The 72,089-nt window shown below is 36.7% G+C and overlaps 4 protein-coding genes across 9 annotated transcripts in view; 2 read left to right on the forward strand and 2 right to left on the reverse strand.

Moving 5' to 3' along the window:
* Positions 1-26,300: 26,300 nt before the first annotated feature.
* On the reverse strand, positions 26,301-38,129 carry LOC105042688 (uncharacterized). Of its 6 annotated transcripts, XR_003800929.2 has the most exons (4): positions 37,351-38,129; positions 32,604-32,778; positions 32,411-32,449; positions 27,130-27,440 (listed from the first exon to the last, which is right to left on the reverse strand). XR_003800929.2 is itself a non-coding variant. In XM_029264667.2 (3 exons), exons 1-2 carry the CDS (start codon positions 38,041-38,043, stop codon positions 32,617-32,619), a joined length of 855 nt encoding a protein of 284 aa, XP_029120500.1. In that variant the 5' UTR covers positions 38,044-38,129; the 3' UTR covers positions 26,301-26,495; positions 32,604-32,616. The 6 variants fall into 6 exon arrangements, 3 of the variants coding, with proteins under 3 accessions (XP_029120500.1, XP_073108939.1, XP_010918287.1); XR_831573.4 differs by lacking the exons at positions 32,411-32,449; positions 32,604-32,778 and adding an exon at positions 26,301-26,495 and having other exon boundaries at positions 27,322-27,440; XR_002164142.3 differs by lacking the exons at positions 32,411-32,449; positions 32,604-32,778 and adding an exon at positions 26,301-26,495 and having other exon boundaries at positions 27,278-27,440.
* An 8,652-nt stretch (positions 38,130-46,781) lies between these two features.
* On the forward strand, positions 46,782-61,843 carry LOC105042712 (uncharacterized protein At4g10930). The gene is made up of 14 exons (XM_010920018.4): positions 46,782-46,920; positions 47,916-48,006; positions 49,489-49,574; positions 51,034-51,124; positions 51,365-51,414; positions 52,076-52,145; positions 52,242-52,351; positions 53,180-53,245; positions 53,441-54,198; positions 54,818-54,932; positions 56,292-57,597; positions 57,679-57,753; positions 58,547-59,698; positions 61,448-61,843. The coding sequence occupies exons 2-14, from the start codon at positions 47,941-47,943 to the stop codon at positions 61,658-61,660; spliced, it is 4,158 nt and encodes a 1,385-aa protein (XP_010918320.1). The 5' UTR covers positions 46,782-46,920; positions 47,916-47,940; the 3' UTR covers positions 61,661-61,843.
* Positions 61,844-64,358: 2,515 nt separating this feature from the next.
* On the forward strand, positions 64,359-66,909 carry LOC105042725 (pentatricopeptide repeat-containing protein At3g49240, mitochondrial). The gene has a single exon (XM_010920026.3). It carries the CDS (start codon positions 64,374-64,376, stop codon positions 66,585-66,587), a length of 2,214 nt encoding a protein of 737 aa, XP_010918328.3. The 5' UTR covers positions 64,359-64,373; the 3' UTR covers positions 66,588-66,909.
* A 2,781-nt stretch (positions 66,910-69,690) lies between these two features.
* The window catches only part of LOC105042734 (E3 ubiquitin-protein ligase SINAT5), a 6,724-nt gene continuing 4,325 nt past the window's right edge, over positions 69,691-72,089 (reverse strand). The window contains exons 2-3 of the mRNA XM_010920036.4: positions 70,749-71,135; positions 69,691-70,222 (exon numbers count right to left, since the gene is read on the reverse strand). Coding sequence (XP_010918338.1) covers positions 69,860-70,222; positions 70,749-71,135 — 750 coding nt within the window. The 3' untranslated portion in view covers positions 69,691-69,859. The remainder of the gene's footprint in view (positions 70,223-70,748; positions 71,136-72,089) is intronic.

A 72,089-nucleotide genomic window follows, 5' to 3' on the forward strand; every position in this document is an offset into this window, starting at 1 on the left:
AACAGAACCTTATCTTGGAATCCAAACATAAATCGGGATCAAATGCACCAACGAAATTAAGTTTGATATAAAAGCATATGCGACCTAACTAGTGCTGAAATAGGTTGCATCAGATTGCTTTTAAAGTACTTTGTTTACTTGTTAAAAAAAAAATGGGTTAGTTCTCCATAAATATGTGTGACTTTAAAGGACTATAGAGTTGCCTCTATTTTCCAATAATCCCATCGAAGTAGATGAGCAATGATTTGTAAAAGTACTTTTCCTGTTCTATAGTTAATAGGCAGGTACGAAGTTCCATGATTATGAGGATTGGGCCAAAGAAAAAATTATTAATTAGACCAAATTTATCTTAGACCATCAATAATTTATTAGTTGGACCACCAAGATTTTAACCCTTTTTCCACCTGTGAACTAATAAACTATTAATGTTTAATGATCTACCGTGAATTCGGTCCAACTATAGTATCTTTGCAATCCAAAAAGGCTAGGCGGCGGCCCATCCTGCCGCAGGCAGACGTAATTAATTAAGACGATCTTTTTTCAAAGTTGGCACCGAGGCTCTCATGGCTCGCTCGAAAGCGATGGGGAGGAGAAATTATTGCCTGGACCAAGATAGACCACCCAAATCTCATTGTGGATAACACGCCACATTAACTTTTGTATCTTACTAATTTCCGATTGCACATTATCCACAGTGCATGTCCTTCAAGATTTGTGCCGATCTATCTGGATATGATCCGAACAATAATTTTTCGATGGGGAGAGGATCGTGGGTGCTATTGGAACCAATGGTGGTACTCCATCACTGACGAAGATGTGGGACGTGGCCAATCAAGATCCATTTACATCACATTCCATCCCCCGTAAAGGAGGACGTACATCCACACACACACATGCGCGCAAGCGAATCCTCAGTGATTAATTGAAAATAATCTATCTACTCTTATACAAATTGCACATTAAATTTCTGATGTATACATTCTTGTCTCGATCCGAAAAAGCATATGAGATAGTATGCTAATAAAATAGAAGACCAAACAACATCTCTTTTTAATAAATTTATTAAAATATTACATCTTTTCTACTTAACATCTGTTTTTTTTCCCATCTCACTTCTATTGTTTAGATTTGTGTTTACTAGGTAGTAATAAAAGTAGGAATATCTAGTTTATCCATTTTGATAATAAAAATATGAAAAATTTATTAGCTGAAATGAGAATTTGGATCATCCCTTCCATATGATTGGGTTGGATAGATTTGCTAGCAAGATCTAAGCTAAAAAGCAGTGAGGTTAGACAAGCACCAAGTTGATGAGGTTGGACAAGATCCAAACTGAAGAGAGCTCGAGAATGATAAGTGGTGTGCTCAGACTAGTTGAGCACTAGCAATCTAAGCTAAAATCAAGGAAAAAAAGTCCATCTGCTCAAGTTTATTGGACGTGGGATCCTCTGATACTTAAATCATATAAGAATTATGAGAGAAACAGTGAAAAATTGAGAATATCGTAGAGCGGAAGAGAGATAAAAATGCATATTTAAGGTTCCTCAGAGTTGGAGCATTATTTTTATAATATGAGGGTTCATATCTATTGCCGAGTTAGACAAAAATGAGCCAATAGCCCACACATCGCATGCACTATAGATAATGTTGCAGATTGTATGGTAACCGCTTGGTCATGCAGATGAACTATAATAGTCCCACACAATGCCTCATAAATAGTGAGATTTAATTATGCCCTCAATGAGTTTTAATTATCTTTAATGTGCTTTGATTTGGAGACATGTGGCCACACATTGGTTGGCAATTTGGCCTTCGAGGTCAACAACTCAATCGATTGCCATGGTTAGAGGCTTGGTTAATATGAGGCCATTACCTTAGGGTGCATTTGGTTAGTCATTAAACAAGTATTTTTTTTACTTTTTAATTTTTAAAAAATAAAAATCAAAAATAATATTTAGTAACACCATGAAAAGCAAAAAATTAAAATCAAAAAAAATAAAATAATTATTTTATATGCAAAGCAAAAATTTTTTACTTTTCAAAACTTATTTTTTCTATTTTTTTTGCTTCCTCATATCTAAAACATCAAATCAAAAAGTAAAGAATCCGAATCCTTCTTCCTTGTCAAGCTCTTTACTTTCCCACCCCTTTCTTCCTCCCTTCTCGAATCCTTCTCTCTCGTCGGACTTTTCACCTGCTGTCCCCAAATGTTACTTTTTGCTTTATAGCAACCTAGTTACTAAACATATTTTTTGCTTTTTGTTTCTACTCAATAGCAAAAATAAAAATAAAAAATATTATTTAAAAATTAAAAATAAAAAATCAAATGGTATAACCAATCACATCCTTAGTTAGTTACCGGCCAAGATCAAGCTGATAATTATATATCATATCAAAGAGAATCATAGTCATTCTTGTATGGTCTTGCCGCCAAAACTCAATTTGACGGTATTTGATAATTGGCTGAGTTGGCTAGCGTCGATTGGTTGGCTTGTCTGCTGGGAGTGAAAGAGTTTGAGCCGATCTATATACAAAGAAAATCTAGAGGTTGTCGGAAGTGATATGATGGAAAGCCTTCTCATGCTTAAATTAGGCAGAATTTTGGTGGAATAGAAAGAAGATTTGAAAGAGTACAAGCTATTTGAAAAGCGGATAAGAAAGCTTATTTCCTCATGTCCCTTGTGCCCTATTTATATAGAGATGAAGGCATGATGCTGTTGCACTTCTGGTTTGGTTGAGGAATCGTAACCACCTATATATCTTTATTTGCGCCCATTGGTTGCATGGTATAATCTCTCCTCGCATTTTTATTAGTGATAATTATTTGCGCCCATTAATTGCATGGTAATCACCCCTCACATTTTTTACTAGTGATAATTGCTCCTAATGTCTTGAATACGTGCACCACATGTCGTCTGATCATTGGATGGTGAGGCCGAGCAATAACCGAAACTTGCATATTTAAAACAAACGACCTATCTCACAATCCCAAGAATCACATCCACGCAACCCTCATTATTTTTCTTGGCAATGCCCCGCCATGGATTTTGTCTGAAACCTAGTGATTTGCAAAAACTTGTACATGAAATCAAAACCATTGCGCACGTTGAGAAGTCCTATCCTAGAACATTTTTCGTTGTGAAAAAAAAGAGAGACAGTTTCCTTATAGAGATTGACAAATAATACCATATCTTCTTACAGTTTTGTGTAGCTGAGATGGTAGATCCGGCTTCAATTGTTGATACTCTTCTTTTAAGGGATTGCATGCAGCTAAGTTAGCATCATCCGATCAACTAACTACAACTCGAGACCTTGGGTTATTGAAGAACCTCTTTCGCAGATGATCATGTCCAGTAAGGTTGCCCAACATTAACCTGACCGCAAGGAACGTATTAAATACAATATCATCATAAGTTCCGAAAAAATGAGTGATCATTATATTACATTTTTAAAATCTAGTCTATATATATATATATATATATATATATGCAGTCACATGACATCACTCAAAAAGATTTGGCATATGGTGATCTAGCGAATATAATAATCCCACCATGCTTTGGCCACGTAATAGATAGTATCATCATCTTTTTTAATATTCAAACATGTCATGCTGGGTCATTGTATTATTATTGTAGTTTTTTTAGCAAGGATTTTCTGCGGTACATGTATATATATATATATATGCAGTCACATGACATCACTCAAAAAGATTTGGCATATGGTGATCTAACGAATATAATAATCCCACCATGCTTTGGTCACGTAATAGATAGTATCATCATCTTTTTTAATATTCAAACATGTCATGCTGGGTCATCGTATTATTATTGTAGTTTTTTTAGCAAGGACTCTCTGCGGCACATGTATAGTTGACATCATAAAGCTTGTACAGCATTAGACAGCTGCCATCATAAAATAAACAGCTATCAAATAAGATAATGTAGGAGACATCATTGCCGCCCACGCGCGAGAGAATGTAACGGCCGAGTAGCCAGAAACGGAGCCGAGAACGGAAGAGAGAGAGGGAGCAGCCAGCGGTCCCCCAGATTCGTTGAGAGCTCGTGCATATCCAATGGCTCGTCGTCTTTTACTCTTTTGGAAGCTTCATCCAACGGTAAACGTGAAGTGTGACGACTGAGAAGGCGACCTTAGCTATTTGTTGTGTGCCGTCATTTATGGGTCCCATATATCATGACCGTTGGAGTGATGGCTCCGTCGAAGGGGAGGAATACAAAACAAACGCGCGGAACCCGCTGGCTCTCTTTGGAGGAGAAATTATTGGACGTACCCGCTCAGGACCGGGCCAATAGTTCACGCGCCGTATCATCCCCGTGTACTTAAAACTCTTCAATGCCATGTCCCGGGATTTGACCCGGACCGGTGACCGGGTCCATCTAATAATTTCTGTGAAGAAACAGGGGACGTATCCAGACGCCACAATTTTCTCCCTTTCACTGTCTCCGCCTCTCTCCCTCATTTAGGGATGAGTCTGTGGTTTCTTTGAGTACAAGACGTGGATAAGCCTGACGAAGGTTGCGTAAAAATTTTAGGGATATTTTTAAGTACACATGTGATGCTAAAGTTTTAAATCCAAAAAATTATAATTATCAATGCTGCATGCGCCACATAGCCGCGGACACAACCGGTAACAGCTGCTGATTTCTATAAACCAATTCATCAAATACGCATCCTAAGGCATCATCATAGAATTAGTGGTTGTGATTATTTGTATATACGATTATGTTGATGCATGCAGTGTAGACAATAATTCCTCAGTATACGGACAAGAGGACAAAAGGGAGAATAGCAAGCATGCAGGCCTATGTATTTAATAATTTAATTAGACTTGTAAGTTGATTTGGAAAGCTAAATCTACATTAAAAATAGGCTCAGTTCAAGCATAAGTTTGTCAAATTGGAACCCTAGTTCGTAGATTGGAAATTTATTTCAACTAAAGCTGGAAACAAATTCTCTGGAACGATTGACAACTCATCTTTGGATCAAGTCCAACAACATTTATCTCCAATGCAGTTGAGGAATAAGGAAAATAACTGGAATTCTAGAATAGCTATCTCAAATCCTAATTCTCCCTCCTCTTGTTAGCCACTGGGCAATGTCCACTGTCCTCTTCTCTTGCATCAGGTCCCTGACCATCCTCAGTGTTCGAGTTTGCAAAGAGATACCAACCCCATACATGGGCCTAAAAAAAAATAAATAATAATAATAATTAAAAATAAATATTTTATATTTTATCTCAATTTGTAAATATCTTCTATATCAAACTGTATCGTCAACTCTATATTTTTTAATTTATTATAATATCCTCCACCGACCTCCAATTTGAGGTAGAGCTCACCACCGTGCTATATAGTAAATTATTTGATATTATGTGAGTAATATAAATTTATTGAATTATTTTAAAATAAGATAAATTAGATATGAACTCAAAAGAGTCAATGATCAAAATGCCCAAACTCTAATTTTAACCCAGTTCCCTCTACTAACCATTTTCTTAAGATAGCCATATGACCCCCACCTACGATCGTCTAGCTGCCGCCACCACCACACCCATCCCCCCGATAGCCCCATCATCCTCTATTCTTTCTCTTCATCTTCTTTTTCCTCTCCCTCTCTTTCCTCCTCCCTTTATTTTTTTAGTCATAGTTGATATATATTTTCCTCTCCCTCTATTCTTTCTCTTTATAACAACTTTTGTTAATTTTTAAGAGTTCACCAATACATAGTATACGGTTAGATGATATATACTTAATAAATTAGTTATCTATTAACTCAATATATACTTTTAAATAAATTGATACATATTTTTTAAAATATTATATTCATTAATATATATGATATGATGATACATACTTATCAATTTTTTGATACATACTATAAATTTCTTTAACATGCACCTGTAGCAATTTAATATATATCTCTAGATAAATTGATATATAATTTTTAGGATATACTTTTTATCTGGTGATATATATTGGATCATTGCTGAATATGTATTAAAAAAATTTGCAATATCTATAAGAAAATTGATGAGTGTGCATCATTAAACCATATAGTATATACTGATGGATATAATATTCTGAAAATTATGTATTAATGTGCTTAGAGATATATATTGGATTACTAAATGACTAATTTACTAAGTCCGTATCATCTAACCATATACTATATATTGGTGAACTTTATATTTTAAAAATTATTTATCGATTTATTTAAAGATATGTACTAACTTACTTAATGATTAATTTATTTAGTATATATCATAGGGTCCTGTAGTATGTATCGGTAAAAAATATATGCTGAAAATAATAAAAATGATATTTTGTAAAATAATGGAACTAACAACTTTGTTAGTAGAAAAAAATTTAATATTTAGATTTTTTCTTAAAAGATTAGTACGAAGAAATACATGACACACAGCAAATCTAGTATCCCCCTCATATGATTTTTGTTCGAGGAGATGGGGTTGTGGTCATGATTTAGGTATTTATTGCTTACCCAAAAAAGTGACCCACCAATCGTACACGAGCATCTAATATTCACTATTAGAACTGGCAAAATATGATCCGACTCGCCAACTGATCCATGTTCAACTTCGATCTGCCATAAACAGGTTTGGATTTAGGCTTAACGGGTTCGGATCATAAACGGATCAACCTGTTTAATAATTGGATCGGATATAGGTTTTAAATATCTGACCCGTTAATCCGTTTAATATTTAGGTTGGGTTGAGTCAGATAATCCATTTAATCTGTTTAACATGTTTAACCTATTTCTGATCCATTTAATCCGATCTGTTTAATATGTTTAACCAATTTAAGATCTATTTAACTTGTTTAAAATCTGTTTAATCTGTTTCTGACCCATTTAATTTGACTCATTTAACCTATTTAATTCTTTTAACCTGTTTAATCTAATTTGATTTATTTAATAAATGAATTAAATGGATCGGATTGGATTACCTGTTTAATAAACAGATCGAATTCATATATGAATTTTTGACCCGTTTAATACACAGATCGAATTTGGGTTGATCATTTTCTGATCCGATCCGTTTATGACCCGATCCGTTTATAACCGATCTGACCTGTTTACCACTCCTGTTTACTATATCCTAAATGTCTCTAATGGCTTCACTAAGATATTTTAGAATTTTCTTAATCATCCTTTGAAACATCCCAAGCTACATTTGAATCTGGAATCGGAATCCTCTCCTGTTGGAGCCGGGACTTGACAAGCCTTCTCCTTTAGTAACGCCAATATTCTTGAGTGCATGGGCTCCAACACAATACATGAGACAACATGTCTCATGTACCACCTCCGGCCGTACCATGCGGTGACGGGTATTGTGCGAGTCCTTGTGATCGTAGGAGCCCCAGTCGGAGCTGAAGAGTATCTAAATTTATACGAGTCTAGTTATTTGTATGAAACAAAATTGAGCATCCAGCTGAGACAATTATTTTTGCAGGCAGCTAATGGGCCAAGGTGGTAAACTCTTTTCTATGACTGCTAGAAACTTAGATTTTGATTCCGTTAAATCTACGCCACCCCACTCTCTCATCAAAATAATTATAAAATGAGCAAAGCTTCCTTCTTCGGTTCAGATTCAAAAATATTGTCGTAACCTACAATCGAAGAGTTGACCTGCATGCTGGCGTTACTGTTCGAGATAGAAATAAGATCGTGCTTACGTGACTTCATTTTTCCAAATTTGTTAAAGATAGAAGAAAACGTCAAAAATAAGTGGATGAAAAATGCAACCACCTATCTAGAAATTTCCTTACCTACTCGTAGATTGACTAACTCATTGCTAGCTAGATACAAGACAACTTGTCTGCCTGAAAACAACATGATCATATAAATATCTCGAAGTCAAAGCATCACATAATATGGCGATTCTTTGTCCGCTCACATATAATGTACAATGTATCTCCAAGAAGGTAAAATAGTTTTTCATATAGACGGGCATGAGACTGATCCCTAAGACATGCGAAGCACCTTTGCGCAAGGATGTAGGTGAATCTATCAACTGACGTCCCCATGCCATGTCCAACAGGCTATCACAAGATAAGATGAGAAAAATGTATCACACCACCTAGGATGACCTATGCTCCCATTGTAGATGACAGTGAACACTTGCTTCTAAATGTTAAAGGAGACAGGTGAGCCACTTCCAAATGAAGCATGCTTATAAAATGTCAAAGGAGATAGACGAGCCACTCGTCAATGAAGTATGGTGCTATATGGTCGAAAAATCTGATAAAATATAGAAATACCGGCGTGCACACGCACCGCAAGAAAAAAAGAAAAGGACAAGACAAACATTGTATTTTCCCTGCCTGTCAAAGTTTTTTTCCATCAAGGTCCAACAAGCTATCACAAGATAAGATGAGATAGATGCATCACCCCACTTAGTATAACCTATGCTCGCATTGTAGATGACAATAAGCATTTGCTTTCAAAAGGATGTTTGGTTGGGATAATTAAGGTCTGAAATAAAAATTAAAATGGATGACTCCCATTCTAACTGTTTGATTTAGGAGAATCTCATTCCGATTTTTATTCTAGAGAAGAATGGGAATGATCCATTCTTTTTGTAACCGAATCCAGACTCACTCCTACGGAGTCAATCTCATTCCAGTAAAATGATATAAAAAAAAATTACGGTGACGAGCCCCACGACAACAAGATCACCCTTTTGGACAATGACGAGGAGGTGGAGGTAGAGGCCGATGGCGGGACCTGCAACAGGATCAAGGGAGAGGTGGAAGCACGATTGAGGGGTGGAGCTCGGTAAGGACGAGCTCGTCGGGGGAGAGGCTACCGTCGAAGAGGCCATTACGGCGACGATGGCTGCGCTGGCGGTGCTGGAGTTGAGGCCGCTACTGAGAGGGAGGCCCTTCTCGAGATGGAGGGAGAGGCCGATGGAGTGGACATCGAGGGCCTGTATGGCGGCTATGCCGGCGATGCCAGCACAGTTCCAGAGGGGGTCACGGCTGAGCTTGGCGGCGGAGGCAGCGATGTCAGAGATAGAGGAGATAGAGAGAGTTCCAGCAGGGACGGCAGAGTCGACCATGATAGTGACAGTGTCACCAACACGGTGCAGCTGAGGAAGTCGAAGCCGGGACTAAGATTGGCGACGGTAGTAGGGGCGAAGGCGATGATGGAGCGAAAGGTTGGGGAGAGGTTGCTGGGGACTAGGGTTTTGAACGAGGTTTTAGAAATTGGACAGAGAAGAAGCGGCAGAGAGGGGAGGGGGTGGCGGTGGAGGGGGTAAGGGATGTGCGGGAGGCACCCAGGGCCAGGGAGGGGAAGGGAGGGAGGTTGGTGGCACCGGTGCTAGAAGAGGGGAGGGGGTTTGATGGCGTCGGAGTCGGAAGAGGAGAGGGGAGGGGGTTTGATGGTCATACAAAACCGGATGCAGCACGGACGACAGGTGCGACGCGGATGGCAGTGGGACGGGGCCGTGGTGGGGGCGACACGATCATGAAAGGAGGGAGGTCTGCAGTAGAGAAGAAGAAACACGGGGAGGGGGTTGTGAATGGCGTGCCTTCCTTCACCTCTATTCTTTTATTTTTTCCTTTCATTTTCTTTTCTATTTTTTTTCACTTTCTTTTCTATTTTTCATAAAATTATTTATATTTTATATTTTATTTATAAAATATTTCATCTCTTATTATTATGTTTAATTTTTATTTAATATCAATTTTTTAAATAATTAATTTTTAAAAATTTTAATTAAAAATAAAAATAAAAATTGAATTGATTTTAATTTTTATTTTTATATGAACCAAGCAACAATAATGAAAATCATGTATTTCGATTTCGATTTTGGTCACGAACCAAATATTTCGGGAGATTAAACTATTCCAATGTTGATTCCAATTCAATTTGATTTTTATTTTGATTTTAATTTTGGCCACCCCACTCTCTCATCAAAATAATTATAAAATGAGCAAAGCTTCCTTCTTCGGTTCAGATTCAAAAATATTGTCATAACCTACAATCGAAGAGTTGACCTGCATGCTGGCGTTACCGTTCGAGATAGAAATAAGATCGCGCTTACGTGACTTCATTTTTCCAAATTTGTTATAGATAGAAGAAAACGTCAAAAATAAGTGGATGAAAAATGCAACCACCTATCTAGAAATTTCCTTACCTACTCGTAGATTGACTAACTCATTGCTAGCTAGATACAAGACAACTTGTCTGCCTGAAAACAACATGATCATATAAATATCTCGAAGTCAAAGCATCACATAATATGGCGATTCTTTGTCCGCTCATATATAATGTACAATGTATCTCCAATAAGGTAAAATAGTTTTTCATATAGACGGGCATGAGACTGATCCCTAAGACATGCGAAGCACCTTTGCGCAAGGATGTAGGTGAATCTATCAACTGACGTCCCCATGCCATGTCCAACAGGCTATCACAAGATAAGATGAGAAAAATGTATCACACCACCTAGGATGACCTATGCTCCCATTGTAGATGACAATGAACACTTGCTTCTAAATGTTAAAGGAGACAGGTGAGCCACTTCCAAATGAAGCATGCTTATAAAATGTCAAAGGAGACAGACGAGCCACTCGTCAATGAAGTATGGTGCTATATGGTCGAAAAATCTGATAAAATATAGAAATACCGGCATGCACACGCACCGCGAGAAAAAAAAGAAAAGGACAAGACAAACATTGTATTTTACCTGCCTATCAAAGTTTTTTTCCATCAAGGTCCAACAAGCTATCACAAGAGAAGATGAGATAGATGCATCACCCCACTTAGTATAACCTATACTCACATTGTAGATGACAATAAGCATTTGCTTCCAAAAGAGTGTTTGGTTGGGATAATTAAGATCTAAAATAAAAACTGAAATAGATGACTCCCATTCTAACTGTTTGATTTGGGAGAATCTCATTCCGATTTTCATTCTAGAGAGGAATGAGAATGATCCATTCCTTTTGTAACCGAATCTAGACTCATCCCTACGGAGTCAATCTCATTCCAATAGAATGATATAAAAAAAAATGACGGTGACGAGCCTCACGACAACAAGATCACCCTTTTGGACAGTGACGAGGAGGTGGAGGTAGAGGCCGATGGTGGGATCTGCAATAGGATCGAGGGAGGGGTGGAAGCACGATTGAGGGGTGGAGCTCGGTAAGGATGAGCTCGTCGAGGGAGAGGCTCCCGCCGAAGAGGCCGTTGACGGTGATGATGGCTGCGCTGGAGCTGAGGTCGCTGCTGAGGGAGAGGCCCTTCTCGAGATGGAGGGAGAGGCCGATGGAGTGGACATCGAGGGCCTGTATGGCGGCTATGCCGGCGATGCCAGCACAGTTCCAGAGGGGGTCACGACTGAGCTTGACGGCAGAGGCAGCGATGTCGAAGATGGAGGAGATGGAGAAAGTTTCGACAGGGACGGCAAAGTCGACCGTGATAGTGACAATGTCACCAACACGGTGCAGATGAGGAAGTCGAAGCCGGGGCTGATATTGGCGACGGTAGTAGGGGCGAAGGCGATGATGGAGCGGAAGGTTGGGGAGAGGTTGTCGGGGGCTAGGGTTTTGAACGAGATTTTAGAAATCGGACGGAGAAGAAGCAGTAAAGAGGGGAGGGGGCAGTGGTGGAGGGGGTAGGGGAGGTGCGGGAGGCACCCAGGGTCAGGGAGGGGAGGGGAGGGAGGTTGGTGGCACTGGTGCCGAAGAGGGGAGGGGATGGGAGGGGGTTTGATGGCGTCGAAGCCGGGAGAGGAGAGGAGAGGGGGTTTGATGGTCGCATGGAACCGGATGTAGCACGGACGGCAGGTGCGACGCGGATGGCGATGGGGCGGGGCCATGGCAGGGGCGGCACGATCATGAAAGGAGGGGGGTATGTAGTGGAGAAGAAGAAATGCGGGGAGGGGGGGTTGTGGATGGCGTGCCTTCCTTCCTTCACCTCTATTCTTTTATTTTTTCTTTTCATTTTTTTTTCTATTTTTCATAAAGTTATTTATATTTTATATTTTATTTATAAAATATTTTATCTCTTATTATTATGTTTAATTTTTATTTAATATCAATTTTTGAAATAATTAATTTTTAAAAATTTTAATTAAAAATAAAAATAAAATTTGAGTTGATTTTAATTTTATTTTTATATGAACCAAGCAATAATAATGGAAATCATCCATTTCGATTTCGATTTTGATCACGAATCAAATATTTTGAAAGATTAAACTATTTCGATTTCGATTTAGATTTCAATCTAATTTAATTTTTATTTTAATTTTAATTTTGATCATAAACCAAATATCTCCTAAATATCAAAGGAGACAGATGAGCCATTTCTAAACGAAGCATACTTCTAAAATGTCGAAGGAGACAGATGAGCCACTTTGTAACCGAAGTATGGTGCTACATGGTAGAAAAATCTGATAAAAATATATAAAGTATACCGACGTGCACACACACTACAAGAAAAAAAAAAAAAGAAAAGGATAAAAAAATTTATTTTCCCTGCCTGTCAAGTCTCTTTCAGTGAGGTCCACGCTCCAAAATAAATAATATATACAAATTTCCATATTAGTTATGAGAGCATAGAAACAACTCCTATCTTTTAGTGCTGGTCTACTTATCATTTTATAAATTATAAAAACAAGGGTTAAACAGAGGAAGGCTACCTAAGAAACCATTGCAAAGCTTATAAAAAAAGTACAACTAAGCAATAGCGATATTTGAGAAGGGTGAGCTGTTTCACTTGTTGGATGGCAACAGAGGCATTTAAAAACCAACCGGCGAAGGGCTCCCGCTTGAAGAGAAGCTGGCGCTGTTGAATTCCAATCATGCGTCCATTTTGATCACCCGCCCAGCTAATAAGGCCCCAGCATGTCGGCAGCTTTGACACTGATGAATCCGAAGTTGCTAAGAAATTTTCCATGTAACTAAAAATTTAAAGAAAAACCTATTTTAAAAATGAATTCCACAAAAATTTCCCCTTCCATTGAAAAACACGTTACAAATTGCTTCAAGAAAGCAGCAGAATCATGAATAAACGCCGGTAATTACGTAAGAAACGGCATAAATAGAAGCTATTGTGGAGGGACACCATCTTTAGTCCTACATCGATTGTGAATTAAAAAAGAATATGATTCATATAGATTAAAATTCTCTCTCTCTTATGAAGTATCTTTTAAAGAATAAAATCATGAAGCTGCAAATGGTCAAAGCTCACTAAAACTTAAAGATGGTCAGAACCAAAACGGACAATATCTCACATATACGAACGTGAAGGCATATGCTAACCATTTGAGCCATCTGACCTTTTGACCACAATGAATAGTACCATCTATGAAAATTATCTCCTGTCCATATATACTCCTCCACGACAACTTTAGTCCTACATCAGTTATGAGCCAAAAGGGAGTATGATTTATATTGATTGAAACATTCTCTCTCTCGTGAAGTATCTTTTAAAGAACAAAATTGTGAACCTCCAAATGATTAAGACCCATTAAAACCTAAGATCCATTAAAGTTCAAAAATGATCAGAGCCAAATTGGACAATACCTCATGTATGTAGATGCGGAGATATATGCCAACCATCCAAACTATCCGATCTCTTGACCGCCACAATAACAATCCTGATGGCTAATTTTTTGGAAGCTTTTGCTACTTACATGTAATAATTATCAATAAGTTTCTCATTTCCATTTCACAGAGGCAAAATAATTGATCTTTGTGGAAGGGAGGAACATAGAACCCTAGTCCTTAGGCCAGCCTGAATTACTCCACAATTGTCTTACAATAAGCACATACATCACAAATGGATCCAACAAGGCAATTTGAACCACATCCAATGAGAAATCTCATAATCTTTTCCTTGCGAACCTATCATCTCATTTATTTTTCATCAAACACATAGCATTAGGGGTAAATTATAATGAGATTTGACTTTCAGAATATATCGTACCTAGAGCATTTTATTCTAATACCAAAGCTATAAAATTACCTGTCATTAGATACATCATCAAATTATGGACAGACATATTTAACTCTTAAATTAGGTCAATCCCTGCAGAAAGTTGAGGTAAACTGGAAAAATATTTGCATGAAGCGGGGTTTCTTAAAATTTTCATTTGTGCAAGCTTGTTTAGCATCTTCTATCCAAGAAACTTTAAGCTCAAAGCAAGACCTTCGAAGATAACACTCACGAAGAGAAAGCAAAATGAAAAAGTGAGAAACCCATCAATTATCACCCAACAAGAAAAAAAAAATCAACCAATTATCAGAATTATCAGATGCAATAAGAACAGCATTTTATGAATATGAACTAAAGATCCGTTTGGTTGAAATATGTCTAGTTATAGAATAATCTGATAATTTTTAAAAATTATTTATCTAAAAAAATAATTATAAAAAAATAATTATTACTATATTTGGTTGGTAAAAAATTTACTTTAGAAAATGATACTGAAAAAGATTATCACATTTGATTGAAGATAAATCTATTTTTAAATATAAAATATTTTTTTAATATTATGACAGAATTGTCATCTCCAATTAATTTTTATATAATAGCTATAATCATATTATCCTTTATATAATGTCATCTCCATCTTAATTTTTTTGTCAAAATTTTTTATTAAATAAATTTAAAAGAACATCAAAATAAATTTAATAATTACATATGCAGTTTTATTAGAAATATTTTTATCAAATATGGATTACCATCACTCAAAAATTTACCAAATATCCATCTTCCATAGTATTTATTTTATTTTTTTGAAAAATAAATATAGGTCTATTAATTTTTTTATTTTTTTTATTTTTATATTAATATAATAATATCATATAAAAATTATTTTTTCATATCAGATTATCTTCAACCAAATGGATTTTAAGAAAATACACATGGGACTGTGAGTCTACATTTTTGCCTACAAAAGTTAAAGATGGTAATATTTATGTTGTCCATCGTTATATTAAAATAAACAAATTGGCATAAAGAAACTCATTCTAAAAAGGCCACATTTTTTTTTTGTGCAGTTTGATACATAACAAGCATTATTGTCCTCGGCTTCTGTAAACTAACAGAGAACACGGGGAATGATCTCCAAGCTGGAAAACAGCAGCCACAGCATCAGCCAGTCTCATCTGAGACAGGACGCATCTAGTGCGCTGACATTTGGGGCAGGCAAGATTATGCTTTCAAGAAACCTTGGACCCCAAAGCACTAACAGTAATAATACAAACCTACTTTCTGACAAGGAGACCATTTAGCATTTCACAATCCGTGGATTATGTTCCCCAAATAAGTGGCTTTGTCAACCTCCATCTCAGAAAGTTTGAGCCCTGTCAAAAATCCTGACTCACCTTAGAGACATCAGTGGGTTGGTGAGTTCTTTTAACCCCCTCTCTCTCCAAAAGAAACCTACTTTCTAATATTATACATTTTGCAGATCAGATGAAGTCATCAGACTTTCAAACACGAAATAGAAAATCTAAGGAGCATGGAGAAGCAACAATGTACATGAAAAAGAAAAGCTTAATCAAGACCTGATATGTTCAGTCTACTTGACTAACCATGGCCAGCAGCCAAAACAGCAACTAGGGATTGAACCCAACCAAAAAGCAATAAAAAAGTAATTATATTAAATTCTTAGCTTTAGGACGAGCTACAAAAAAGCCACTTTTATTGGTAGGTGCCTCCAGCGTAGGTAAGTGCGCTTTTTTTTTTTTTATGTCGAAGGAGGCAATCGGAAGGAGGCAATGAGCCACAGTGCTTATTCTAATTAATATAAAAAAAATTATTTACATAAATAACTTAATTTTTAACTTATTTATCAGATTGATGCAAAATTAATAAAATATCATTTTGAATGGTATTTTATCATTGCCCCGTCACTCCCCATTTTACACGTAGATGAGCCAAAAATAAAAAATAAAAAAATAAAATCATCAAATAATATGGCATTTTTAAAAATGTCATATTATTTGGCGATTTTAATTTTTTTTCAAAAAAAAAGAGAAAAAACGGTCAAAAATAAAAATAAAATAAAATTTTAAATTTTAAATTTATAAAAAATAAAAATTTTAATTTTGATAAAAATAAAAATTATCATTTAAAATTAGTATCTCCATTTTAAATTATCTTTTTAAAAAAATATCTGAAAAAAATGGCGTAAAAAAAATTAAAAATACCATAAGAAAAGAATTGAAAAGAAATAAAAATTATAATTTTAAATTTTAAGAAAATAAAAATTTTAATTTTAATTCAAATAAAAATCATTATTTCAAATTACAATCTCCTTTTCAAATTATTTTTTTAAAAAATATCATAAAAGAAGAAAAAAAGAGAAAAATAATAAAAATAATAATAATAATATTGAATAAATTTTAAAGAATAAAAATTTTAATTTTAATTCAAATAAAAAAGATAATTTTAAATTATTTTATCCATTTAAAATTAATTTTTTAAAAAATATCTCAAAAAAACCTTAAAAAATTAAAAAAATTAAAAAATACCATAAAAAAGAAAAAAAATGAGAAAAAATAAAAATTTTAATTTTAAATTTAAAAAAATAAAAATTTTAATTTTAATTCAAATAAAAACCATCAGTTCAAATTACTTTCCCCATTTCAAATTAATTTTATTTTAAAAATATGTCAAAAAAATAAAAAATTTAAAAAATGCTATAAAAAAGTAAAATATTTAAAAAAATGGGAAAAAAATAAAAATTATAATTTTTAATTTTTTTAAAAAAATAAAATTTTTAATTTTAATTAAAATAAAAAATATCATTTCAAATTACTTTCTCCATTTTAAATTATTTTTTTTTTAAATATTCCAAACAAAGAAGTAAAAAATGAAAAAAAATAAAAATTATAATTTTAAATTTTGAAAAAATAAAAATTCAAATATTAATTCAAATAAAAAACATAAATTCAAATTATTTTTTTAATTTAAAATTAATTTTTTTAAAAAAATATCTCAAAAAAATCTTTAAAAATTAAAAAAATAAAAAAAGATCATAAAAAAATGATAAAAAAATATAAAAAAAGTAAAAATTATAATTTTAAATTTAAAAAAATAAAAATTCTAATTTTAATTTAAATAAGAAACATCATTTCAAATTACTTTCTCTATTTCAAATTAATTAATTTTTTTTTCATACCGCACCATATATAACTGTTCATGTCCGTACCAGATCGAGATGTACCAGTGCGATCTGATTCATCTCATAAATAAATTATTCGATATATTATTATTATTTACGTTATAATTTCTATAGCCCTTAATTTTTTCTCTCCTAATGTTCTAAGACACATTATAGTATGTGTATCCATATCCACAAAGCATAATATCTGATCATTTAAAATTAAATAATATAAAATAAAATCAATAATTAATAATATTAAATAGAATAAAAATATCAAGCGTATAAAAAATAGTATAATAAAAGTTTCAAAAATATTAAGTACAAATCTAAAAAAGACTAAGTCCCACAAGGACGTTGTGGTGCCTGTGGTCGCTTGGACCTTCTCAGAAAATGGCTGCTCCTGCTCCTGCTGTGATGGCTCCTCCCCTATATCAGTAGAGGAGGTTTGCTGGTCATGCTGCTCAGGAATAACTGATGCTGTCGGATCATCTACGGATTAAGCGACCCGCTCAACCCTCTCATCTGGATACACGGATGAGACTGAAAAGAAAGTATCATACTCATGTGGCCAACTGGTACCTGATGATGTCATCTAAGGGATGTAGGAAGAAGAAAGCGCTGCCATATGTGGATCAAAAGGTGGTGGCATCTGTGCAGTATTTAGTAATGATATCTGCGGAATATGCAGTGATGGCATATGTAGAACATATGGTGATGACGTATATCTCATATCTGGCGTATCGGCTGCTCCATACCAAGGCGCACAGCTATATGAATCAACACCAATCGCCATCAATATTCCAAAACTTGTTCTCTCTATCTCACGCGGTATCCGAATCCATTCATCCTCATCAGTCGTAGATAAAGTATGACGAGCGTCCAACATAAGATCCGACATAAAATCAGTCTACAAAATAAAAATAAAACAGTCAATATACTATAAAATATAAAATAAAAATATAACACAAACAACATAAATTAATTTTCGTAATCTTACCAAAAGACGCACAGCAGAACTCTCGTCCTCGTATCCAGAAACTGCATACCGAGGCTGTCCAATGACTCGCATTGTAATGCTAAAAAATCAAGTCATGTAATCATCGGTATATGAACGGTCTCTCAAAATGAGATCACCATGAACAATGTGATCTCGACATGCATCTCAAATATCGATGTATTTTGCATGTCTGATACACCAGTCAATACGAGCTCTCCCTCGTCGATTAATATGATAAAGTCTCTAGCTGGTATCAAACTGCTCTGGGATGTCCTGAATCTGACCAAACTACTGCAGAACACGATCGAAAAGATGCCACTCTACCATATCAAAACAAATAAGTAACATCCTAGCAGTCCATATGTCATGTCCAACTGTACACATCTGCGATAATATAGCCAATATCTCATCTATATATGGCTCCCACAAGAACTGATGGAGTTAAAATAAAAAAAATTAATAAGCTAAAATTTTAATAGATTATGAATACTGTAAAATGATATTTGTAAAAAATTTAAAATTTATCCGTCTATATGTATCAACTAATGTATCCAACTGGCACCTATAAATCCGTGCCACTCTCATCGATACGTGATGAACGTTGAATGCAATGTTCCATCTGTTTCACAATCTACTCATGTTAAATAAATTTTATCAAATTTAAAACAGTAAGTTTCAAATAAAAAAAATAATATTTTATATCTATATCCCAATGATCCGTCTAGTCTTAATGGAACATCAGGATCATGCTGCTCTAATGGCATCTCGAGCAACCGTCGTCGTAATGGACTGATAGTCGGTATACACTCCTATACCTAAATCTGTAAATTTTAAAAAAATCATACATGATATATCCAATGTTTGAAATATAATTGAATATTAAAAATAAAAATTTTTAATTCACATATCTGTAATAATACAAGATAACCATCAATCTCGCTCCGATCAGCATAAGAATCCCGACACATAGCTCTGTACAAGCAAGCTACTGCACTGCCTCAATTGAGTCTACGAGCGAAGTCTAAATCCTCTAATAATGGCACAAACATCAACTTCATCTTATTCGATGAAGTATCAGATAATAGAATACCACCTAATAATCGCAGCACCTGACTCCTAACATACTGCTGCACCATCTCCTCTGGTGCATCATCCGCAATATGAAAATATCGATAACGATCATCCAAACACTCAATCTTGAGTCATGAATGATCGAAAAAGTATACGTCGGACTCGAACCCTAGCAATCGCAAGCACAAAGCCTGCCACTCTAGAATGGTAAGTGTGGGATCAACTCTGGTAACTGGATCGCCATCAACTGGTAGTCTAGTAAGGATGTTGACATCCTGTAAAGTGATAGTTGCCTCACCAAATGAAAGATGAAATGTGTGTCTCTGAACGCCATCTCTCAAGCCAAGCAGTAATAAAACCAACATCCATTTGTACACGACCAATCCGATATACTCCATAAAATCTAAGATATCGTAAATAATCCAGCACTCTATGTGGAATGTCCTCTGTCCTCCAGAAGTCAGTATCGGATCGTCGTAGACGAAGGTGTCTGGACTCCTGCAATAAAATATAATAATTACATAATATATATAATTTTTAAAAAAAAAATTAAATAGTAAATAGGAGTGGAATGCTTACGCTGTCATCTAAAATAGTCTGTGATCGATGGTGCTCTTACAATGTAAGAATACTGCTGTCTCGAGGATCGAGATACCGCAGATCGTAAGCCATGATACGCTAATGAATCTAAAATAATGATATTATCATAAGTGTATTAAAAAATAAAAAATATAATAGTCATTTATTTTATGAGAAATATATTTTAAACACAATATTGTCACACAATACAACTTAAACACAAAATTCAGTTCATCTCAGGATATTAAACACGTATATTCAAATACAATCTCACAGAAATACATAAAATAATAACAAAAATACATCTTCGGAGCCTTTAATTTCTTCCACTGCTTGAAGTTGAAGTGTGTTAAAGTATCCTAGGACGGCAGTGGTGGTCATGACCCTGTTCCTTACAAATGCCACAGTGGTTCTTACTTTTTATTTGTCTATCATCCATCTCATTTCGTAGTCTTGTTGACTTTGATCTACCTTTCTGCTTGGATCTCAAACAATGATGATCAGGAATACATTTAAACATATGTGTATGCATCCAATAATCTTCATGTGGTAATGGATTCCGCTCCAAGCATTCATATATGCTGTAATTGTATATGCATCATTCATAAAATCACTAAAATGTACAGCAATTTCTTGACACACAGCTAAAACGTGTGAACATGGATATTTGTACATATTCCACTTTTCACAAGAACATTTTCTTTCAGCTAAAGTAATAGTATGAAAATTTTCTCCACCTCGTAATCCTGCGCTTGCTCTCCACGTAAGCACTTCATATATACCTCTTTGAAGGTTGAATGCTATTACTCGGTGCTGGTTAGCTTTAACTTGATCTTCAGCAATCTTAATTACAACATAAGGAGTAAAAAAATTATTTGGATTCTCCTCTACATATCTCAAGGCTTGGACATGCCTCGTATTGAAGTATTTCACAAGACGATAAAATATCATTTGAACACAAGCTGTAATTGGCACATTTCTAACTCCTCGTAAAATATTGTTAAAAATCTCCGACAAATTTGTAGTTAAGACACCATAACGCAAGATATCATCATGTGCCAACATCCACTTCTCATTTTCTATCTCGGACAACCAGCTTCAAGTCTCTTCATTCACTATTCTAATCCTACCCATGATAAAGTTGAACTTGCGAACTTGATGAGTGCTTCCTACTTGCCATACTGCTCTTTTCAGCTGCACATTTTTAAAATGAGTGTTGAAATTACTACAGATATATCTTAAGCAGTATCGATGATAGGCACGTGATGGACTCCATCCAATAGACTCATCTGCAATGGTATTTAATATACCTGGATACCTGTCAGAAATTAAGCATATTCTATTTCTATCTTTGACGATATGTGTTCTGAGCTGGAAAAGAAACTAACTCTAACTTGCAGTCGTCTCCTCATCCACAATTGCATATGCTAATAGAAATATCCCATTCTCTGCATCAATTCCTGTTGCAATTAACATCTTACCTTTAAACTTTTCATACAAGTGCATGTCATCAATGCTGATTACAGGACGACAGTGCGTAAAATCTTGGAAAGATGGTTTGAAAGTCCAGAAAATATAATTTAAAACTCGAATATTGGAATTCACAGTTTGAAAAAAAATCCATGAAACAACTGTACCGAGATTTGCATGTTGAAGTGCAGCCATATAATAGAGTAATTTAGCATAAGACGGCTCCCATTCTCCATAAATATCAACCAATACCTTCTGCTTTCCACACCATGCTTTTCTGTATGACACTGTATATTGAAATTGATCATTAACGGTTGCCACAATAGCTTCAACTTTAATACCGAGATCTTTCTCAACAATATGTCAGACTAGTATGCCAATCATCCTTCCACTGACATGTTTGTGGTCTCGACTCAATCCCGTAAACAAACAAATGTGAGGACCCTCATATTTTATAATTTAAAAATATTCATATTTTTTCAATAATGCAGCATGAAGCCTCCATTTACAATTTTGAACATTATCTGATGATGCGCATCGTACGGCCGTCTGTCGCCGGCGGTCAAAGAAAAAGAGGGAGAGAGAGAGGAAGAGGGAGAGAAGAGGGAGAGAGAGAGGAAGAGGGGGCCGGCCAAGAAAAAGGGAGGGCCAGGGCCCGCCGCGGGGGGTCACTGTCAGGGCCGTCATCGGGGCATGCAGGCCCGCCGCTGGCCGTCTGTCGCCGGCGGCCAAGGAAAAAGAGGGAGAGAGAGAGGAAGAGGGAGAGGAGGGGGGCGGCCAAGAGAAGGGGAGGGCCGGGGCTCGCCGCGGGGGCCGCCGTCAGGGCGCATGGGCCCGCCGCCGGCTTTGTCGCCAGCAACCAAGGAAAAAGAGGGAGAGAGAGAGGAAAAGGGAGAGAAGAGGGAGAGAGAGAGGAAGAGCGCCGACCCTGTCACCGACGGCCAAGGAAAAAGAGGGAGAGAGAGAGGAAGAGGGAGAGAAGAGAGAGAGAGAGGACGAGGAAAGAGAGAGGAGGGAGCTCATCACCGTCGGAAGCCTGCCGTCGGAGAGGAGAAAATGTCGGAGAAACATCGAAGAAGAGAGAAAAGATGGATTTTATGCTTCAAACCAAAAAGATTGGCGTTTTCAAAAACACCATTCCCTTTGGCATTTTCTTTCATTTTTTTTATTTTTTTATAATTTTTTTTAATTTTTTTAATTTTTTAGTTATTTTTATGTAATTTTTTAATAAGTAAAATTAATTTAAAATGGAGATAGTAATTTGAAATGATAATTTTTTATTTGAATTAAAGTTAATTTTTTTTAAAAATTTATAATTATAATTTTTATTTTTTACCATTTTTTTATTTGAATTATAATTAGAAATTTTATTTTTTTAAAGTCAAAATTATAATTTTTATTTTTGAATTAGAATTACAATTTTTATTTTTTTTCAATTCAATTCTTTTCCCTTTTTTCTTTTTTTATGGTGTTTTTTATTTTTTTACACCAATTTTTTTTCAAATATTTTTTTAAAAAATAATTTGAAATGGAGAAAGTAATTTGAAATGATATTTTTTATTTGAATTAAAGTTAAAATTTTTATTTTTTTTAAATTTTAATTTATAATTTTTATTTTTTTTCACATTTTTTTCTCTTTCTTCACTTTTTATGGCATTTTTTTCTTTTATTTTTCTTGAATTTAAATTTTAATTTTAATTTTTTTCATAATTTAAAATTTTAATTTTAATTTTTTTTCATTTTTATTATTTTTTTATTTGTTTGAAATATTTTTTAAATAAATTAATTTGAAATAGAAAAAGTAATTTGAAATGATGTCTTTTATTTTAATTAAAATTAAACATTTTATTTTTTTAATTTAAAATTATAATTTTTATTTTTTTCTTATTTTTTTAAATTTTTAAATTTTTTATGATATTTTTATTTTTTTAATTTTTTATTTTTTTGAACATCTTTTTTTAAAAAAATTAATTTGAAATGAAAAAAATAATTTGAAATGATGTTTTTTATTTGAATTAAAATTAAAATTTTTATTTTTTAAATTTAAAATTATAATTTTTATTTTTTTCTCATTTCTTTCTCATTTTTTTAATGATATTTTTTATTTTTTAAATTTTTTAAGATTTTTTAGATATTTTTTAAAAAAAATTAATTTTAAATAGAGAAAATAATTTAAAATTATCTTTTTATTTGAATTAAAATTTGAATTTTTATTTTTAAAATTCATTCAAAATTATAATTTTTATTTTTTTCTCATTTTTTCTTCTTTTATGTATTTTTAAAAAAAATAATTTGAAAAAGAGATTGTAATTTGAAATGATGATTTTTATTTGAATTAAAATTAAAATTTTTATTTTCTTAAAATTTAGAATTATAATTTCTATTTCTTTTCAATTCTTTTTTTATGGTATTTTAAATTTTTTTATAATAATTTTTTTTAGATATTTTTTAAAAAGATAATTTGAAATGGGGATACTAATCTGAAATGATAATTTTTATTTTTATCAAAATTATAATTTTTATTTTTTTCATAAATTTAAAATTATAATTTTTATTTTTTTATTTTTTTATTTTTTTATTTTTTTTGAAAAAAAATTAAAATCATCAAATAATATGATTTTTTTTTTTTTGACGTCGTCTACGTGGAAAATGGAGAAAAAGATAGGTGACGTGGCGATGATAAAATGCCATTCAAAATAGTGTTTCATCCCTTTTGCATTAATCCGATAAATAAGTTAAATATTAAATTATTTTTATAAATATTTTTTTTTAAAATTAATTAGGTAAAGCACTCGACGAGCCATCTGTCTTTCAATATAGAAAGAGGCAAAAGTACATACAGGATATGAAAGATTAAATGAAAGGAAAGTGCGGTAGAGTCAGACAATCAGATTACAGATTCTGTATTAAAACAGAAACAAGAAGGCAAAATACTAAATGGACTCCAATAGGAACGAAACGAGAAGGCTACAACTGTTGCTTCAGATAGGATGGGGTCTTCCAGATTTATTGTGGTGAACAAGGGAAACCAGAGAATTCCAAAGGCAGTGATGATTATCAAGGTGCTTGTTGGTTGTGATATGAAATTTAACCATATCATCACTGAATGGTGGCTGCAACTTCTCACCACGTGGAGGAGGTTTTGCTTTCAACTTCCAATGTTGTTGTGTCCTGACTCAATAAAATCTAATAAACTCTGCGACCAGAGAACCCCTCAATGACCTTCCTTCAAATAGTATCCAGGAATTAAGACTTCATTGTGGCAACAAGATATTATAGTTCTGAGGGGCGCAATGATCATGACTAATGAACTATAAGTGTTACATTACCAATAAGGCTTTATGCTGGATTCAATCGCATCAACCAGTAAAAGCTGAATATATTTCAAAACTAATCAGACATTGATAGGCAAGGGTGATTCTGAAATTAACAGGCAACTAAAAGGACGTGATAGATGTAGGGCGTTTGCCGCTAAGGAATGAAACAAAATTCTGAAAACAACAGGTGAAAGATATATTTGAGATCTTTGACACGGTCCACTGAGCTGTTAAAATAGACTTGGCCACGGAACCGATCCAAGCCAACCCTATAAATAGGGTGGGCTGAGCTGCCATATTAATAACAAAAACATCAATCGGACTTTTTGACCCGCCCCATATCAGCCCAAAGGCTGAGATGGATTGGATCAAACTAGCCCAGTTGGGTCAAAAAAAAATTTAAAAAAATTTTAAAAAATCTTTATTTATTTTTTTTACTATTCGACTATTCCCCATCGCCGCTGCCATTGGACAACCGCCAGTTCCTCTTTTCTCCTTTTGGCTCTCGAATCTCGATTAATCAATCTCCGTCTCATGCCCCCCATCCAACCGTCGGCCTCTGAGCTCTCAAATCCCCCCTCCTCCTCGTCGCCGGCACCACCACCTCCAAATCCAGTCACAAAAATTAAGATCCTTTCCTCCGATAGATGCCCCATCCAACATCTCTGGTCTCTCAGAAATCAAACCCCACTCCTCCTCGTAGCCGGCGCCGCCACTTCCGAGTTAGATCCGGCTGCAGCAATGCCCTCTCACCACATTTGATCTGATCTCTGCCTAGTGCGGCTGCTGCAATAGTGCCTCCCCTCCTGGTACCGCTGTCTCCTCTCCTTCCTCCTCATCATCGATACCACTGTCTCCAAATCCAATCGCAAGATATGCAGTACGCCCCCTTCTCTCTTTTGCTCCAGGCTCTCCGATCCGGCCGCGACATCGACGACCGCTTCAATTTTTTTTTTAATATTTTGATGGGCTGACCCGACCCAACCCATGACCCTTAAAGAATTAGACTGGGCTAGCTATTTGCTATCCCATTTTTTGACTGGACCTAGCCCAGGCCGAGCCGGCCAGCTCTCTCCACGAGCCTTCCCCTCAGACATAAAACGAGCCACAATTTCTGGTGAAATAATTTTGGTAGCCCCAGTCTCAATCAGCAAAATTGGGTACGTGCATTCATGCCAATAGTGGAGGCAGAAGCATCAAATCCACTACATCATAATGGGTGCTTAATGCCGTGCTGTGCTGACTTTAAGATGACAGCCGTGCACTAAACGATCAATACTTGTTTTGCTTCTTTTCCTGTAAGAAAGCCTACCGCATAAAAAGTCAGCCCACGTCCCTGTTAGGCTTCTCATTCAGAACAAACAAGGCTTTTTGCCATCCACTCATGACCAAGTATCAAAAGATTTTCAGAAAGAAAAATGGGTTTCAATCGTCATACTTCTGGCTGATGTTTCATCGAGAACCAGTAATAAAAATTTTAATCAGGACTAGTGCACCATGCAATAACCCATGAAGCCAAACACCTATAGCGGATAGATTCAAGTAGAAAGGGAGATTGCCTCAATATGTTATACACGGATACAATTCCAGGCCATCAGCTACCGGGACATAATATAAGCGGTCATTTTTGCGGTCGAGAAGAGACGAAGAATGCAAGAAGCGAAGTGACACTACAATAAAAGGCGAATATGAAAGCCACTGCCAGAAAATTGATGGATGAAATAGCAAACACAAATGAGTTATCCACAAAGGAAACACATAAATTCTTCTCCTGCTAATGACTAGAATTCTCGACATAAATTTTACGGTGACCCAACAATTCTCATATGGATCTGAGGAATTCTCAATACGCAGATGAACTCTTGGAGAACCCGATCTTCAGGTTTTTTACAACCTGAGACAGTATAACAATAAGATATCAACAACAGGCAAACTAGGAAAAGCTACTCACATTGCACTGATTCTTTCAGATACTTTAAATATTTTGGCAACCCTAGAAGCAGTAGAGAAAAATATGCTAAACAACATTTTGATGCTCCAAGGCAATTAAAAGACAACGAAAACTATCTTCATGGAAAGGAAACTGATGCTTCAAGGTTTCTTATTCATGCAAAGAGGTTGAACTTTGGATCAATCATGTACAGCTGAGTCATCAAGGCAGCATCTGATGTGATAGGCTGATCTGATTTGCCTTCAAGGTTTGGAAATGAGGCGTCTGCAACTAGTTACCTATTTGTGGAAACTCAAATTCTGTGAAATCAAATGTTGGGCGGGCCATGCCAAATATTTTGTAAAGATGATGGTTACATGATGAACATGCAGAAGAATGCTGGGATGAATATGCGACAAAATTATTGGAGCTGGTCCCTTTTGGTACAAACATAACCATCTCCCTAGTTCCTAAAAAATCCAAGAGAAATTATGTAATCCTTAAGACTTTCCCCTCCCCTCAAGGGCTGTCTTGTGTTTTCTTCTTCTCTTAATAAAATTGAGCGGTCTAAATTCCCTACCCATTTAAAAAGAACATGTACAAAAATAAATATCAAATTTCAAGAGTACACGTGACATAATTGTAGAGCCAGTACAGACTTAAAAAAATTAGTAATCTGTCAGGATAACAAGTTGTACATATGAGTGCAAGAAATGAAGCAATGGACAGGGACACAGATCTGTTACCGGGCTGACAAAGAAGAGGATTCTCATAAGATATTGGAAAATACCCAGTCGAACAGGATTATGTGGCAGAAATTGCTGCCTACTTGTCCTATAATCACATGCCATCTGCCTATGTTCCCTTCATCTGGCTAACTGAGCATCCTTCGGTACCTCGATACAGAAGCTGACAGGAAACAGGTGGCAAACAATAATTTTAAGATACTAATATTATGAAAATAAGTCCTATTAGAAGCAATAGCAGTGAGATTGCATGCGATCATCACATGCGCAATATTCAGCAGAAAGGATCATATATGCACCACTGGTAACTTAGCATAACATATGCTCGGTTATTGTCTGTCATTCAAATTTCTTCGTGGTATTTTTTCTTTGTTCATCTTTCCTGTTGTTATTTTTTCCTCCCTTATCAGCAACTCTTTTCAGCAAGGTTTTAACTACCATTTTCGATACCCACACTGGTACCCAACTGACACACTCCTACCTAGTTTTGGTACAGAACGTCCCTTGATACCAACACTAGGTATGATGGCACATCAGGTACCAGTTAACCAGTGTGGCATCATACATCTGGTACGGACCAGTACTATCCAGTAAGAAAATCCTTCCTTTTCAGTTTCCTAGGAGAGGGTCTTGAACATGATAAATCTAGCTTCCCCCAAGTGAGGCCTTCAAAGTAACAACATTCTTGGCCACAACATGATTGATTTATCAAATCCCAAATAATGTGCATTACGTGATAACCCACAATTAATGTCAATGACGCATCCAAATTGGTACAAGGAATGTTAGGACTGTGTTACCACATCAAAAGATCCAGTCATACAGGTCATGTAATATACTATTTCTCATCTAATCAAATTACATAAGATTCTGTCATTATGAACGAGTCATGATATAAAACTGATAGGTAGAAATTAGATCTGATACGAAAATATCTCATTTTAGTGCCGCAATTGAACTCCAGGTAGAACCTGATCATTTGGTTGTCCAGTAAAACAAAATTTATTATACGAAATAAAAGAAAGAAACAAAGAAGCAAACCATGAGTCAGAAAAGGGCATGTTAGAACTTTTGTCACTATATCAACCATAATAATGTGGCTGATCATAACCATGCATGGTTTAGCATAGAAACCTAGTTGCTTATCGCTTCCAAATGTTTACAAATATTGACCATGGTGACCATTTTGATGACTCATTTACCTTGAATAAGTTGCCAAAATTCTCATCGTTGAATTCACGCAAACTGATCCGTAGGAATTGAACTAGAGGGTGGACTTATATCCTTGTTTCTCCCTCTCCCTCTCTTTTATTTCTATCTATTTTCTCACTCTTGACTCCTCTTCTAAATTCCTTTTTTTTTTTAAAATTCTACAAACATAGACCTTATTTCTTGGATACATTACTACCAAGCTATTGGAAATATATTATTGATCCTGTTAGCAACCCAGCCCTAGAGATCCATCTATCCTTATTCCTCACCTCTCATGCATTTTTTTTTGGTTGGGGGGGAGGGATGGCATTTTCTCCTAACCTGACATGACTAAGAGGCGAGGCAGGTATGGGTTCTAGAAAAAAAATACACGAAGCGGGTTCAGATCGGATACGGATAATAGTATGCCCCAAAACCGCCCCAATAATATCTCTCTCTCTTGTTTAAAAAAACATCTCTCTCATTTAAATAAAACCCAACTACCAAAACACACCTAGCTCGGGTCCCCACTCCCCCTCCCCCATCCCCACCCCCAAACCCCAACACCCAAGGGCCAAACCCTAGCGGCGGCCCGAGGAGGGCTTCGTGGTGGATGAGGAAGGTGCCGACGGTGGAGAGGAAGCAACAAGAGCTTGCTAGTGCTTGTAGGGGCTAAATGGTGGACAAGGAGGGTGCCGGCGATGGAAAGGAAGCGAGATCGAGAGTTCGGGACCGTTCGCTTAGGGGAGGGGCAGCTAGGGTTCCGTTTGCTGCTTCATCGGATCAAGCATCATCGACTGGGGGTATCGATCTGGGGGCCAACAGGACCGTCAGCTAGGCGGCAGAGGAGAGGGTGGTATCCATGGTTCCGACAAAACCCTAGCCATCTCTAAGCTTCCCTATTCAGCCGCTCCAAGCCTTCAGCCTCCCACCCGATTAAGGTAAGACTTTTCCCACATAGATTGATCATTTTTTTTGCTTCTCGCTTCTTTTTGATTGGAGATCGGAGGGGCTTGGGATTTTTTATCGGAAGATTGGCAGATGGATTTCAAGTATACCCGACCCGACTTGTCCTTGTATCTCTATTTTGTCCGACCCCACCCGATCCGATAAAGGTATGGGACAGGTATGGGTATGGATTTTTTTCCTGATAGGATGGATATGGGTATTGGTCAACCCGACCAATATCCGACTCATTGCCACCCTTAAGGTGGGGGGCTGTTAAACAGGCATCAGTAGTGAACTGCTTGTCTTCCACAAAACAACCATTAGATCTTTGAACTATTTTTTCACCCCATTAATGGCAAGAGCCCAGAATTCTGTACGTCTTTTCCATGCATTTTATTTTTTCTGCTGGAAATTTATATTTCTGGAGATCAAACTGACCACATGCAAGTCCAAGGCGCACATCATTGTTTAAGAGAAAATAACTTGACTCTCTTCACCTAAGGCTTAAAGTACCATATGCCACATCCATGCTTGTCGTGGGCTGTCTCGCAGCAATCACATGCCTGACCACATGCCTGGAAAAATGAATGATATGCTGATTTGTATCAATGTCTTGATATGCCTTTTACCTCAAAATCAGCACAATGAACTGTGGCCGGATAAATGGCCTTGATGCGATGTCCTTACTCATCTAACGTGAGCAGGCACATGCATGGTTGGCGACCGCATCTCCTCAAGTCCCTGCATAGGCTAACAAGCATGCATAGATGCCATGAACCATGTAAGTTCAGCTTCCAACATAGACCAATTGGAAGCTAAACATGGTCATTTCATGCCAGTTCCCAAAGGTCAGCATGGTGTAACATGGCAAGATACATAAATCTAATGTGGTCCAAACTCTTTATCCATTTAATGCACAACTGATGCATGCGTGATGAGTGAACCATGTGTCATTAAGAACCTGAAAAAGGACAACAAGCATGCTTGGTAAAGTGAACCACATCTCTTCAGCTCCCAACATGGGTCAAATAGGAAGCTATGAGGACCAATCATGTGATGATTGACAAGCCCGCTACTAGGCCAAGCAACTGCCAAACAACCCAAGCATTATCAGGTGGAGATTGTGAATTTAATACAATATCTTTAAACAGAACCTATAAAAACAAGAGGAAAAGGAAAGAAGAGGCTTTCGAAGCACATTGACTACTACAATATCTTCAACCAGGCATTATTGCCTTTTAATAGATCAAGTCCAAACGCTAGGAGTTGAGGTCCGACTTGCAATCTGGCAATCCATACTATTGCTCGATAGACAAAGCATCCCTCGTTAGTGGAGATTCAATTTGATCTCATGTTCCATCGCCGCACCATGTCTGCAACCCCTCAAAGTGAAGGTCTGACCTACTTTGATGGTTCTTTACCTAGGATGTGAACAGCATTTCCTTTTTACCTCCTTCCTTGATGTATGCCCCCCTATTTGTTGAAAGCTAGTAGAATAGAAGACAGCCCACTTGTCTATTTCTTCCTGCTGCTTCTACTCTAAAAACTTTGCTCCCGCTAGAACCTTATGAGGTCCTCTTAGTTGAGGTGCCAACCCACCATGATCAATCCTGTTAGATTGACTTAAATCCAGTCCAACCGAAAGGAATCAATCTAGCAGCTGCAAACAAGTTTAGCATTTTCCCTCAAATAGCATGAACTGCACAGACCGCCATGCACAACTTAGGGGTGTGAGTCCTTGCATCCTGCCCATACCAAGCGAGCATGGCATCCCCCTTACAATGTTGAGCAGCATGGAATGAAATTTTCCATACCTTCCCCATGGTATGAGCTTTGAGTTTGCTTAATTGCCTTGCAATCAAGTAATTTTTCAGCAGTTCACACATCATACCATGTTAAGCTCAACTCTAGTACCAGACCTTAAAAAAGAAAAATATACCACTTTTTACAATGGAAGGCTGAAGCAGAACATTACAATTTTTAATTTTGATTTTGCACCTTTGATGTGCGGTTATTATTGATCTACTTTAAGAAAATTCCAATGGTAATAACCTTGGTTTGATGAGCTTGTAGATACACTAAGATTGGTGGCCTTCCATTCACCATCACCAATATGCTGCTACATTGTTATTGCCTCATCTTTCTCAGAATTTTCACCTGACTTTGTTATGTGGTCCAACACTCTTCAGCAGTGCAAATTCTCTTCAATGTCCCAGAGTCAAGCACCATGGATATATACATCCTCCATGTGTAGTGTTATGATTAAAACATAATGCTTGTGCCCTTGGAGGTTTGGGGTTAATGTAGTAAATGCATCAAAATACACCAAGCTGATGCTCCATTTGCATGCTAAGAAAAAATATAGAGTTATATTCTTATGTTTGGCCTACTAGCTTTCTACTGGAGAATAGATATGTCTTTTAACCGATCTGGTGGAGAACAGACATGTCTAGAATGCTCACACACCATCTAACCCAATCTTACACCTCAATTACCAACAAAGACTCATATTGCTTGCTGGTAAAGTTAGCACCTAAACATGTGAACCATCGACACAAATGGAGCACATGACACAACATCCAGAAAAAATACTAAATTAATCAAACAATAAGAAGTATAAAGTAAAATATATAAGAAACTTTATATTTGATTAAAGATACTTGCATACAAGCAAAGGGAGTAAGATACATAGGCAAATGACATATCAATGAACAACATTGTAAAACAAGCTAATAGATCAGTGCCATTAAAATTTGAGCATGCTGAAGCACATACACCTACACGCTGCAATGTAGGTCAGTGCCATGAATATATGGATGTACATCCCATGTGTAGATTTCTGGATGGCATTCTACATAACATTCAATAAAATGCAAGACAACCCAATTTTCCCTCACATATAAGATAGTTTACGGCAAAGAAAAGTGAGGATTACATGCCAACATGATTATACTGTAGAATTAATATTGTAATAAACACCACCATGCTACTCACTGTTATATTTGGCTTTCTCAACTCTAAATTTTCCCAACTCTAGCAACCATCACCACATAAAACATCAAGGAAATCAGTGAATTAAATGTAACCACATACTTTGCCCCAGCACAGATTAAACAAATGAAGGACTTCGAATTAGAATGTAACCACATACAAAATTTTGTTGAGGATGAATATGCCTTTTAAGTACCTGAAGAATCAACTTAAATGGCAAAAACATATCCTTGGCAGCAAACACAAGCAACCAAGATGCCTAGAAGAGCCCCAGCAATGACTTGTGATGGAGTGTGACCTAGAAGCTCCTTAAGCTTTCTTTCACTGATAGGATGCCCTTGAAACAAGTCCTCAATGATCTTATTAAGTACCTATGGATTTAGCAGTTTTGAAATTTACCATATTTGGAATCAGGAAATCATATCAAAGTAACTGTTAAAGCAATAATATAAAAGTTCAACAATCAAATGCACATGGAGATGCACAAACATATACATATATACACATGCATAGATATGCATACGTGTGGATATGCATGACATAAACAGATTCATGCTTCAACACAGACTTGTGGCATACTAACCTTACCTATGAAATTCAAAATATCACACACATGCACACAAGCGTGCGTACATACGCATATACATATATTTATATGAATGTTTCCTAAATATAATATAAGAGTATAAAATGATTGTCACTTGTCAAGAATTCTTTATAAAATCCTGGACAACACTTTAACACCATTAAAGACATTTACCACCATCAGAGACATCCCACAATGGACAGTCACAAAACAGCTGTTCTATTAACACTTCTCTTTTTGAAATAATATATTTATTCCGAAACATAAGGATTTTTATATGCCAACGGACAACAAAAAAGAGAACTATTATCTTCAGGATTTTGAATTTCACAGCCATAAACGTCAATTTTTTCTTATTTCCTCTATATCAACAAGATTACTGTGTTTTCTCAAAGCAATGTCCTATAAAAGAACTATCATCTTCAGGATTTCTTTCTGAAATAATATGTCTGTTCTGAAAGAAGAAGATCACTAAGAGATCTAAGAAAATTTATCAACCTACAAAGATGCTCACAGTCAGAGCTTGCAAATTCTAGATAAGAAAGTACCTTGATGATTTATGCAACAGATTTCTCAGGTGAATATGTAGGATCCTTGATGTCAAAATCAAATCGAGTGTTTTAAATTATTTCAGATAAAAGCATACATATTTATCTTATGGAGTTAAACCTTATCAAAAATCCTTGAAATAATGTCATTTCATAGCTAAAGTACTGTGTGGCTTGTCTCTAATGTTTTGTATGATTTTCAAACCATTGACTTGAAGCAATGTCCTATGATTAATTTGTTAAACTTTGTTAGGGACTCCAATTTTCTTTTCTTTCCTCTTCCCTCTAACATTCTAGTCCAGTTCTAAAACCAGCAAACCATGTACCATACTCCAGATCTTTCTTCCATCCTGTTCAGAATTCAGATCGATCTATAGGCCACTCTAATGCACTGACTATAGCTTCATTAAAATTGCATGAAAGCATATCTTTCACAAGATAAACATCACAGATATATAGGATCATGTATTGTATCACAATCAGTTGAATCTCACAATCTTCGCTAAGAATTTGAAATAGTCAAATGCATGATAAGAAATTCAACAAGACACCATGGTTAGCAACAAAATTGGTGGAACACAAAGTAAAATAAAAAGCATTAACATCAAAAACACCTTCACAAGATTTCACCCAAAGCTCTTGACTATAGCAGTGTCCAAGGGAAGGTAAATAAGATATGGTCAAGACAACACCACAGTCAATAAGAAGATGATAAAGCAGTGGCACAAAGAGGCATGACAGTTTCGATCCAGCTCAACAACCTGACCTTGTTTGTTTCTGTTGGCATCGGATTTTTTAAAAAATCAGGTTCAGTTCAGAAGTCCCCCCCCAAAGTCTTAAACAAATGGGTCATAAATCAAAGCAATTACCTGTTATTAGTCAATGTCATAAATGTAAAGTCCCTTTTCATAAATATATAACTACTTCCATGGATACTTTGTCTCTCTGTGTCTCTATCTGTCTATATATATATATATATATATATATGCCATGTTTCAGAAAAGAGATGGACATATGATTTTATCTATCAAGAAAAGGTGATGCATTTATCAAAACCATCTTGAAAATATATGCTATCATTGCATCTTGAACATATAACCTCTTCTTCTGGACTCTCTTCTCGGTATCCTGAACCCAAGTCCAACTCCCACCATGGCTTTGAACCTTTTTCCACTAGATCCTCTTCACTAGGTGATTACTAATGTTATGTCATTGGGATAGCGACTACAATTCCGACCCTTAAAGACCAACCTTTCTTCTCTCTTCTCATCTATCGAACTCCCTAATAAACCTAGGTACCAAAGATCGAGTACCATAGCTTTCTTGGCCAGGTCTGAAACTCCAAGTCCCTCCATCCTCTTTGGTAAGAGCCAAGGACTTTAACAGGATATTAGACTCAAGTTACATCCTAGACTTTATTTTCAGTTTTCTCTCGCTAGCTTTTTTTAGCATTATGATGTTCATGGATGAAATAAGAAGCAAGGTTTTCCATGTTTGGGCCCCAAACTAGCAACATTCAACATTAAGACTGTATGGTAGGTGGGGGCAGGACTGCCATGTCATGCAGCTCAGTCTAGTAGCCAGTTCAAATTAAACAATTCTGACATGTTTGCAAGTCAGGTTGCTCTCAAATTGGGCAAATAAAATTAATACAAAATGCTAGGCAGACTTTGACTCAGCCTCAACCACCATTCGGCGTGAAAGGGATGCATAGCACAAGGATTAACATGAAAAGAAAGATTAGACGGTGAAACAAATGCCAAATGAAATTAATCCAAAATGCTAGGCAAAGCTCGACTCATCCCCAGCCACCACTAGGCATGAAAGAGAGACATGGTAAGAGGATTAACATGCAAAGAGGGATCGGAAGATACAGGCCCCCAACTCTACCCTTATCCTACTCTTTTGATCTGATTGGAGAGTGGGAAGAATCCTTCAACCTACTCGACCCAAATCACTTTAGCAAAAATTTAGAAGATAGGAGAATTGGCTAAAGTAAGACCTAGGTCCTCTTTTCTTTCATTAATGAATAACAAAAACTGAGTTATTAGGCCTCTATTTGTACAAGGTTTACCCTCGCACAATTGAAGTCAAATTTCTCTTTTAATTCAAAAATGTTACAACTTTTCCAACATACATATGAATGGTGCAAATAATCATAAAAAAACCACAATCCATAGATGTATTCACAGATTGGAAGATATGCATGATGAAAAAGTCTTTCTTGAAAAGGAGTATTTTGCTATGATTGGCCGTTTCATGGCCCCAAAAATAAAATTTAGCCCCAATTGCTATGTGCAACATATTCTTACAGGGTAGTACCACATCAAAGGGCTCAAAAAGTTATCCAATTTCAAAAAAAGAGCACCTCAATTGGATACCATACAGACAAGTTAAGCCTCCAGAATTTTGTGTGAGACTCTGCTTTTTGATAGGGTGGACCTCGCTCTCAGACCCTATCCAATCCTTTCCATAGTAGCCAAAATGGTTTACATCAAATCTAGTTATCCTCCTAGATTATCTCTAGCTTACATCTATGTTTGCATAAAATAGGTAATGGACATAAATGAAAGATTAAAGTGCATGAACGTAAATTAAAGAGTAAAGTGGAAAGCAACTAATGGACTATGTCCATGGTAGAAGAAGAGCATGTCTTCTTCATTTTGAGACAAAGGGAGAGATCCAATGGACTCTAATTATTCAAATCCAGATATTTGAACATGCACCACTAAATTGAATCCAAAACCCCTGGTTGCTCAGCAAAAGGCAACCAGGATGACACCCAATTCATACATACAAATTGATTGTCAAACAACCAACATTTGTAAATTTAATAAGACAAAGAGGTAATGAAACATATTCCGATGATGGAAGTAACAAAGGTCATGTGATGGGTAGACCCAACATTTAACAAAGGATGATGCACCAAACTAAACACCATCAACCATTACGCTCATGTTTTGGCCTTAATGGACTCATTATATCATCACTAATATTGCTAATTATATCATTACTAATATTGCTAGTTTCTTCTTTTTTTTCACCTTTAAATTTTGTCAAGTGAAAAAAAAAATAAATAATAAACAAAGACAAGCCTCCCCTGAAGCATTAAAGAACCCTGCTGAAATTTCATCCCATGCCGAAGTCCTTGCTTTCCAACATCCTTCTTAGATTATTATCTTTTTGTTATCTAAATGAATCGGTGGTATATCCACAACATTTTTATGTATATAATCATCTAAATGAGTTCCCATTATAGAATCTTCATTCCACAATTTCATAACTTCCTCCTCATTTTTTCTTAATTTTATAATCTTTCTAAACATCAGATTCGCCTCACCTATAATGCCCATAAGGTGACCTACATCTATATTCTCTTTCCTCCCCCTATTATTGTAGGCCCATATTTCTTGAAGATCTATCCTTCAGTAATCATATTCCCAACCTAGGGAATTCCACCATTAAATTTCACTTTATTAACATCATTTATCTTTGACACATAATATGAAAACTCCACCAAAAGCATGTCTAGTAAATCTTGTCATCCAATCCAAAAAATGCATTTGGTAAAAGATCCCTTTTCTTTGGTGGCTTTTCTTGACAATTTGGTACTCCCATTATACTAGTTCATTAGCCCATATTTTTCTCCTCTTTTTTCTTCCTTCCTAATAACTACCAGCCTATGTTCTGCAGTGAAATCAATTCTTGCTTAAGTTTGAGAAGTAATAAATCGACAGATAAAACAAACAAAATTGGAAAAAGAAAAAAAAAGAAAAAGAAACTAAAGAAAGAAGGCAAGATTTCCTCACCTCAGCCTGCATCCCAGCATGCCTCCGCACCCCAATCGCATCATACATAACAATGAGGCTGAAACCAAGGCATACAGGAAATAACGAGTCTGATGCTCCATGGCACATGCCCACCGACGCAGTGAGCGCCATACACAGCGCCGAGTGCGACGATGGCATCCCTCCAGAACTAAACAGCATCCTGAAGTCCCACCTCCGCTCCACAAAGAAGTTCAAGAGCATCTTTATAGTCTGTGCCAGCGCCCACGCCACAAGCCCCGACACAAAAGTTGGGTTCCCGGCCAGCGTCCACAAAAAAGGGCTGACCTGGGCCTTCGACAACATCGCCGTGGTACTCATCAGCATCATCCCAATCCCTCCACAACATAGCAAATCATTCCCACACATCCCTTCGTCAAGGCCACCTTTAAGCCAAGATCGAATCTTTGGCGCCCGAGAGAGGACGAAGCCCCCGAATGAGTGGAAGATTGGAAGGAGGAAGCAGAAGGGGGTGATGGAGGTGGCATCGGGTGACGTTTCTAGGGTTTTGAGTGACCGGGGTTTTCTTGGAGGGGCGACGAAGGAGAATGAGGGGGGCGAGGGTTTGGAATGGGGAGTGGCACAGGGATTAAAGTGGGAGGGTGTGGTCTTAGGGTTTCTGGAGAGGTGGGCGGCGGAAACCCTAACGAAGGGTTTGAAACATAGGACCTCCATGGCCGCTCTGCATCGCCCCTACAGAGAGAGAGAGCAGCGGAGAGAAAGATGGGAGCCGGGAGCCAGCGTTAGGACCAGGAGTACTGAGGCTACCGTTCCTCTTTATAGAGATCTTTCGTCACTAAGAGAACCCTTGACTTTTTCCATAACTACGATTATACCCTTTCGGGCTTTAGAGTAGCAAAGATTAGCTGCCTCGCCTCCCCAGGTTTTCCAGCGACTGGCTTAGGCTCCGGTTCCGTTGAGGGTAAAATGGGAATATTGGCTCGGACATCATCACTCGTCTCCCAGTGAGTCGGAGCTCATACCGGTTTCTAACGAGCTGGCGATGAGATTGGGAGAGCGCACACGCAGTCTTTCCTACCACTTCGTATGTCCCGCGGATCACCTGTCAAGCCTCCGAACAACAAATTTTCGTTCGGCAGATCAAAACCGTCCAGATATATGACCTTGAGAGTAGTCGTGCCAAAGTCCTGGAATTCATGTTCGTGTATGGCTACGATTGGCCAACTGGTGTTGTTCGGTGTTATGAACCGAGTAGAATAATAAAAATCCATCGGGGGAGGTTATTGTGGTAATTTCGAGCTAAATAGAGTTTCAAATTAAACTTTAAAAAGTTACAAATTTGCTGTGGGGCTCCAATTGATCACACAAGCCACTCCTCTTAACAACGTGACTGGAGATCTGTCCTATTGTCCCCGTGAATGGCACCACAAGCCTCTCGCCACGTGAGATAAGAACCCCCGTGTAAAATGACCGGGATCTCATGGTATCACTCAGAATATTTCATCTGGACCGTGAGGGATATTACGCGAAGATTCGGTGTCGGGTCTGCAAAGAGGAGAGAATCTTCGAGCCCGCACAAAATCCAACCGGAGCGCACGGCACGTTTAATGTCTGTATTTTTTTTTAATTTAAAATTTTATATAATAAAAAAAATATATTTTTTTAAAAAAATTATAATATTTTATAATATATTATAATTAAAAAATTATGATATTTTGTCATATATTAAGATATTCTGTATCAAATTATAATTTTTTATATATAAAATATCATATTATGATTAAAAATATCATAATATAGGTGGAGTATTTTTGTCCAATTATTTTTAAATATATATTTAATATATATAATTTTTTTTATTTAAAAATTTTGAATGATAAAAATATTTTTATTTTTAAAAAATATTATAATATTTTATGATATATTATGATTTTTATCATAATTTTTACCATAAAATATAATAATTTATTCTATGTCATATTATAATTTTTAAAAAAATTATAATTTTTATCACAAAATATCATAAATTTTTTTAAAAAATAAAATTATTTTTATTATTTAAAATTTTAAAATAAAAAATAAATATTAAATATTAAATATATATTAAAAAATAATAATCATGTAGATCCATTATATAAAATGATACATTTTATGTAGGATTTCCCGCACCGCCCGCGGCGCACAAAAAATTTCTTGGGAAAGACAGGCCTTGGACCACCGTTGTCGAGAAGAAAAAAACGCGAGCTCTTTATCCGGCCCGTTTGGGCACCAACTCACGATCGCGTCTTGACATGGTACGGTACATGAGTGGAATGGTAGGAAATTTTTACACTGGCGGGATCCTAGGTCCATAAGTGGAAAAATAATTGGTAGGCTTCCATTTGCTCGTTAATGATAAAACCTGTGATGGATAGTGGAACTACATGTACAAATGTTAGAAAGTTGAGATGAGGGGTCCTAAAATTATTGGTGAAGTTGATTGTGATCTTGATCTATGGCATTCATCTCTAGATAAAAGAGAAAAATGGTGGCTCCATGGATGTTGTAATTTGATGAAAATATGTGAAATTTATGTCATTCACCTTCCCTAGCAAATGAACATACGAAGGAGTTGGCATCATTTAGTCTTGATTGGTGCAATTATATATAGAAAATTTATCACATTTCATCGGGTGGGATAACGAATTACCGATTGCATCAATTACATAAAGGAGTGGATCTACCACTATATCTAATGATGCCACTGCCAAGTATTTAGTTTTCGATCAAAATCATCAAAGAAGGACACCTTGTCTTATAAAATGAATACAAATAAGGGAATTGCTTTATTGCTCTACATAGGTGATTAAGCAGTCTAATTGAAGAATAATTGCCCATGGTGCTGCGATGGAAGTTTGTAGCTGGTAGGGGTGAAAAACCTGACAAGAATCAAGTAGATATAAAAAGACTTCAATGCTTATATGAAATCTGACATCAAGAAAGACATGTGTCAAAGCTAAAAGACGATAAAGCATGCAGCATACATTGATCATATGAAAATTATGCTTGAGAACAGGGAGGTATAAGGAGGCTAAATATGGCCAAAAGACTATAGAACATTGAAAAGATGATAGCATTATTTTGGAGTTCAATTGACATTGGATGATGGAGATCAACATTTTTAACTTTCTCTTTTTGATAAAAATATTTGGCCAATGCAGCAATTCATGCAGTGCATAAAAATTGGAAAATCTAAAATGGATCGACATGATAAGTTGCAATCATGGGGGAAATAGAGCTAAACAAGATAAATATGGTACAAATTTGACTAACTTTTTTATGATAAATACCATCCTTCATGCTAAGAGATTCAAAGTCCATTATAAAATACACCCAGATAAAATAATAAATTAAATATGTTATTGGAGAATAAAATTCTTGCATGAAAATACTATAAAGCAAAAGGACAATTTGTTACATTAAGTTAGCAATTTTTTCTCTTCACACCAATTTTACAATCAAGTTGAATATTGAGATATAGACTTCAAAGAAGATTAAAGTAAGGCTAGTTTATTGATTTTCCTATTTATTGAAGTTAAGGATTCGAATGTTTATAATATATACAAAGGGAAGAAGGATTTGTCGAAGAAAATTAATTAGGTCTGGATACTTAAAAGATACATTATCCAAGACTGATGCACATCCCATTCCAAAGAGAGAAGAGTTGTGACCACCTAAGCATTGCCTAATTGCAAAATATTTATCATTTTATATCACAAAGCTGATAATAGAATATAAATTTTGACTTAAATCCATGAAAATTTTATTACTTTGTATATGTATTTATTGTAATGAGTAAGTATTGGTCTATTGGCTAGCAATTCTCTCCCTGACACTTGCACTTGGACGAACCTCAGGTTTGGCTAGAAAAAATATTGCCTCCATTGTTATTCAAAAGAAAAAAAAAAGAAAGTTTGAAACACCCAATTTTATTAAACACAAAGTTTGCCGGACCTACAACTGTCCGTAGTCCTCAATAATATCAAGGGTTGTTTTTAATAATTCATTGAACTCTTATCAAAAAAAATATATATATATTGAATTCCCTCCATATCGCTGCCTATAAAGTGTTTATTCCCAAATATGTTTCAAGCAACTTTCTTTAATTGGTGTCAGATAACGAAAAAGAAGTTGGATTTTGTTCTTCAATATATACCTATCCACAAAATCCAATCTTGGATTAAGTTTTAAGTAGACTTTTACTAAAAATATTTGTTCACACTAGACCTAAGCATGGTCGAGCAGCCCGCTCGGCCCGTGATTTGGTTGGGCTTGGACATGAAGAATTCACATGAGGCCTGGTCCAACCTGAGGCCCACTTATTTTTATGGTCAGACTTGAGAATCTATGTAAATAATTAGTCCTATTCGGTCCGATCTGACAAATAAGTGAAGATTTAGAAACCCTTCATATCCCCCATTAGTGTACTTCATGATCTTTGGTTCTTTGCACATAATTGTTAGTCCTGATCTTTGAATTTGAATTTTTGTTAATTGCATAAAAACTGCTCATGAAAATCTATTTATCCATATGATTTTTCACATAAGATCTATACTGTTTAAGAAAGAAAAAAATAGATGGGCCTCTTGGGTAGGCTTGGCTAGCCCATCCATCATCTACGCCCGAGCTTGGACAACAAAGATAAGTCTGATGGTCGGGTTGGGTCTGACCTGGATTGAGAAAAAACTATTAATATCTTAATAAGACTTGGCCCGAGCCCACCCGAGCCCATCCGTTGCTCAGGTCTAGTTCACACCTCCTACCAATTGCGAGAGTAAGAATACCACCCCTTGAAGGTTAAAACTAAAACTTTTTGTCCATGTATATGCATTCTCGACATTTGCATATTAATCTAGCACAATTCTACTAAATCCTAATATTCTAGGTTCTGCTTATTTTAAAATTTTTTAAATCCAAATAAGATTGCATAGCCCATAATCTAATTGAAATCCTACTCTACATCTTACTCCAACCTTTCCTAAGCATCTTTAAGCCTAACCCACTTTTCACAACATTCTAATAACATCAAAACTTTAAAATTTTCCATTTTTGCAATGTTTTTATAATGGATTTCTTATATTTCCCCTAATCAGGTCTTGAACTTCAACTATTTTATCCTAGATTTATCCCTTACTATATCCTATCAACTACCAGCTTGCATTTTTTTTTGTACATACGGGCAGTCACACCACTCTGGTGTGAGAGTAGCTCAGAAAATCAGAGCACAAAATATCCTACAAGATCGACAGGCAGCTCTCGCCCTGTTGCCAAGCTCAATCTCCAAAGTACTCTACTACATACAATGCGATTTAATCTGCTACACTATTCACCTTCTGATAGATATGTCGCACCACCACTGTAGTAGAGAGGTGGAAAGCAATCCAAATGTCAGAGAGGAGCGGGTGGGCTCCTAGCTATCTCATACTATCGCGGATCCATCCAATAGCGGTGGTAAAGTCTCTCTCAATGAAAATCTTCTCTACTCGTAGCTCCTATCCGACAAAGATAATGCCTGCCTAGATGGTATAAAGCTTAGCACCCGAGATTGAAGGCTCGAATAGATGGAAGCCCTCAGCCGCTAGCAACCTAGCATCCGAACTCTGGATGACAAATTCTATATCACCCCTCCCATCCCTGATACTGCCATCAAAATTTACATTGACAAACCCCAAAGGAGAGGCTCCCAGAAAATGAAAATGACCCTCCAAGTCGCTGCAAGGGCAACAAAAATTTTCAATGAACGAGGACATGAAGGGACGGGCCAGTAGCATTGAAGTGATTGTACTTCTCAGCGAAGCAGATAGCTCTCTCTAGCACCAGATGAGCAGGAATCATCTCGCCCTTGAAGATTAAGTATTTTCTGAATAGCCAAATCTGATAGACAATGTAAACCATCCTTTCTCCCAAAGTGGAGGTCATCTTGTCGGCTATACTCCATCGAATCATGCTTAAGGACTCTATCAAATGATCCCCGATCATCTCCCAAGGCTGGCCTCTCATCCTTCTCCAAATTAATCTAGCCTTTAGACAGCGTAGGATGGCATACTCTGTCAACTCATCTTCTAGCCCGTAGATCGGACATGAAACTGATAGCTCCATGCCCCTGTCTCTGAGAAGCATATACATCAGAAGTTAATCCCAAGCAAGCTTCTATAGAGAGAGTCTCACTCTGAGATGGATGGATGCTCTCCAAATCCAAGCAGCCTTGATTTTTTTGTCCGTCATCGGCCTGCACATCCCGAACAGATCTCTCGGAGGAACCCTAAGGCAACAAAAGCGGCCTCATATTTACAAATCTTGATTACGGTGAATCGAAAATATAGTAGCGAGGATCTGATTAGTGAGCGAACTGCCAAATAAGCTGGTGATCACCTATGCTTTCCAGTCTCTATCATCAGCGTTGAGCATGTCGCATACTCGCAAATGATCATCTACCTCACTACTTACATAGGTCAGCCATTTGGAGAGTGGTAGGCTAGAAATCTAAGTATTCTAGCTCACAACCACTGATGTTCTATCCCCAATTAGTCATCTGAGATGTGCCAAAACAACAAACCTACGAGCATAGATCTCCTTATAGAGGAAGGATCAACCAACTTGCCTTCAATGTATAATTCTCTAGCAATACTTAAAAGAATTATAAATGTATGACAAATCTATACCATAATAAGACTTTTTTATCATTTACTCATTATATCAATATATCTCCTCGATGATATGTGCAAAAAATAAACTTTATTGCACATCCCTCTTATCATAACTTTTAGAATCATACTCATAACTCTAATTATGAATGAAACCCTAGATCAGTTATTTTACACTACTAGGTGTCATCACCCTTTCTATATGGATTATTACACTCTCAAAAATTCTCATATGCAATTACATAAAATCCTGACACAGATATTTGCCTTACGACACTACCTACCTAGGCCACCTCACTCTTTAGAACCTTCCAAATTTTCATGTGCTCCTTAAATTTCCACGTGGCACTCCCTCGTTCACTTTTTCTAAAAGATCCTCCACAATTCACCTATAACTATGTTAACTCCTCTTTTCTCAAGTCATGTTACCAAAAATACAATTTAGATGCGAGAAATGGCTTTTGCAGTAATCACTCCTTAATAAGAAAAATCTAAATTTTAGTACTTGGTATATGGTCTCTTTCACCTTGTCAGTATCAAATTACCTACTTAACTCCAAATTAATACATAATCCTCGAATAATCAAGATCCTAGCCAGTAGATATAAGCTTAATTTCACTATGGCCATAATCATGAGCCCCCAAATACCTGATAATTACTTGCCATTGTTGAAAATCTTTCTTAATGGCACTCTTATCGATCAATAAGATTAACTTTCATCTTGTCCTCAGTCTCCACATCGTGAGCCTCTTTTAGCCCTTAGATCTAAAGAATTTTCTAGAAACTTAAATCATGATCGTCCATTTCACCTTTTTCCCTCTATAAATATCCTCTGATGCTAATAGAAAGGAGGAGAAAAATTATTAGCTTATTAGAGATTATGCCAAATATCTAATTAAAGCTTAACGCTCTTCTTTTCTCTATCACCAACATCTCCACCAAACCCTAGACTTCTCCACCACTTCTGTCATCTAAAATCTAAGCCTTTAAACCAAGAAATCTTTGATCTCCTTCTGTTGTCTGGGGATCTCTCTAGATAGCGACTTGATACCAAGGAACATTAGTGGAGAATTTTGCTAAGGAGCAAATTGAGATGTGGTACTGATTTTTCTCTCTCCTCTTTTTTCTTTCGATCCTTTTTTTTGTTGTCCTTTTTATATTTTAATAATCATTTATTGACCCATTTTTTATGTAGGATATGATATAATTGAGAATCCTAATTATGCCCTCAAGATCCCTTTGGATCACAATGAGAAATATATATTTTATGAATTTCTTCTCTCTCTTTGACCTATAATTTTATCTTAATTATCTTATCCTTTCTCTCTGGGATTCCTAGGTACTTAGATATCCCAAACCCTAGATGTCAATTGTGAATCCAATGCCGGCACTAGTATTGACTCCTAGCATCTTACTATGGATTTGGAATTATTTTCTTTCCTTCATTTCTTTTTTTTGGTACTTCACTTTAATGAGTTAGAGGATTTTTTTTCCTTTTATTTTCAGGATGTAAACGAGCAGTCGAGAAAGGATCTCCAGTGATTTTAAACACTTAGTAAGTTTTTTTTTCTTTTATTTTCTTTATATTGCTCTTGATTTATTTTTAGATAAGAATATAATATATCATGTGTATCGATTCAAATTTCTCCCTTGAAATATCTTGCCCTTGTCTTCTTTTTGGGCAAGAATCTTACTACTGGTTTTTATTAATTCGATTCTTCCTCTCTTAAATCTAGTCCGAGAGCTAATCAATCAAAGTTTAGGTGTGATATCAATATCAGTGATAGTAAAATAAAGTTGGATGATTTCATTTGTCATGTTGTTTCATATATATTTTTCTACCTTTTTACAAGGTTAGGAGGAAAAGAAGATTTCTTTTATCTTTATTTTTTTTGGGTGCTTATTTTTTAGAGCAATTCTTCTCTTGATTTCTTTTTGAACAAATATTTTACTTTCAATTTCTTCCAATTGAATTTTTTTCTTTTTCTTTTTTGGTATCATTTGATCCTACATTATTTCAAATGTTGTTATGTTAATGGTTCATGCTTTTGTTTGTTAGACCAAGAAAGCAACTGTTGAGCTATTTGTCTATTGGTTTTCAAACATCAGGGATCATGGAAAGGAAGGCTATCATCAGGATTCTTTGATTTTTATGGTGCTCTCTTTTCTAAAATAGCAATTATTCGAAGAAGAGTAACCATTAATCATTAATTATATTCACATATTTTTTGGATAGAGAAATCTTCGTATGCACAGTGAGAAATTTTAATTAAATTTTTTATAATTTTTTAAAATTATCATTTAGATTATATTATTTTAAATATTTTATTATTTTTTTAATAATAAAATAAAAAGCTATCTGTAGTATCACTTAAATATATCTTTCTTATGCAAGTTTCTATTAAAGTCGCCAATGATATGTCAACCAAGAAGTATTTTGATTTCAAATTTAGCTGATGCAAGGCTAGTTTGTCAATTTGCTCCAGAAAAATCAAATTTTTTTCTGGTACAGAGAACAAATCAATTTTTATTTGGGATATTCTGAAAAAATATATATTTCTAAAAATAATCATAAATGGCGTCTTCCCCTTTTCCCGTCTAGCCTTGTGAGCCGCAGCCACAAGGGAGGTCGGTGGTTCATTTAGGGGCTCAATTCCCATTTTACCCCCAGCGGTCCGGCAAAAGTCCGGTCTAGGGTGTGCGCTGGGGTGAAATCATAAAGTCGGTACATGATACCGACTTCTGCAGCTCGACAATTTTTCCCTTCGACGTTTTCTCATCCAAAGTTCTTCTCCATGGTAAGCCCTAACCCTCCCTCCACCCTCTCTCCCTCCCCCAAGAAACCAACGGTCACCGACCGCTGGAGAACCGAACGATCACCGTCCCTCGCCGTCGCCGACGATCGAAGGTAGAACCTCCTTCCCCTTGATATCGCGGTCAAGAACCTTTCCTTCTCATCTGATTGCTTGATCCCTCCTTCTCATCCCCTTTTTCTAATTGATATAATTTTCTTTCAAATGCGGTTTAAACTTTAACGCTATCAATCTTGTCAAGAGAAATTTTCCTATTTCTTGGACCTTAAATATGTTGATATGTGTGTTCTAGAAAAAATTCAGCTTTTTGGGAAAATTAAAGAACGTGCGATAATCGCATTGCTTGGAACCGTTTGCCATGAAGATTACTGGGAGCTCTAATTTTTCAAGCTAACAAATTGCCTGTAACTCTATGATGCTAAGATTTCTTATTGAATTTCTTTAAGAAACCAATTGCGAAAGGAAAGAAGCAGCCGAACGTGTGAATATTACTGATGATTTCTTTGTTCTCTGTGGCGGTCAGAGCTTAAGCCAAGACGGGTTAGTTACTGCAGAGGAAAAAACAGCAAAGAATTTGATAAAAATTAGAAGCAAATGCTGCTGGAAGCATTTTGTTGATTTAGCTAATGGTAACTATATGGGTAAAACAAGAAAAAACTAATTGACACAAGAATTGGAAAGAATATGAAGATATAGATGTGGGTTGCTTGGATAAGGGCAGCATATATAATGTGTATGAATGTAGTCTTATACACAGACATGCTTGGTGATAATCTTACTACTTTTTTTAGGAAGGTTACTTGATTATGCTTCTATTGTAACTTAGACTTTTGCTTTGTTGTTCCAAATGGCATAAAGGAAAACTCCTTTCTCAACGAACTAAATATCCATAAAACAAATACAGTGTGTTTTCACAAATAATCAATTGCCCTTATTGCATTTCCATTCACATCTCACAACCATCCATATCCTATCGTATCTATGCTTAGCCAACTTTTGTTGATGCTTGATGCCGAGAGTCACTTTTAACACCAAACTTTTGATGTTAAATTGACATGCTATAAGTATATGATTTACATCTCATTTTCAGGTTAAGTACTCCTTTTCTCTAACCAATGGATCCAGAAGAAAACACCAAGAGTGAATCAAAAGAAGCTGTTGTTAAAGATGAGGATGATATGGTAAATCCTACCCTGCATTTTCAATTTTTCACTTATCATACATTTTGATAGAAGCAATTATGTTTTCATGTTTTGTTTCCTTTTTATTTGTCTTCTAGGGACATCTGCTCTAGACTCCAATATATGGCTGCTAGAGGAGGAGAAAATACACATGAAAAAAATATTGAAAATTTAAAATGTAATTAAATGACGTGTCAGTCTTATGGATGGTCTGAACATCTATTCTTCCTCCGAAAGAAAATATAAACACTCTACATCTACATAGTTGAGATTCCAATGATGTCCAAATGGCATAAACCTACATTCAATGTGTGCCATACTGCCCCAAACAGTCAGATTCGGGGTGTATCGAACCATACTAGGGATGAACCATCATGGTTCTGGCCCTCAGTTCGATGAATCATGTGAGGGAGGGAGAGAGGAAGAAAGAGAGAGAGAGAGAGAGAGAGGCAAAGATACTCCCACATTGGTCGGAAAGAGGGAGAAATGGCTTGGAAACCCCTCCCTGTTTTGAAACAAAATAGAAGATCCTATATATATGTTTTGCCGTTTTTCAACCGAAGTTGGCAAATGGTTTGCTGACTTGCTACAGTGAAGTCAACAAACCATTTGCCGACTTCAGTTCAAAAGAATTAAAAAAAAAATGTTTTGAATGGTATAATACGGGGGAGTGGCATGGTATAGATCCATGCCATATCGTTCTGGTCGCTGGCTGATATAGGTCCTGGTATCGGTTTGGCGAACCTTGCCTACTTCTTTTTCCATGCCAATGTAATGGATATAAGAGGCGCAATGGATGACTTGAATTGGGAAGGGGAAAGTGGAGAAGGGTGGACTATGAGGTTGGATGAAACCCTTAAAGGGACCAGCGGTTAAATTTAGTTCCCTAGAGAATTCCTATATAAGCTTGATTAGCAATTGGTGATAGCCAGGAGTGCTGGTTGTCCTAATCCTTATTTCCTGCATTTTGTCAGAATTTCATAAGCAATAATAAATTATAAAACTTAGGTGATCTCAAATCCTAGGCTTCTAGCCTTCTCAAGATTCATATATAGCTGTAATTCGTGGTGCCAGTTCTTTTCATGAATGATATGTGCCTATGTGGGGTATGGTTACTTTTAGTGCATGACATTGACTCATATGTAGGAGAACATGTTCTTTATGACATCAATGTTACTAGTGATGCTATGATGCACTGTCTTTTCAATTCTCCATCATCAATATGAAACTGTTGAAGATCTGATAAGACTCTTTCTAAAGATGGTGTCAGCATGATGTATATTTTCAAATATATGAACTAACAATCATAATGAATACCTGTTAAGCTAGTATTGTGCAACTTATGTACTATTCTTTGAATCTGATATCTAAGATCTATTCTCCAATCACTTCTGAATTATTAAATGGGCTAATTTTTAATTTGATTTCTTTTTGTATGCTTTGATACAGTGGATGAATGATATATTTTAATTTTCCCTGTAGGAAGATGCTGCTTTTGAGAATGAACGATGTGGAATATGTACATATGTTGTCATTGACAGAGGGGTTTTGGACTGTTGCCACCACTGGTAGGTCTTGAGAATGCATAAATATCTTCCATAACAGGGGCTTTGAAATTTTTTTGGCCCGCATCTTTTAATCCTTCTTTTCTTCCCAACATGGCAATTCACCACCATAATACTGAACTGTAAAATAATTATCATCATCAGCATGTCGATATCATCATACTTGATATTGATTTGTGGATTCTTAGTCTCAGCCAAGGTTTAGAATACCATTACTTGCTGTGATCCTGATTTTTCATTTGGACCTGTATGATACCAGTTTGTATCATATACCACTCATGATATGATATTCATCCTTGTACCATACTGAGATGCCATTTCTTAATTCTTCTTTTTCATTTTTAAACTTTTGATGTCTAAAATGAATAATATGTGATTATTTTGTTTGTCCATGTTCACATGGTTTTTGATGGGGTGTATGATGATGGTGTGCTGCTGTTGGTATCGATACCTGTGGTTTCTCAATAGGGTTTAGAAAGCTAGCCTCTGGAGTCTGGTCTTTTGGAGGCACTCCACCATGAGTAGTATGTGTATTTTTCAGTGAATGGATAGAAGTCTCTTTGGTGGGATAATTTTAAGTTTGTCCTAATTTTGCTCCTGAAGGTGCCTGAAATTAATCCAAATTGTGCAATAAATTACTAGCATGTGCACAATAATAATGCACAAATGCTGCATATTAAATTTCATGGCAAATAGAAATCTTGAGCATGAGTTCTTTTATAGTCCTATTATTCTCTATTTGCAAATTGTTTTTTTTTTTTTTTTTGTGGGTTTTGTGGGGGGGGGGGGTTGTGGAGGGGATGAAAATTCACCGATATTAGTGGAATCTGGCAGTGTGGATGTCAGGAAGTTGGTGGAAGACTCTTTTTGGAGGGGTGAGTGATCAGAATTTTTTAAGCAATGATGGATGGAGGGGCGTGATTTTCTAGGATTGTATGTGGGAACCGGAGACATTGTGCCTTACGAAGTGGAACTTTTTGTGGAGTTAAATGGGCATGTTTTGATGAAAAATGTGAAAGATGTCTGATGGAAACAAACAAAGAATGTTCCCTAAATTCAAAAGTATTGTTTTTATAATATAATACAGATGACTAAAATGCTATTGAAGACATCTGTGAGTCCATGCGAATATATCTGATACTTAGTTTTTTTGCTTGGAACCAATATAAAGCTGGACTAGGTGTCAGATTTTTAGCCAAAACTGAGTTACAAGGCCAAGTATCTTTCATACATGCATGCATTCATATGTACATACATATGCATGTATATACGTACACAAATGCTTGCTTCCATGCTTGCTTTCTTGCTCAAGTTAGCATCTTATGTATAGGTAAATGATGTGCTTGCTTAAGTTAATATCTTCTGTAGAGACAAATGACATTTTTGCTTGCATGTGTACATGCATGGTATTGCTTGACGGGAATAAAACTTGGGAACGATAACAAAATCTCTCAAATCTCAGGTTTTGTTTTGAGTGCATTGACAAATGGGCTACCATCACAAACCACTGTCCACTTTGCAAAAATGAATTCCAGCTTATCACATGTCTTCCGGTGAGTGATATTATTTTTTTACTACTTTGCAAAGCTGTTGTGTTTGCTATTCCTTTGACTTGTGCATGGAAGGATTATATATTGAGTTAATGTTACAAATAAGTTTCTTAGCAATGGTCAAGGTCTGCTTGATTGAATTCTTCCATGGAATTGTTCATGCATGTCTTCTAGTCCTATCCAAACTATAGTTTTGTGACATAAACTACTGCATAGTATGTGAGTTTTGTTTATTGATTGAAGGTGTATGATACCACTGGAAGCATCAAAGCTGAGGAATATTCTTTTTCCGGGTAAGACATGCTTTTCTAGCTATCCTGTTTTAAGTAAAAACTGATCAATTGGTTCTATTATTTCATATTGTTCTCATTTTCATATCGCAAATCGAATAGAAAAGCAACTTTTTTCTTTTAAACATTGACATAACTCTAACATTTTTCTTCTCACAATTGCTGCCATCACAATTACTTGTGATAATGGTGCTTGATAGGATAAGCAATGATATTACAAATACTTACAGGTTACAATATAGCCTGTTGCTTAAGCTCGTTGCTGGAGGCCTAACTTATTCATGTGACAAAAACTTGCATTTCCCTCGTTTATATCCAGTAATCTTCTGTTGACTTCAGCATTGATTTTGTACAAACACTTCAATTTGCAATTAGTGAACTAGTTGTTTTATTTTGACCGTTTTAAGGCCTTTTGGAAATTTCTTACCCTTTGTGTAGTATGTTAAGTCAGCAACCAGTTCACCTATTCACAGCTAGTTCCTTGAACAAAGTTTCTGTTATGACAAAATCCAATGTATTAGAAATTTTTGCTGAAAAAGACATTAAATAGTGTCTTGCATTTGACTGAGATTTCGCTTTAAACTCTAGGTTATGGATATATGTCTTTGGTTTTTTAACGCAAAAACCTTTTGTTCTTTAACTCTTTTTTGTGTTTTTGATGTAGAGATGATGATTGGTGTATTCAAGGGAAAAACAATACACTCTCCTTTCCATCATACTATATTGATGAAGATGTAATGATGTTCAACAAGCAGTCATTTGTCCATCTCTGAGAATATTTATTCTTTTATCTGACAGCATTTTTTTTTAATGCTGTTATTCTTCTGCAGGCAGTTATTTGTTTGGATGGTGATGGGTGCAAAATTCGAAGCGGACTGTCAACAACTGAGGATGGTTTACCTCTGGACACATCAATTGCTTGTGATTCATGTGATATATGGTATCTCTTGACTTTCATCGCTCTATCCTGTACATGGAAAGCTCAATCTTGAAGAAGTTGCATGGAGAAAATGTTTGACACTTGAATGCACTCTTTTTAAAATGGAAATTGTTAGCAAAATCTCTTGCTTAGATGGCTGCAAAAAAAACAGTGGATGCAAAGTAGTTAAGAGTGAAAACAGAGGAAATTGCTTGGCCATAGTAGAACAGGAAATATTCTGTCAATCTAAGTTTATTTCAGATTATTAGTTCAACATCTGGATTTCATCCTCATCTTAATCTGAATCGCTGGAGTTTAACACATCTCAGCTTTCCAATTTATTTCTGATATTACACATCATACATGGAACATTATGTAAACCTTAAAAAGAAACAATTAAAATACATCTAATGATGACCGGCGAATATGATATGTAAGGACTCAGTAGAAAGGAAAAAGGAGGCTATTAATATCTGCAGAACTACACTGAATTCCACACATCTAGTAACTTAAATTGTGGAAATGCTTATAGTGGAAGCTAACATATGGCTGCTTTCTATAAGCTAGGTTTTATTATACAGCATTAATCCCACTTTGACCTTAACATGTAATGATCCTATGAACATGACAAATATTCAGCAAGCCACTCTTTTACACCACTATGATTGCCATCGTTTAGTTCAAAGCCTCTGTTTAGCTAACCCAGATTTATTTTCTTTTTATAATTTCAATTATTTCATTTATCTTTTATTGATCCATCACTTGGAAATGCTCTTATCTTTCATTCTAAGTGAATATCAAGTTGCTTTTTGGTACTTTACATTCAATTTATTATTATTTTTTTTTCAGGTATCATGCTTTCTGTGTTGGATTCAATCCTGAGTGCACATCCGAAAATTCATGGTTGTGCCCAAGGTAATTCAATAATTGTTCACGCTTTTGTCTTAGTTCTGATATTGTAGCCCAAATTTTCATCAATTTTGCTTCTACTCCAATGTTGCTTGACTTCACAACTAGTAGGTTTTTCAGCTATAAATTGCTATGTTTTTCAGCTATGCTGAATACAGCACCCTTTTTTTTTTTTTTTACATTTGCCTTTTCTTCTCTTAGGTGTGCATCTGTTGAAGTGCAACAGAAGTGGGATTGTCTCCCAATACAAAACCCAAGCAAGCATTTTACTTTGAGAAGTGCTGGTCATGTATCAAATATCAACACTTCCTTTCTGGGGAAGGTGTCAGTATCTGTTGCTGATGCTGGGGAGACAGCTGTTGTTGTCTCAATGGTTGGGGGAGAGCCAAGGACTGAAGCCAGTTTTCCATTGAAGAATGATCTAGATATTACTACAGGCAAAGAAAATGGAACATCTCTATCTGATTCTGATGCCGGTAATACCAAACTTGATATGCCACTTGACAAGAGTGGTTGTGTTGAACTTATATGTAACAGCTTGATGTGCAGTGATGATAAGGGGTCCATACCCCCGGTTCAAGAGATTGAGAATAGTTCTGAAGGATTGTTGGATATGTCATCTAAAATGGATGTCATCCAACCAGATGTTGAACCGACAGAAAATTCATTAGCATATGCAGCATCTGAGATGGTTGTAGTTCAAGCTGATGATATACTGAATACATCATTAGACCAATCACAAGGTGCGATGCTGTCTTCTCCCTGTGTTTCAGTAATACATGGTGGTTTCCAGGCCAAAAATACAGAAGAGATTACACACAGCTCTTGTAATTTCAATGAATACAATGTCTCATGTCCTTTGTCAAGCGACAATGATGAAAATAAAAATGGACTGTCTGAAAACAACACATGCGATACCATTCCTCATCTTGACATATCTGTAACCTCTCCTTCATCAGGTATGTATTAGCAATTTATGAATCCTAGCTATTTATTCTTTTGCAAAAATCCTTGTCATTTCCAGTTAGTCATATGATTATGAATCTCAGACAATTGACTTAACTAGCTCCTTGTAACCATGTTTTAGCTGACAACATGGTTGATGATAATACTGAAAATTTATTGATTGGAAGCAATGCACACCATTCAGAAGAATATTTTATTCTCCAGTATTATTGTATCCTCAAATTTCAATCTTGAACAAATGATCTTGCTTGACTGTTGAGTAAGAAATGTCACTCATTGGGCCATGTACTAGCACCCTGTAAGAATAATAATGTTTTGAATAATATACTTTTTCGGAACCTCATCTAGAGTAATCTGTAGAATGGCCAGACAATTTGATAATATTAAAACAAAATGATAAACTGTGCATCATTTCCAGCCAATTGACTGAGATACCCGTCCAGGATTTTCTTTTTGAATTTTTGTACACGATAAAATGACTTAACTGAGCATGCTTGTACCTGTTTTATGGTTATCCAATTTCTCATCCATTGGTGATGGGGTCTCAAGTCATGAGCTTGATTGACTTGTTTGTGCCTTCTTAAAATGGTTTCCTTGTTCAAATTTTTGCAGTAGATGATGTGGTCACCAGCACTAACGAGGATATACTTCATGCTATACATCCAAAGGATTTAAATTCTAGAGGTTTGACAATGAAACATATGGAGAAGTTTGAGACAGATGTCAGGTATAAATCTTTTCTTTATATGTTTCATTATGTCTAATGTTAAAAGTGAACAATATCGGACCTTTCTGCACCAACTTGTGCATTAGATACAGCTGGAAGCAAGATCTGCCGAACAGGTACCGAGTGCCATATTGTTCGATGATCGGTACAGCACAGTATCGATTGATACACATGGTACAAACTATAGAATGTCGTACTGGGCCGAACCATTTGGTACACCCTGATCATACCATACCGGTCTTGTACTGATATGGTATCTTGTACTGTATCAACATTTGGTATGCATCTCATACTATACTGAACTGCATACCAACACTATAATAGGATGGTACTAGTGCCGGGTCTAGTATCAAGACAACGAACCTTAGTACAAACTATTATAATCATCATTGCTAGCATCACGGGAAAGCATGACAGGGCTGAGAAGGCATTGGAGGCCTTTTTTGAACCTCCCCTCTTATTGTTGGAGTGGGATGGGCAATGAACCACCTTGAACCAAGCAAAACTGGGTGGTTCTGCTTGATTCAGATTGGCTTATGCCAGTTCAGGATCTGTTCTGACCTGTACGGCCGTGCTGTCCACATAGAGTGTCCAGAGTTACAGACCTTATGCAGTCTCAAAATGCAAAGTGCAGCATGCTGATTAAACTAATTTGCAATTCTATTTGCCTTTATTGTCATATCTGTTGTTTGTCGTAAGTGAGCTTAATGGTTACCATCCCTTATATATAGCAAGTTTTATCATAATAGTCTCTCTCTCTCTCTCTCTCTCTCTCTCTCTCTCTCTCTCTCTCTCTCTCTCTCTCTTTTTGTGCATTATTTGGATCTCCACCCTCTTGCATATGCTGCTTTTCTTTCCAAAGGGAAAGAGTCAATCAGGGTCCTCCTTTTGCTAACTGGTCTTCTAGAATTCAAATTAGACCATTCTCTTGGCTGAAGTTGTTTCTGTTTAGAGCTGACTACAATATACAAAAGCTTGGATCAAATTAAGAACAGCTTGCAAATGATAGGATGAGGCTTGTTTGTCGGGACTAAGCTTCAGTTCAAACATGACTCTTGTTCTTATATATGACACTTTTGCTTTCTGTTCAAGCATCCAATATTCTTCCTCTTTTCAACATGTCACCAATGTTTATGGGGAAGGATTCATATTTTCACTGTTAGCCATATGGTTATCATCATGCTCAACTTTTTGTTTGTTTTGTTGCTTTATTTTTTAATTGATTTCATCCAGACCATCCCCAGCTGAAGATATTCTCATGTTTCTTTGTTGTTAATTCTTGTTTAAAAGGTTTGGTTGGTTAACTTTTGTTGGGCATATCATTACTGTTGCCCTTTTTTTTTTGTCTTTTTTCTTTAGAGGCATCGATCATCTAAGTGACATCATTGGCAAACAAGAAGGATGCTCGCAGGTGAAAGTGGAAGCTGAGCATCCTGCGAAGAGAGCTAAATTAAATGAAAATTCTCAGATACAATCTTCAGAAAGCCAAGATCATACTTCTGTTATGGAGAACTCTCAGACCTGTTCTGTAGCAGCAGTATTTCCTGATGATGATAATTTAAGATGTGCCCCATATGAGGAAGCTCTAGCTCCAGATATAATGGATATAGTACAGGAACCCAAGCATAGAAAGTATGATGGTGAAGCAGGCATAAATCCTGTAACTAAAACCATAGAAAAACGAGATAATTCTGCTGGGCTGAGAGTAAAAAAGATAATGCGAAGAGCTGGAAACAAGGAATCATCCATTTTATTTCAGGAATTGGGAAAAGAGATAAAAGTGGTTGAAAATGAAACCTCCAACAGCACTGGCCAGGAGAATGCCTTTGACGGAGAACTTCTGACAGCATTTCGGAATGCGATGGTCAAACCTAAAAATGAATTGTCTAATAAACTTGATCCTTCAGTTCTAGGAGTGAGGAAGTCATTGCTGCAAAAAGGAAAGATTCGTGATAACCTAACCAAAAAAATATATGGAACATCCACTGGAAGACGAAGGCGTGCATGGGACAGGGATCGGGAGATTGAGTTCTGGAAGTACCGATGTTCTAGGATGAAGCCTCAAAAGACTCAGACAGTACAGTCTGTTCTTGAGCTTTTTAAAAGAACTTCAAATTCTTGCTTGGAGAACTTGGAGATGGATCAGGGACCAGAAGGTGAGGCTACAGATTCCATATTATCAAGAGTATATTTAGCTGATGCATCAGTTTTCCCAAGAAAGGATGATATCAAGCCCCTCTCTGCTCTTGCTGCAAGCTCACCAATTGACAACAATCAAAATGTGAAAAATATTAACAATCTACCTGGGAAAGATTCTCAAACTACTTATGAAAGTGCGGAAGCAGAAAATCCCAAAGGAATTTCCAAGGGTTTATCCCCAGTTAAAGTTCCTTCATTTGATAACACAGGAAGAAGGTTGAATGCTCCATGTATTACAGGAGAAGCTCGACCGAAAACAAGATCAACCCCTGTTTCTTGGCTAAGTGGTCCTATTGGAAGAGAGCAAAATTCGAATGAGCCAGCTAACCAGTTTTGTTCTTCAAAGAATGACAAAAGGAAATGGGCACTGGAGGTTCTGGCCCGAAAGAATGCTTTAGCAAATTCAAGTGGGAGTAGAGACAAACAGGAAAATGGAGCCGTGCTCCAGGGAAATTATCCTCTACTAGTAAGTTATAATATATTTATATTTGTATAGATCTGTAGTTTTCTCCAAGCTGTAATGTTTTGGATCATTTGACATGTGTAGGCACAACTACCTGTGGATATGAGACCAGTGCCAGCATCCAGCCGCCATAATAAAGTTCCTGTAGCAGTTAGACAGGTATGTCTTTTTGTGTGTGTGACTAGATTGCAAAATGTATTTGTCATGCACAACACTTTATTTGATCCGCTGGAAAGGGTTGGGAGCGGGGGGTTGTTGGGGGATGGGGGCTGCAACAAGGTGGATACAGATATTTCAATCAAACAATGCTCCTAACAGTGGCTGAGTGCAAACTTCCATATTCATTTATCGCAGTTTCTGTTCTTGTGTCTGCAATTGATTATTGGCCAACGAACTTGTATCTGCATGGTTTAAAAGGGTGACTATTCAAAATGAGTTTAGCTGCGTTAAAGCACCTACTTTGAAATAAACCAATTTGAGTTTGTGTATTATTTCATGCAACATTTCAACAACTCAACCTGTTTTTTAACTGGTAATATGTTTCATTTGTGTTAGTTGGAAACTTGTCAATATGGTCATTCCGCCCCTCCCCTCATCTTGAAATAGTTATGCAGTATTTAATTCTTGCAGGAAAGTACTATTTTAAAAACATAGTATTTAGTTGCATGGAACTGTTTATCATACCATCTCTTGATTTTACTTATACTATAAAATATCTTGAATTTATTCCTTCATAAAAACTAGGACATGTGCAATAGTACATTTTATTTGCTCTGATGAAGATCATGGACATCTCATTTAGGGACAACCAAAAAGATGTAATACATTCTTTTTACCATAACAGTGATCATTAATGTATCCACTTTGTCTTTGTTTATTTTTTCTATGTGAGTTTATTTTCTTTCTCCAGCTGAGAATTATTAAAGAATTAACTGAACTTTTTTCATGTCAGGCACAACTGTACCGTATCACTGAGAATTACTTGAGAAGCACAAACCTATCAGTTATTCGCAGAACTGCAGAAACTGAGTTGGCTGTTGCGGATGCAGTTAATGTAGAAAAGGCGATTTTTGAAAGATCCAACAGCAAGTTGGTTTATACAAACCTTTGCTCACAGGTTCTGTCTCAGCGTACAAAGTCACAAGCTGAAACAACTGCCTCCCATTTGACAGGAAACAATGTATGTGGTCTTGATCACTCAGCAAAAGAAACATATGCGGAACCTGGTGCCACAGTGTCCAGCAAAGTAGAAGAAGCATTGCAGATGGCTGGTCTTTCTGATACTCCTCCAAGCAGTCCAGATAGAGTTGTAAAAAACCCCAGTGAAGAAGATGATCCTTCCCTGAATGCCAACAAGGAATGTCTTGAGAATGTCCTAGATGTTGATTCACATCCCGAGTTGGATGTATATCAAGATTTTGAGTATGATTTAGGGGACAAGGGTCATATTGCTTATTCCAGCATGCCTAATGCTTCTAGAGTATCCAAATTACCACCAGAAGATGCAGATTCCAGAATGAAGGTTATTCTCTCTACTCTTAAATTTGAAGAATCAGATAAATTTTCAGATTCTGATTCTCTAAAGCCTTTGAGTTCTGTTAAAGAAGAATCAACCAATGATAACTTGATTGTTGAGGCACAATCCGATTCTTTCACCTTGCTGGAGTACCAAAAGGCAAATGATGCAGAAAATGCAAAAGTAGATGTTAGGCTTGATACTCCCTTGACGCTGGAACCATCTAGAGGGCATAAAGAGCCTTCTTTGGCGGAGTATAAAGAGTTGTATAAGCCAGAGAAGGAACGTTTGGTGAATGTAATATCTGATGTAGTAATTGGAGAAGGGAGCAATTTTATGGAGCTGGAAGCAGCAGCCAAAGGCACAATTCCTCCTGAAACAGAAAATGATAACTCAAAGGATGGAGTGACTGTTTCTGAGTTTGATACTGAGAGCTGCATGGAGAATAAGGTACTTTTGGATCATAAATCTTCTGGAGGGGGTAATTCACCAACTCATTCTTCTATAGGTGAAAATGCTCCAAAGGAGGGAAAATCAAAATCCACCAGTAACAAATTCTCTGATTCCACTTTTTCCATATCCAAAAAGGTACGGAGACAGTTGATACTTTGCAACATTTGCAAACATGCTCACGAGTATAGATGTGATATTTGCTACATTGATTTGCTAGCAGTAGTGTATAACTTAGATAATTGAAGAATTGATGTTGTTTCCAGTTCTTTTGTTTCCATTCCCTAGATTCCTTATTATGCGATGGAGCAACATATGCAGTATGATGATGTACCATATATTTGGGAACTGTTGTTGAATGTAAAAAAAATAAGTAGATAGCTGGATACAAACTCATTAGCAGAAATCATGATGCAAAGCAGATTCAGAAAACAGTACCTTCCCGATCATCATCTTGTGACACCAACAAAAAATATTTGTACCCCTTAAGTGTTCACTAACCAAGAACAAGCTTTATAAACTTTGTTTTGTATTTTAAGAAATGCTGTTGTTAACGGGCAGTACTGCCTCTTTTGTTAAACTGCACTGATACCTGATTATACTGCGGCCTTCTTCATGACTTGATAATTTCATTCTTCTACATCTTATATGAATCTTTTAATCCTGAAAAACAAACCATTTTCCTTGCTGATGGAAGCTAAGAAGGGTATTCTGTTCATGATGCATTGTACTTAGTCTCTCTCTCATGTATTGGTGTTTGTTACCAGAATGATATAAACATCCTCTCTATAGTTTGTTCACAAGTGTTTAACTAAGCCAACGTGCAGGTATACTGTAAGCTTTAGGGCCCGTTCTTTTGAGGGTAAAAAACTTAAATCTGTATTTTTCTGGATAAGTATATTCCAAGCAACATTTAGACAAAAAAATAATTTATTCATATTTTTTTATGCATTGGAAAATGACTGAAAAATCTGTTATCCATATTCTTTTATATTACTAGTTTTCTAAATAAGTTGCTAAGATCTATTCATATTTTTCATATTATCTTTTATTATATAAATTTTATTATACATAATAATATAGTATAACATATTATAATTTATATGTTATAATATATAATAATATATAATATATAATATATATTCATAAATATAGATAATATATATTATACATATAATTAATATGATAAATTATATAATATATAATATAATAAAACATATATTATAATATAGGATAGAATATTAGTATATATATATATTAAAATAATATATTATTACATTATATTATATTATAATAATAAAATAAGATATTATACTATAGCATCATATTATTATAATCATATATTATATTAAAATAATAAAATATTATTATCTGATAATAATATTATATTATGTTATATATAGGATAGTATTATGTATTATTATATTATTAATATGGGTTAGGGGTATGTTAGGAATGAAATATAAATGTTGCTCTTCTAGTTGATTGGAAAATAACTTATCCACCTCCTAGGCAGGTAAGACTTTCCTCTCATTTCATGGATAAATGCTATTCATGGAAACATGATTTACTGACCTAAAGAAATGTGAGAACATAGGTAAGTTGGTAAATGGAGAAGTTAACCAACTTTCCATAATATTTATCCGCAAAAAAATGGGCCCTTAGGTTTGGATCTGACCCAAACATCTTGAAAACCAAGAATTTCTATCACACCTGAGATCTACTGTCAGAAATCGTGCTACGCATTTATAATATCATTGATCTATTGGAGTACTGCAAAATCTTTTGACAGATCTACAATACATGAAGAAGGCATGCTTCATGGAAAACATGTAATCAGTGTCTCTGTCTTTTATAAACTAATCAGTAATCTTGTTTTATTTGTAGGTGGAGGCTTACATCAAGGAACACATCAGGCCACTTTGCAAAAGCGGCGTGATAACAGTTGATCAGTACCGGTGGGCGGTAGTGAAAACAACCGATAAAGTTATGAGATACCATTACAAGGACAAAAATGCAAGTTTTCTTATCAAGGAAGGTGAGAAGGTGAAAAAGCTTGCTGAGCAGTATGTTGAGGTTGCTCAACTGAAGGAAGTGTAGTTGTTGGTTCATGGAAATCAAGGTCTTTGTTGATCTTCCTTGCAAAATATTTCCCTTGTTTACTCAGCTATGACATTCTATAACTCAAATCTTCTACCTCTGCATGTTGTATATATGACATTAAAAGCAAAATCCATTTCCATTATACAAGGTGGATGGCTAGGTATTCCAGTTGCTTTTGCACATGATTCTTTTTTTTTTTTTGGGACAGTTTCTATACTTGTGATGAGGAATGAAGGGGAATTTCCTATAGAACATGAAGGCTGTTGGTACAGAGAGGAACTCCTTTTTGCACGTTGATACACGGTGCTGTGCGTTGCACTCAGGTTGTTGGATATTGTCCATCTTTAGAGGATATAGTTTTGTTGTTAAGCTGCACAAGTGGCTTCCTAGACAGATTTATAACACTAATAGACAATGCAGTATTGATGACTTCATGCCGAAAGTGAGTTATCTCACATCTTTTTATTAGTCATTTTTATCCTAATCACGGTCTTAGCAGACTTGAAGAGTTTTCATTATGTTATTGGGTTGGAAAGCAATATGCCTGTCTTTATTCTCAGGTGATGATTCGCTAGAAGTTCCTATAGCAATATATGATAGGATCTGGATAGAAGATATTACGAAGATCTGGGGGCAAGTCAATGAAAGTTAGGTTTGGATGGAGGCAGCTTGTCTCCTGCATCAGAATACTTGAATGACAGCCTTGGTTTCTTCATAAGCCCATCCATGCTTCAATTATTCTTCCAGTTGTGCTTGTGATTTGCCCAGGATGATGCTTTAAGATCACAGTTTTATGCCTCTTTCTAAGATAGATATGCTAACTTGTTGGATTCAGCTTACATTCTGAACAGAGACATTGAGGGTTTGTGTGATTGGAGGGAGTTGGGCTCTTGAACAGAAATGTGACTCTCTTCAATTAAATAGTTGGAGTGGAGTCACTCATTTATTCTAGAGCCCAACTCTTTCTAACTAAATATATCCCAGAAAAAATTAGCATTTTTAGTACTTGCATCCATCAAATTTTGATCTGGCTGTTTGAAATCAATTTATGTTTGCTTTATTGTGTATCATCTTTATTTAGGGCTTTCTTCCCATGCAGTCTTTATTAAATCATCCGAGGTAATCGGGACCATATTGAATTACGATTTCACTTCAAGTTTGTTTTTTTTTTTTGTTCTTTTACAGTTAATTATCTAGCAAGCGTGCTGCTCTTTGCTGCACGCTAATGTTTAAATGACAGCCGTCATATGATTTGAGCGCTTCCTTTTCACGTTATTTATAACTGGACTTCATAAGCTAATTAACAAAAATAGGATCCCCCTGGAGAAGTATTATGTGGGCTCTGCCTTGTAGATGGGAAAGCATCGGAGGAGTCCCGCGCGTTTTTCTCTGGTTTATTATTATTATTATTATTATTTTTAATGTTGTGTAGGGGGCTCTGGACTTGGGTAGCCTTTCCATTATATAAATAGAGATACATTATAAGAATTCATATAATAATTATATTTGGGTATTATTTTTTGCAACTGTTATCGTATGGCTGGGATGTTAACATTTATTTGATATTTTGATTGTATATGAAGATAATATATATTTACAATTTATTTCTCCATATAAATCAAGAACATGATAATCAATTAATATTATTATATATTATTATTTATTTTTTAGATAGTTGTTACTGCTTAAATCGGTATGAGTCGGAAGACGGATACTTGGAAATCTTGCATGATGATACCGGTGCCGGAGTCACCCGTAAAATAAGTTTTAAATCGGAGGTTGTGGTTCCGACGAGAATCCTCTATGTTCAAATTAGAAAAACAAAGAATAAAGAAGCAGCAACGGATTTTTTGAGAGGGATGCGATTGAACTTAGCAGAATCTTCGGAGCTCTGGTTGTTTACATAGAAGAAGGCCAGACAACTGGATTATTATCTGTGAGATTGTACGATTCCGAAATTGTCGAACTATTAGACATACCAAATTAGATGAGATAATTCTGCTTTTAATCACTCCCGCGAGATCAAGGGAGATGATTGCGTAAAATTTTATTTTATTCGAGATAGACAGCTGTCGTGTACATTGAAGAGATAAATCGGTTGAGTAGCTCATACACTGATCAGACTTCGGAGACATCTCAGTTCAGTATGGAGATGGACTCCTCAGCTCATCATACGGCAGTCAGTGATCGTATTAATGATCTAAGAATTTGATACGTATTGTAATATAGTACTGATCCAGGATGCTCGCAGTAACTATCATAATAATAATTATTTTATTATATTACTTGATTCATTTGCCTTGCTTTCTCTTACCTCCGATGCAAAAAAGTCAATGCTCCCGCCCACTGTCTCCTTTTTTTTTTTTTTTTTTTTTTATCTTCATATTTTTATATAAATTTATTTTATAATTTTTTAATATCAATTTAAAAATTTTTAAATAATTTTATCTTTAAATGCAAGCACGAGATGAATGATATATATTTGCAAATGTCCTCTTAACGCTATTGATATCTGATATGTATGTTTGTACTTTGGTCCAAAAGTGATATTGTCCAAGAAATTCTAGATATCTATTATTTTATAATAAATAACAGCATTTCGTTGCAAAATCGATGATTAGATGATTTCTTACATAAAATCCACTTAAATAAATAACAACACGAGTGACACTCCATTCAACATCCGGAGTTGGGCAATGCATCACCGGGTATGCCACCATCTATCTTTGCCTTCCATGTTGCAATCAAACTACCAAAATACCCTCTCCTTACCCCGAACCCCTCAAATCACAATATCCTCTCCTCTCCTCTCGCTAGGCGGCGGTCGCCAACGCAAAACCCCAAGAAAATGGCCCTCTCCAAGCCCCTTTTCTCCCACCTCAAATCCCTGAAACCCTACCTGCATCCCTTCCCTGCCGCCGCCCCCTTCCGCCTCCGCTTCCTCTCCTTCGCCACCCCCGAGGAGGCCGCCGCCGAGCGCCGCCGCCGGAAGCGCCGCCTTCGCATCGAGCCCCCGCTCTCCTCCCTCCGGCAGCAGCCCCCCTCCCCCGCCCCCCGCCGTCCCCCGCCGGGTCCCAAAACCGCAACCAACCCCAACGCCCCCAAGCTCCCGGAGCCCGTCTCCGCCCTCGCCGGCAACCGCCTCAACCTCCACAACCGCATCCTGACCCTCATCCGCGAGAACGACCTCGACGAGGCCTCCCTCCTCGTCCGCCACTCGATCTACTCCAACTGCCGCCCCACCATCTTCACCTGCAATGCCGTCCTCGCCGCCCTCCTCCGCCAGTCCCGCTACGCCGACCTCCTCTCTCTCCATCGCTTCATCACCCAGGCCTCCGTCGCCCCCACCGTCATCACCCACAACCTCCTCCTCCAGGCCTACTGCGACTGCCGCAAGACCGACACCGCCCTCGAGCACTACCGCCTCATCCTCAAAGACGCCCCCTTTAACCCTTCCCCCACCACCTACCGCATCCTCGTCAAGGGCCTCGTCGACAACGCCAAGCTCGACCAGGCCCTCGAGCTCAAGGACGACATGACCGCCAAGGGCTTCTGCGCTCCCGACCCCGTTGTCTACAACTTCCTCATGTCCGGCTTCGTCAAGAGCGACGACCCCGACCGCGTCCTCTCCCTCTTCGAGGAGCTAAAGGAGAAGCTCGGTGGCGGTCCAATTCTTGATGGGGCTGTCTACGGGAATCTCATGAAGGGTTACTTCAAGAAAGGCATGGAGAAGGAGGCGATGGATATCTACAACGAAGTTCTTGGCGATGGTTCCAATGTCAGGTTTGGGGCCGTCAGCTACAATTCGGTGCTGGATGCCCTGGGAAGGAACGGGAAGCTGGAGGAGGCGATCGGTTTGTTTGACAGGATGATGAATGAGCACAACCCACCTCGGAGGATCGCCGTGAACTTGGGGACCTTCAATGTGATGGTGGATGCGTATTGTCTCGCCGGAAGGTTTGATGCGGCGATCGCTGTGTTCAAGAGGATGGGCGAGAAGAAATGCAGCCCGGACACGCTGTCTTATAACAATCTGATCGATCAACTCGGGAAGAATGGATTGGTCGCGGAGGCTGAGGAGCTGTACAGGGAGATGGGAGAGCGTGGGATCAATCCGGATGAGTACACATATGTTCTGTTGGCGGAAGCGTGTTTTGGAGTGGATAGGGTGGATGATGCCACGGGTTACTTCAACAAGATGGTGGAATTGGGGCTGAGGCCAAATACGAATGCATACAATAAGGTTATAGGAGGGTTGGTGAATGTAGGAAGGCTTGATGAGGCAAGGAGTTTCTATGACCAGATGAAGGAGAAGGAGACGAAGCCGAACATCACCAGTTATGAGATGCTGCTGAAGGCATTTGTGGAGGCTGAGAGGTTGGATGATGGCCTTAAGGTGGTTAGGGAAATTCTGTTGGATGAAGGGGTGACTTTCAGTGAAGAAATGAAGGAGCTTGTGGAGGGGGCTTTAAGGAAAGAAGGGAGAGAGGATGACTTGGGAAAATTGTATGAGGATGTAGAAAGGGAGAAAGCCGAGGCATTGGCTCGAGCGGCAGAAGAGAAGGCGAGAGCTGAGGCTCTTGCTAAGGAAGAAGAGGAACGGAAGAAGGCCGAGGCTGCTGCAAAGGAGGCAGCTGCTGCCAGAGCCAGTGCTGCAGCTATCGAGGCTGTTTTGGGACGGAGAAAAGAAGTGGGAAAGGAAGAGTCCACACCTGCTGCTGTCGGTGCTTCTGATGGTGGATTGCTGAAGGGAGAAAGAAATGGCAGTGGATCGGTTGAAGAAAAGAAAGCTGGAGATGCAGAAACTAACAGTGTGAATGTTCCTGATGCGCAGGTGCTGAAAGAAGAGGATGATAACAGTAGCTCGACTGAAGAAACAAAGGAAGGAGCTGGAGATGCTGCTCAACAGGTATCAGCTTCATGAATCTGAGCTTGTTTGATGGTATCCATTTTAATATCTTGGCAAGGACAGCTCTTCTCTGTGCTGGATTTGATCTGTTGCGGTGATACTGAACTGTTGCAGGAAATGTAGCTAGCTAATCATTTAGGTATTTTTATAAGGGTCATCATTAAAAAATGTGAGTAAGGTTTTATAAGCATAGATATTAGTCATTGTTGGAAATGAAAGTTTTGGCTCAGTATGTGTTCCATCCATTGTAATCTGGAGATCCTGAAATCTGACATTAATGGACATCTTGGTGTATTTCAAGGTTATCATTATTTGTGCACCACTGCCTTTTTCTTTATATGCTGGTTCTGTTACCAGTTTCTTTTGTTAGTATTTTATGTACATCTCTGCATGTCTTGTTGTGTGCACGTTTTTTTCTTTTTGTGCTCTGTTTCTTAGTAAGTAGGCTTCAGGCAAAGAGATTGGGTGTTCTGAGCTGATGCGTTGTCCCTACCTCCTTTTTCTTGGGTTAAATATTGATTTTCTGTGATTTGCATGAATGTTGGAATGCTTTTTCAACATCTTAATTGTTGATAGAATCAGTGCTGATCAAAAAGAAGAAAAAAGTCACTCGGGAACAAAGTTAAGACCTAAAGTTTCTGCAGAGAGCTTGAGCTTTGTAAGAAATCTGGATTCTTTAATTTATATAAAATTCTTTATTCTTATGCAGTTGGATACGTATCATGATAATTTGAGGCAATTTAACTGTTCTCTTACTAAAAAGTGGCAAAAGAGCTGACTAAAGATTAGCCACTGTTGTCTCCTGATGATGATACTTCTTTTTTGTCTAATTTTCTGCTCATATATCATATTAAGAATGTAATCTGTGATATTTTGTGATTGTGTATGATTTTTCACACGTCAGATTTTGTATGCCGAATAGTTGCTTATTATGAGATAATTTTTGGCACTTTCAAGTTTGTGTTTCAAGCATGCTGCATTTTGAGTACACTCCCTGAAGTATTTATTGGAGACGTCATGTTGAAGGTGTTTTCAGTAGTAAGCATTTCAATACATTGTTGGGAAACTTCATACCTATTACAATACATTGTTGGGAAACTTCATACTTATTGCAGCTGGCTGAATTATTTCGGTATTTGATGAACCAATAATGATTCCTTGTAATTGAAGCTTTCCTTGAGAAGAGTTGATGTTAGTGATCCATATCTTTGTGACCCCAGCTATCTTCTTGTTGCAGATTTTGTGGTTTTAATTTTATCTTGAGAAAAGCAGTGTATATTTATCTAGAATAGGAATTGATGATGTCTGGGGTCTATAGCTTTGGCAATACATATTTTCACCATAAAGCCCTTCACGAAACCTCATATCTCTCCCGTTGGCAAATATTCTAAGAATTGTAGCGGCTAAAATGGAGAGGGAAAATGCAATCCTTGCTGAAGATCTTTGTTGAGATCAAGGTAATTTCTAGAAGATTAATTGATTCAAACTGAAAGATTAGCCTTTCTGCTATTTCGGCCTATTATTTTTCTGTGTCAATACTGGATAATTCAATCATACATGTTTTCAAAGCTGACCTTAGAACAGACCAAAACTGCCTGTTACATCACATGTGATAAATTGAAAGGCCTGAAGCCTGTGTCCCTATAATCTATTTTTCCTGATAAAGATTTGGAACATTCTAATTCTCTATGAAGCAGTGAGGATATTGTTGAGTGGCATCTAGAGCCTGAGCATTTATCATCCATTGTCTAGGAATAGGATTTTTTTTCTCTTTTTCTTTTCTTTGGGGGGGCGATTACCACACTCGCGGTCTTAATTAAGAGGTTCCTTCTCCTCATCCTTTTTTCGGTTTGATCTATATGACTTGTATTTTTGTTCTTGTATACGATGATTTTTATGATTTGCATGGAGCCCAGGGTGGTGCTTGTACTGGTGACCAGGACGGTTCCAGCAAGGGAGAGAAGCCAGTTGCGGTAGGGAGCTGTACACCCAAAGCTAAATTAGCAGGAGTGGAGAGACTCTGCAAGAAGTTTTGGGTAGGATTAAGAAGAGCAAGACCCCCTTTTTTTCTGATCAGTGAGGTGGTATTATTTGTACTGCAGTGGTAGTACAATGTGACAAATTACTCAACATAGGTGAGCCACTTGAGCCCCTACACAAACATAAACTTAAAAAGCATTAACTACAGGACATCCCTGGACATCCTGAAGAGCTCACAAACAACGATCCAATGACCAGTAAACCAAAAGAAAGCTCATGCCTGATCCATGCACGCTCGAAAGACCCTTGAATAACCCGATAGAGAGTGCAGTCCAACTGGATGAGGGGAGTTGCCCGAAAGGAATGTACTTTCAATCGGTCCATCGAAAGATTGCAGCCAATGAAGCAAGATTTCTGTGGGTTGTGTTAATCCACATCAAGATGTTTGACCAGAGAGGTGCATGACAAATTCATGGTAAAGGGAACATGCTTGTCAGGAGGGAACACAAAATAAGAGGGGGGAAGAAGAAAGCTAGGAAAATGGAGCCAAAGGCAAAGTGACAGGACTGGAGAAACTTATATCGGCCGCCAATGTTGATGGTCGAAAAGAAAGGGGATGCTCGTCCAAGCATGCAGGCAGGACCTGGGAAATGTAGGAGATAGCTGGAGCAGAAAAGTATAGGCAGGCCATCAAAATATTTAGGCAGACATGGAAGAAGAAAGAGGACTTAATGTGAAGAGTTTGATATAGAACGTTAAAATCTATATAGATATCCCAGATTACAATTAGCCTCCTTCCATGAGAATGCCATATCTCCGACCCTCCTCTGAAAACTGCCCAGAAATTGTAGATTTGTCCAATTCTGTTTTAAATAGAGTGAGTACTGACTTTTGAGTGTTGTTTCCAGCAACACAGCCGGGAGCATCACACTCAGAAAAGGTGTTTAGAGGTGCGGAACATACTTTAATCTCCTCCTGAAACAGTATTTTTACTTTTCTCTCTTTATACCAAAAGTGCATCTTCATGCAGTACTAGTGTCTAGTCCAACACAAGGGAATGAGCTCTTGTCAGCTCTACGATATCTATGATCTAAATGATACAGCATATATTCTTATCTGGTGACTGACAGATCAATGCTTTTTAGACAATTCACAACTTAAATCTTGTTATTAGAGAATTCACAACATCTCTCCCTCTATCCTTAATTTAAACATAAAATGGAAAACAATGTTACCAACAAGTAACGAAGATAACACTGACACAAAAGGTGGATTCGAGAGATGCAAATTTTACAGATGGACTTGTTTCAGCTACAGAGATTGGGTATGCACACTCCAGAATCAGGGTTTTGTTGCTCCTTCCATATGCGACCCGTAATCCGCAGCTTCAGCTCTTTCCTATCTCCCCCAGAGAAGAAGAGTGCCATATTTCTCTGGATTATGAGGCCATCATGACTGTCCCGCACTTTGCGGTGGCTGTCACGGATGCTTCGGGGGGTGCCTTCCCATATTAGCTTTCTGCCATTGGCCCCAACCTCAAGACTATAGCTGAAATTTCTTGCTTCATTCTCATCACCCATGAAGCGCAGAAATGCCATGTATACTGGGGCCATCCCCAGCTGGAATGCCTCAAAGTGTAAGCAGAAGTACTGCCCAAAACAGTTGAAGACCTGGACAAAATCAAAAGCGAAGTTCAGTGCTGAATTGGAGCAAGCAGTGTTGCAGATGACTCTGTTTTGTTGCCATCTTACTTCTCAATGTTATATCATTAGACCCGTTCCTTACTTTCTTTATTATAAACAGAAAATTCACTAGTTGATATTTTGAGTGAATTTCACTAATAGATACCTTATTTAAAAGAAAAAAAAAAAGAAAAAAAGACCACCAACATGATTGATCTTGCAATTTGAAATGTTTCCACACGTTCATGGACTTTTCACTTTTAACTGTTTTGTGGAAGGTGGAAGAAACTTGCTAACCAGGCTAACTTGTTCTGATGCATGGGTGCATTTTTTTCGAGGGAAAAAATAGACTGTTGAGAGGAGGAGAGAGGGTTGGGGGGGTGGGGTCGTTGCAATGCGTAGGTGCATTGCACCACACAATTAAGTGATTGCTGAGAATTCATAATAAATAAGAAGCAAATGCAAGAAGAAATGCATATTCCAGTTGGAAATACATGAATACAAGCATACTTACAGTCAGCATCCAGGTAGCATTTTCAACCTCTCGTGGATTGGACTTCACATACCGATGGTTGAACGTACATCCACTGTGCATGTCTACTTTATGGTCATCCCTTAAATGTGTAACCAAGAAAGGAATGTCTCCTACCACAGGGCACTCAGAACCTGCATATGGGCAGTTGTATGGTCTGAAGTCGCACTGAGCTTCATGCTTGAGTTTGCTGTAATATGGATAGATTTCTGGACAACCTAGCGAGCTATACTTGCACGGAAGCTGAAGTGATTCTGCCACCTTCTCCAATGCTAAACACCTGATGTCTCCAAGCTCCTGTCTACAAGTAGGGCAGCGGTTGTGTACCCTTATTTTACATTCTGAACACAGTGTATGCCCGTTGTGGCACTGCAAAAGCCAGTTATTCATTACTCATGAGAAGAAGTCACTGTGAGAAATGAAATACTAAAAGATGCAGAAATTTCAGGAGTTATAGTTACTTTCACATTTCGAGTTACATGATAACTGAGATGTTTTGGAATCCAAAATAAATTCACCTATGACAATATGCATTGCAAGTTGCTTTGGTTTCTTCATTTATACATGATTGTCACATACTTATCAAATATTTAATCTATTTGCCAACAATGAAAACCCTTTGACCATCATCACAGGTAATAAAGCACAATTTTAAAGCTGTCTAAGAGCAGACATTATACGAGATCAAAATTGCACCAATTAGATTACACAACAAGAGGTTAAAACAAACAGACTAAACAGACAATTTGATGCTAACTGAAAGTTATGTTTTATGCATTAGTTCATGAGTGCTTAGACATTTTATTCACCATACACCATAACACATCTGTAAGAACAACATAGCATCCACTCAGAATGTGGCTATCGCATCTGTAAGAAGTTAACCAATACATCCATGAATATATTATTCTCAAAAATGAATGCCAGTAAGAATGATTTTTATGATCAAGAATCCAAGATGATAGCATATTATCAGCAACTGAAAACCAATTACAACAAACAAAGCAATTGGATGTTTTTTCCCTGGGTCCAGCAAACACGAGCAATTTTTATTGTAAAAACTAGAGAACCTAAATAGTTTGGCAAGCAGACTGATAACTCCATTTCATATAAATAAACTGGATTATCCATTGAGAATGCACAAAGTGGTTTATATTTGTAAGCTGTGAATGGAAATTTTTAATACTATAAAACAATCTAAGATGTGCATCTTATGATAATCACAGTGATTATTTATTCTGAGAATTAAGACGAAAACTCGAGAATGTAGAAAACAGCAAAATTGATCAAACATAATGGCAGTCAACCGTGTGATCAGTTAAT

The sequence above is a fragment of the Elaeis guineensis genome, chromosome 2 (assembly GCF_000442705.2).
Source record: "Elaeis guineensis isolate ETL-2024a chromosome 2, EG11, whole genome shotgun sequence".
Lineage (NCBI taxonomy): Eukaryota > Viridiplantae > Streptophyta > Magnoliopsida > Arecales > Arecaceae > Elaeis > Elaeis guineensis.

Bases quoted from the DNA above. Each gene is read 5' to 3' on its own strand.
- LOC105042725 (XM_010920026.3), top strand. From the start codon at position 64,374: ATGCCACCATCTATCTTTGCCTTCCATGTTGCAATCAAACTACCAAAA.
- LOC105042688 (XM_029264667.2), bottom strand. From the start codon at position 38,043: ATGGAGGTCCTATGTTTCAAACCCTTCGTTAGGGTTTCCGCCGCCCAC. The intron at 32,779-37,350 runs GTGAGGAAATCT...CTAAATCCATAG, and splicing joins ATGCTGGGATGCAGGCTGAG to GTACTTAATAAGATCATTGA.
- LOC105042712 (XM_010920018.4), top strand. From the start codon at position 47,941: ATGGATCCAGAAGAAAACACCAAGAGTGAATCAAAAGAAGCTGTTGTT. The intron at 54,933-56,291 runs GTATAAATCTTT...TTTTTTCTTTAG, and splicing joins AAGTTTGAGACAGATGTCAG to AGGCATCGATCATCTAAGTG. The intron at 57,598-57,678 runs GTAAGTTATAAT...TGACATGTGTAG, and splicing joins AGGGAAATTATCCTCTACTA to GCACAACTACCTGTGGATAT.